This window comes from Scyliorhinus torazame, chromosome 8 (assembly GCF_047496885.1).
Source record: "Scyliorhinus torazame isolate Kashiwa2021f chromosome 8, sScyTor2.1, whole genome shotgun sequence".
NCBI lineage: Eukaryota > Metazoa > Chordata > Chondrichthyes > Carcharhiniformes > Scyliorhinidae > Scyliorhinus > Scyliorhinus torazame.
Window position 1 is genome coordinate 42,183,775 of NC_092714.1, and position 72,089 is coordinate 42,255,863.

Here is a 72,089-nt window from a genome sequence, read left to right on the forward strand (position 1 = left end):
GACAGGTGAGGACGTTGAGAGGATTGTTATCACTAAGGAAGTAGTGATGGGCAAGCTAATGGGGCTAAAGGTAGACAAGTCTCCTGGCCCTGATGGAATGCATCCCAGAGTGCTAAAAGAGATGGCTAGGGAAATTGCAAATGCACTAGTGATAATTTAGCAAAATTCACTAGACTCTGGGGTGGTCCCGGCGGATTGGAAATTAGCAAACGTGACACCACTGTTTAAAAAAAGGAGGAAGGCAGAAAGCAGGTAATTATAGACCAGTGAGCTTAACTTCGGTAGTAGGGAAGATGCTGGAATCTATCATCAAGGAAGAAATAGTGAGGCATCTGGATGGAAATTGTCCCATTGGGCCGACGCAGCATGGGTTCATAAAGGGCAGGTCGTGCCTAACTAATTTAGTGGAATTTTTTGAGGACATTACCAGTGCGGTAGATAACGGGGAGCCAATGGATGTGGTATATCTGGATTTCCAGAAAGCCTTTGACAAGGTGCCACACAAAAGGTTGCTGCTTAAGATAAAGATGCATGGCATTAAGGGGAAAGTAGTAGCATGGATAGAGGATTGGTTAATTAATAGACAGCAAAGAGTGGGGATTAATGGGTGTTTCTCTGGTTGGCAATCAGTAGCTAGTGGTGTCCCTCAGGGATCAGTGTTGGGCCCACAATTGTTCACAATTTACATAGATAATTTGGAGTTGGGGACCAAGGGCCATGTTTGTAGACAACACTAAGATGAGTGGTAAAGCAAAAAGTGCAGAGGATACTGGAAGTCTGCAGAGGGATTTGGATAGGCTAAGTGAATGGGCTCGGGTCTGGCAGATGGAAAATACAATGTTGACAATTATGAGGTTATCCATTTTGGTAGGAATAACAGCAAAAGGGATTATTATTTAAATGATAAAATATTAAAACATGCTGCTGTGCAGAGAGACCTGGGTATGCTAGTCCATGAGTTGCAAAAAGTTGGTTTACAGGTGCAACAGGTGATTAAGAAGGCAAATGGACTTTTGTCCTTCATTGCTAGAGAGATGGAGTTTAAGACTAGGGAGGTTATGCTGCAATTGTAAAAGGTGTTAGTGAGGCCACACCTGGAGTATTGTGTTCAGTTTTGGTCTCCTTACTTGAGAAAGGACGTACTGGCACTGGAGGGTGTGCAGAGGAGATTCACTAGGTTAATCCCAGAGCTGAAGGTGTTGGTCTACGAGGAGAGGTCGAGTAGACTGGGACTGTACTCGTTGGAATTTAGAAGGATGAGGGGGGATCTTATAGAAACATATAAAATTATGAAGGGAATAGATAGGATAGATGCGGGCAGGTTGTTTCCACTGGCGGGTGAAAGTAGAACTAGGGGGCATAGCCTCAAAATAAGGGGAAGTAGATTTAGGACTGAGTTGAGGAGGAACTTCTTCACCCAAAGGGTTGTGAATCTATGGAATTCCTTGCCCAGTGAAGCAGTAGAGGCTCCTTCATTAAATGTTTTTAAGATAAAGATAGATAGTTTTTTGAAGAATAAAGGGATTCAGGGTTATGGTGTTCAGGCTAGAAAGTGGAGCTGAGTCCACAAAAGATCAGCCATGATCTCATTGAATGGTGGAGCAGGCTCGATGGGCCAGAGGGCCTTCTGCTACTCCTAATTCTTATGTTCTTTGATATAGTAGAATGTTAAGGACTATTCTCACACAAAATTTGCTACTGGTGAATATTCAGGCAGGTGACTTGGTTACAAAAGTAGAGTTTAAGGAGCATCTGAAGAAAAGGAAGAATAATTAGAATGGTGGTAAGTTTTAGTGGGGTATTCTGGATCGTAGGGCCTTGGCAGCTGAAGACCAGTGTTAGTTTGAGTATAAATGAAGTGGCAGAATGTAAATGGCAAGGCTTGGAGGAATACAGAGACCTTGAAGGTTTACGGAGATGGAGGTGGTTTCAGAGCAGAAGGTGGACTGTTGGGAGCAAGTCAAAGACATGGATGAGTTTGAATCAAGACTGAGATATGGGGAAATTTTCTTCACTTCACTCAAAGGGTTGCGAATCCTTGAAATTCTCTCCTTCAGTGAGCTGTGGACGCTCAGTTGTTGAGTATATTTAAGACAGAGGCTGATAGATTTTTGACTACTGACGAAATTAAGGGAAATGGAGTAGTGTGGGAAGGAGGAATTGAGGTGGAAGATCAATTATAATATTGCTGAATGGGTGAGCAGGCTTGAAGGGCCAAATGGTCTACTGCCAGTATATATTATGTTTTTTGTTTAAGAATGAGGATCTAAAAATTAACAGGATGCTGGACTGAGACTGGGTGAGAGTTAGGACATGGGCAGTGCAGTTCTGAATGAGCTCCGGTTTCTGAATGGTTGACAATGTGGGCCAACCAGGAGTGCATTGGAGTAGTCATGTCTGGAGGTAACAAGGGCAAGTATGAGGAGTCAGCAACAGATGGGCTGAAGTACAGGCATAGTCACCTTTGTAAAAATATGAGGATGTATCGTGGAAGATTAGTTCCACTGGTTGATGAATGGGCCAAAATAGGCATGGATTCAGGATTAGCATTATCAATACAAATGGGGAAGTCTGAAGGATAATCTTTAATGGTAGAGTTATTGAAACAAACTGGAAAGGTAATCATTGAAAAATGGGAGTTCCAATTGAGAAGTTAGCATTGACACAGATATGATGGACTAAATGGCTTCCTTATAGCACTACCAAGATAAACTCTAGCTATTATATTCATTTGCACTGGTGGTTTTATGATATATTGTAGTAAAATTTGGGAAAGACAGTGCCTACCATGTTTTGATTATGGGTGCAAGGTAAAAGAACAACTCACATAAGTCAGGTGTTCCATTATTTGGAGGTATTACATGTTTTATCAACAGCAATCGAGATGCCTCTTTCCCTGGCTGAGGTGCCCCATCTTGAGCCAATTTGTACCACATTGTGCGCTGTGCAGTTATGTCCATTTAGAAGCAGGTTAACCCCCAAAGTGCAGGCAACTTCAGGAAATTTCAGGCTGCATGAATTAGCTAGTCAGCCTTCAGAGACTTCAGATATGAGTGATGCAGTTATCAGCTTCCTGCCATCTCTTCCAAATCCTGCCCACTGGCCTGGTGCCATCCACACCAGGTTTGGGAGGATCTGGCAGTTATAAATTATGCAGGCCCTCAGTGCATGAGCCAGAGTGGAAATCTCAATGTGCCGGCACCTCACTTTGCTAGACCTAAAATTGGGGCTGACCTTTGTAAATCTTTATTTATGCACTCACTTGTTTCATTTCTGCTCCAGTTCATCATTATTTTAACTTCAGTTTTTTTTGTTTCTAAATATGTTCAACTTGACTCTATTTTCTTTGCCCCTTTATTAAGTCTGAACATGGAATTTATCAGAGTGTGTGTCTTACTGCCATTCTGGAAGAGGATAGACACACGGTGTTCAAATTCTGCATCTGGCAGGAGGAAGCCGCTCCAATTCCATTTGTTCAACCAGTCGAGCCTCAGGATATTTAAGCTCAAAAGGTCACATTAGTGAATGAAATTAGGCCAATTGTTTGACATTTTCATTTCTGTGTATGGCCAGTTCTTTGTTTATACAATGCAATACCTGTTACGACCCCCTCAGGGGCCAAGCACTATGTTGTAACCCATTCCCCTCCTGCACCATTGAATAGGAATTCTCCTCGTAATTGAGGGGACGGAGCCTTCACCCTGACTGGGAGGAGCTTCACAAAATATATAAACCCTTGCCTGGGTTCAGGTCAGGGAGGGGGTGCCCATCCCTCTCTCTCTCCCTCCCTCCCTCCCTCTGGGGGTGAGGAGTTGTAATACTTGTGGTTATTGTTTATAGTGTAAATAAACCTTGTTCTTATTCAGACTACCGTGCGTTCCATGACGTTTCTCCCTTTGGCTACTGCAAAACCAATGCAAGAAATGATTGTACCATTGGTACTGCATGGGTTAAGAATAGCCAGATCCATTTCACGAAAGGTTATTAAGGTGTGCAAAACAAAGAAATATTATTTTCCTCAGTTTGGGGTAGACTTGAATCAGGTCCCAGAGGTGAAAGGACAGTGACACCATCAGTTCCCTAGTTTTTCAGCCTTAATGATGTTAAATTGTCTGAAAATGAATACCAGTGTTTAAAATATCTTTCACTGACGTATATCAAAATACCAAACTTAATTGCCATCCTGTCTGGCAGTTATTTGACACTATGACAGACACACATACATGGAAAGATGGACAGAACCAGCGAAGTAACGCCTTTCAACCCTCACTAATGAGAAAAAGATGTTCTGCAGATCAGTTTGTAAAGGTTTTATGAAATTATATTTAACAACATGCCTGTTAATAGTCTTCTGTCATACAAGTGCTTGATCCACATTACACATAAACATCATCACGTATTACTTCACTATTGAATACTTTAGCTGAAGATCGCTATTGCGATGTTCTTACCAAATAAGACAGCGAGCTTACTTGCTATATAAACATGAAGGCACCAACTAAGTATAAGAGGTTGGTTTGCACATTATTTGTAGGTTCTTTCATTAAGGGTCAGATAGTAGGAGAGTTGGAAACATGTTTCAATTGCCTGAGACGAAGGTTAAATCACGTGACACATTGCATCATTGCCCTTCTGGTGATCTAAAAAGATTCATATGCTTAAATGTATCCCACAAAAGCTATTACAATTTTCCTATCCCAGTGTGATGCTCTGTGTGCCAGAGAAACATTGGGAAAAAGACGTCTTGACATTAATTTCCAATATTCACTCCATGGTAGGAGCGCATATCTGTAAATTCATCTCTTCAGGGTTGACTTTCACTCTTTCTAAATTCTATTTCTGTATACGGTGGAGTGTAATGAATGAACTTGATTCTGCTTCCACAGTGTATCCGATCGACAACAGCCGTAACCTTATTTTTTCTTCTAAATTTAGAGTGCCCAATTAATTTTTTCCAATTAAGGGTCAATTTAACGTGGCCAATCCACCTAACCTACACATCTTTGGGTTGTGGGGGTGAAACCCACGCAGACACGGGGAGAAGGTGCAAATTCCACACGGACAGTGACCCAGAGCCGGAATCGAACCTGGGACCTTGGCGCCGTGAGGCAGCACTGCTAACCACTGCGACACCTGCTACCCGCCTTAACCTTATTTTGAGTGGAGTGTCGCTGTTATGTTCAAACTAAACAAATGGACTGAAATACTGGGTACAGCGCATGTTATTTTTTTTATAAGAACATTAAGCATTACCAGAATGAGAAAGGACAATCAGGTTGCCAAAGTCCTTCCTTCCACAAGTCTTCATAATGAATTCTATCATGGACTCTGCTTAACTGCTTTAATCTCCTAGCGCATATTTTACATTTTCTCCTGACCTCACAAAAGTAAGTCAAGAAACCTTTAGAATACCAATTTAGCCTTCCATTAATTACTCTAATTAGCTCTAAGTTATGCGTCCGAGCACAATTGTCTTTCTTGTTTTGACTTTTCCGTGGTTCAAATAGTTCAGGGGCCATCAAGTCCACGCAGTATAAGAATCACGATCTGCCTTTAACTTTATGACCTTCAGTCCCATTTCTCTCCAGCTCTTTCTGAAAGTGTCCGTCAATGCAGTATTGATTGAATTATCTGAAAGTCCATTCTACACATCCCATCATGTAGGGGAATGAAACAGAGAATCTTTTTACCCCTACTCTTGCTTGAAGCTTGAGTCTTATCATTCAATTCTCTCCTCACAATTCAAAGGGCTGGTTTAGCACAGTGGGCTAAACAGCTGACTTGTAATGCAGAACAATGGCAGCAGCACGGATTCAATTCCCGTAGCGGCCTCCCTGAACAGGCGCCAGAATGTGGCGACTCGGGGCTTTTCACGGTAACTTCATTGAAGCCTACTTGTGACAATAAGCAATTATCATTATTATCATTAAATACTCGCATGCACCAAAGGCACTGTGCTGGTCTCCATCTCAACTACACACAACACAGATTGCATAAGTACAATCATTCACTTTAGGGACAATATTTGATTCATTAACAAGGTTGTTCAAATTAAATTCATTCGATAATTAAATTGATTCACTATACGGTTGCAGGAAATGTTAGCTCAAAATGTGTCTCAATAATTAGTTATTGTCTTGCAAAATCAGAATTTTAGATTTGATGCTCCCTGATGTAAAGACAAATTAAATAACTCATCATTTCCTCAGTAATGGTGGTTATCTCAACTGTAAAGCTACAATGGCAAAACTTAACACAACAATTAAACAAAGCAACTTACTCAATATGACAGATGAAGGGCGGCACGGTGGCGCAGAGGTTAGCACTGCTGCCTCACGATGCTGAGGACTCGGGTTTGATCCTGGCCCCAGGTCACTATCTGTGTGGAGTTTGCACATTCTCCCCCTGTCTGTGTGGGTCTTACCCCCACAACCCAAAGATATGCTGGGAGGTGGATTGGGCGCGCTTAATTGCCCCTTAATTGGATAAAAATAATTGGGTTTTCAAAATGTAACAAAAAATTACAGATCATGGGCGGGATTCTCCCAACGGGCGGCTACGTGCCGACACCGGAGTAAAAACGGGAGTGTTTTACTCCGGCGTCGACGCCCGTTCCGGGACCCCATTCTGCGGCCCACTGGGGGCTAGGACGGTGCTGGAGCAGCCTCCGCTGCCCCAGCTGCCGATCCCGGCATGAACCCGGGTGCCGCGGGGTCCGCGCATGCGCAGTTGAGCCGGCGCCAACTGGCGCATGCGCAGTGGCCTTCTTCCCCGTGGCGGCCCCGACGCCAAATGGCGCAGGGCTACAGGAGCCAGCGCGGAGGAATGGAGGCCGGGGGGCAGAGAGGCAGGCCCGCCGATCGGTGGGCCCCGAGCGCGGGCCAGGCCACTACGGAGGACACCCCCCGGTGTTGGACCCCCCCCACCACATGCCACACCCAGACCCTTCAATGCCGAGGTCACGCCGGCTCAGAGGATGTTGGAACGGCGCCGGCGGGACACGGCTTTTTGTTGACGGCCGCTTGGCCTATCTGGCCCGGAGAATCGGCGCGCCAGCCCGTGCCGGCCCGGGCCGGCCCGGGCCGGAGAGTCGGCGCATACCCCGACCGACGCCGTGCCGACCACGCCGGCGCCAATGGCACCGATTCTCCGCATTGCGCAGAATTGCGTCCTGGCATTGGGGCGCCATGATTCGCGCGGCGCCGCACCAATTCTCCGACCCGGTGAGGGGTCGAAGAATTCCGCCCCATATATTGCTTTTATTTAGTTAAGGATGTGATTCTCAGACACACACAGAGCGGAGAATTATGCGTGAGGTGAAAGTAGTGGCCGGCGCCAGGCGCCCGACAGAATGCCATGCTCTGGTGCCTCGACAGCAGCATCAATGTATCGACTCTACTCAGATACAGAAAACGCTGTTGGCATACTATTAGTGTGCCTGACCCGATATTCTCCAGGGCTCCCGCGATTCTTCGCTTCCAGCAGTGGTTTTAACAATTGGGAAACAGCCAACATTGCTATATATTGCTCACAATTGTGCCTCTGGCTGGGGGCTTCTGCCAGCACTGGGGGGGAGTGGCAGGGGGCGGTCAGGAGGTGGGCTGTGGGGTCAGGGTGGATGATATAATAATAATCTTTATTAGTGTCACAAGTAGGCTTACATTAACACCGCAATGAATTTACTGTGAACAGCCCCTAGTCGCCACACTCCGGCGCCCGTTCGGGCACACAGAGAGAGAATTCAGAATGTCCAATTCACCTAACAAGCTCGTCTTTCGGGCATCTACGGGAGGAAACCGGAGCGCCCGAAAGAAACCCAAGCAGACACGGGGAGAACATGCAGATTCCGCACAGACAGTGACCCAAGTGGGAATCGAACCCGGGTGCCTGTCGCTGTGAAGCAACAGTGCTAACCACTGTGCTACCGTGGCACCACCATTGGCAATGGTCACGGACCACCATTGCCGCAGCCTGAAAGACAGCCATGCGGCTGCGCACGCAGCTGAATGCCCATTGTGAGCTTAGTGCCACGGGTCCATATGTGTCCCCCCCAAGGCAACCTCCCCCCCAAGGTATCTTCTGGTCCCAGCTGACCCATCAATGGGATGGGTGCGCTCCAGCACAGCCAGTGCCATCTTGTTGGCTGGAATGAGTGTGTGTGGGAGCAGAGTGTTAATCTGCCTTGTCAGCCTCTCGAGTGGCAATCCTGACCCCGGCGAATCGGACATCGTTTTTCTGTAGAATCACTCCTGTTCCACATGGTTCCGGAGCTAGCCCATTAACAGTTCCGGATTTTCTCCGGGACTGACACCAATTTTGCTGTTGTAGAAGTCCACCGATTCTGTCCCTGCGTCAACACTTAGTCGACACTCCGTTTCTGTTGACGCCAACGGAGAATCCATCGACGTTTAAGACAGAAAAACTGGCGCCGCACCTGGACTGATTCCGCTACCTTTGAGGGGCATGAGCCACATGGAACACAATCGATTCCAATGAAAAACGGTGCGGGATTCGCCAGGTCCTTCGCCAGGACATTACAATCCCCACACACACTCGTCCTCGCCAACAAGATCGTACTGGTTGTGCTGGAACGCACCCCTACAGCTGATGGGTCATCCGGGGCCAGAGGGAACTGGGGGGATACTCGTGGCACCAGGTTCCAAGTGGGCTGTTAGCAGCGTGCGCAGCTGCATGGCTGCCTTGCCGGCTGCAGCAAAATGGTGCTCCGTGCCCGTCCGCCCTGACCCCACAGCCCCCCCTCCTGGCCAACCCCCACTACTCCCCCCGGCCCTGGCAGAAGTCCCCCGGCCAGCGACACACCTGTCAGCACACTATGCAGATGTTGGACACTTTCCATAGCCCCTCTCGCCCTCTGCAGCCGCCACGCCGGTTTCACGAATTTAAAAGCACAAGTGAACCCCGCCGTCGGGAACTCGGCCCATCGGAAGAGGAGAATTGCAGAGGCCCCGGAGAATACCGGTCGGGCCAACTAATGATATGCAAACGGTGCCTGCTGTACGTGCGGAGTGAAAGGAATTGAGTCCGTTTTCGAGGTGACGGAGAATCGCGATTTGGCGTCAAATCGGCACCTTCCACGATTTTGCCATCGGAAGCTATTCTCCGCCCAATCGCGTTTTCCGATTTTGCCGTCGGCTACCGAAGAATCCCGCCTTTAGTCTCTGAAATGGATAATCCTGTCCACTGTGAAACTCAACATTCAGACTTAAACTGATGAAACCCTAGATCTGGTCAATATGTAACAGAATCTAACTTCACTGGACAAAGTACAACAATAATACAGTTATAACTACGAATATCTCCTGTACAAATGGCATATACCAAAGGCACAACATCTCCTTAATCGGATGACAGATTAAATGATGTGTCGAGTGATTTAGGCGCCTCTTGTGGAAATGAACGATTGATCTAGCCTCTGATGTGATGTGCTGATTCAAATATCTTTTTTTCTGTCTGGTACACCACAAATCAATCTTTACACCTGATAAATCTGCTACATTAAAAAAATGTTATTTGCTTCAGACTAAATTTGTTTTAGTTTTTTTCTTTGTTGTGTTAAGGGAGCAGTAGATGCTCATTGCAAGATGCAGGATGGGAAGTGCATGCCAATTGTTTTTAATTTTCTTTATTTCATTCATTTTTAAAGGAAAAAAATTGTACCTGCCTCTACCACTGCCTCCAGCAGCTCATTCCAGTTGCTGACCACTCTCTGTATGAAGAAATTTCCCCTCTGGTCTCTTTTATATCTCTCCCCTCTCCCCTTAAAACTATGCACTCTGGTTCTAGACTCCTCTACCTGGTGAACCAGGTGGGTTTTTACAACAATTGATGATTGTTGTCAAGGTCACCAACTTTTAATTGCAGACCAATTAATTGAACTTAAATTCCACAAGCTGCCACGTTGGGATTTGTACCTGTGGCTCCAGAACATTAGCCATCACCTCCAACAGTGCTTGCTTGTGTTCAATATTATTTGTATGCACATCAAAACAGATTAATCAGCTTGGCGCGAGACTGAAGATGCATTACTCACAGACACGTGGAAAATGTGTAAGGTATTTAAAAGTCTAACCTTGGGCGTCATTCTCCCACCCCCCAGCGGGTCGGAGAATGGCCGTTGGCCGCCGTGAATCCCGTCCCCGCCGGTTGCCGAAGTCTCCGGTACCGGATATTCGGCGGGGGCGAGAATCGGGCCACGCCGGTTGGCGGGCCCCCCCGCTCGATTCTCCGGCCCGGATGGGCCGAAGTCCCGCCGAGAAATTGCCTGTCCCGCCGGCGTAAATTAAAGTACCTATTTACCGGCGGGACAAGGCGGCGCGGGCGGGCTCCGGGGTCCTGGGGGGGGGTGCGGGGCGATCTGACCCCGGGGGGTGCCCCCACGGTGGCCTGGCCCGCGATCGGGGCCCACCGATCCGCGGGCGGGCTTGTGCCGTGGGGGCACTCTTTCCCTTCCGCCTCCGCAACGGTCTCCACCATGGCGGAGGCGGAAGAGACTCTCCCCACTGCGCATGCGCGGGAAACTGTCAGCGTCCGCTGACGCTCCCGTGCATGCACCGCCCTGAATGTCATTTCCGCGCCAGCTGGCGGGGCAACAAACGCCGTTTCCGCCAGCTGGCGGGGCGGAAATCCCTCCGGCGCCGGCCTAGCCCCTCAATGTTGGGGCTCGGCCCCCAAAGATGCGGAGCATTCCGCACCTTTGGGGCGGCGCGATGCCCATCTGATTGGCGCCGTTTTGGGCGCCAGTCGGCGGACATCGCGCCGTTTGGGGAGAATTTCGCCCCATGATTGGATCACTCAGCTTATTGAGGAAGGGCTACTTCCCTGAAGTTTGTAGAATCCAGTGAAGTGCCTTCCTAAGTAAGGAACAGAAAAGGTTGTCCAGCTTTTTTGCGGTAATTGATTAGACTCTACCTGACACTGCTGTAATGAAAAGACTATTGTTGCCTTTAACAGTCGGTTTGAACATTGCTCTGCAATTGTAATTAGAAAAGCTGATACAAGGATTCTTGAAGACCTAAGTATCAGGAGAAATGTTAGAAAATCATTTACGTCAACATTTACACTTACAGAGGTAAGATACTCTTTTGGATATGGGCCCAGGACACCTTTGCAAGTGGTAAGACATCCTATGATTTTGTTAAAAGTAAACATAATTGTGCGTAAGTTCATTATTGTTGAAGTTTTCAAGGAATTGCCAAAGCTACCAAAAAACAGTCAAAGAACTGTCAAAGGATACTAGGTGAGTTGACATGGAGGGGGTAATGACAAATGGTTGTGGGTGGAGAGGCATTGCTTGGCACAGGTGATATGAGAGGCTGTGAGGGGCGGGTCTTGAGCCATGAGATGGCATTGGGGTATGAGGGTCTGTGAGGGTGGGTGGGGCATGAGATGGAACATGGGAGTGTGTGTGGAGGGGGGGGGGGTGGGGGGTGGTAAGTGCTGGGAGGCTGTTTTTTGTTTTAATCTATTTAAAAATAAGTGAAACAAAATGCCATAGCACAGAGACCGGCCTTCCGCATGGCCCACCTCCACTCATTCCGGGCCTGACTTCCAATCCAGCCCACCTCCTTCCCTTCCCCACAAAAATTGGCACATTTAAAGGTTGGGTTCGCAGAATTCTCACATCTCTGCGCACCCAACATGGGAGTGAAACCTGGGCCTCAGCAGTACGTCACCATGGTTCAGCTGGTAGCACCCTCACCTCTGAGTCTCAGGTTGTGGGTTTGAGTCCTGCTGCAGGACCTGAGCACAACAATCAAGTCTGACACTCCGGTGGAGTGCTGAGCGAGTGCTACATTGCCCAAGGTGCTTATTTTGACGCTCTGTATACCTTCTTGACGAATGTGATATAAAATAGTTAGTTTAAATATTAGTTACAGTAATGTAGATGTAGGCCAGTTTAATTCTAGTGAGTCCCCTGCCCCTCGGCGTGGATACTGCACAATCAGTTGGCCCGCTGGGCAGTCTCAGCCGAATTCTGCAAGAACTGGAAAAAAACTCAGGTTCTCGCACCCAACCACTCAGCCGGACGGGGAATTCTGAGCATCTTGACACTGGGAGGTGTGGGGGGTTACTTGGCGGTTAGCGATAGGAATTATTTTATTTGTGGCCTTACCATCCTGGGAAACGAAACCTTGGGAGCCCTCGGGGCAATAACTAAGGAATTGTCTCAGCTGTGGTTGTTTGCCATGCAGAACCGGTATGCTCTTGACTATCTTCTGTCCCGTGAGGGTGGGGTATGCGCCATAGTACAGGGCAAGTGTATCATGGGAGTTCAAGACCTAACCGCTAACATCACTAAATTTATGGATCGCATACGGGATCACCTGGACGGTATGCAGGACCCTGGCTGTTGGGGTAGCTGGGGATTCGGAGGCTGGAAGGACAGGTTGATAAATATGGCCATGGATTTAGCAGTGGCACTCGGCTGCATCTTTGTGGGCCTGGCCATCCTTAAATGCATGATGGGTAGAATGCAGGGTGCACTGGAACGGATAGACACCCCTAGAATCTTGGCTGTTAGGATCCACGAGGGTGCAGCGGATGAAGGTGGGCTGCAACAGGAATTGGAAATGCAGCGACAAATCTTTTTAGATGAGGGGCCGTAGCTACGGATTGAATAGGTAGGTTATCATGAAATGTTAAAAGGAGGGAATGACGAATGTGATATAAAATAGTTAGTTTAAATATTAGTTACAGTAATGTAGATGTAGGCCAGTTTAATTCTAGTGAGTTCACAAAGGACAAAGCACAAAGGATTTCAGAAAGCATGGCAAGGAAGGGGGGAGGGGTGTCTGGTGGAGAATGGGGAAAAGGATGCTGGGTAACAAGAGGCCCAGGGTTAAGGAATGCGAAGGAATACGAAGTGAGCCAATCAGGATGTATGGCCAGGTCAGAAGGGGTATAGGATGGCGTATGGGAATCTTGTATGTGAAACTTGATGCCATTTGAATGCATTTGTAGAGATTTGTTTGTCTCCAATAGCACTCGGTTCGGAAGACCCCAGGAGGCAGCTTGTGTTCTGGGTCTTTGTGAAGTGAGTCAGACTTGCAAGTTGGTTAAAAATAAATAATACTATGCCCACAAATCCATCTTGAGTTTTATTGAGGCCAGACTGACGGGTAAAGAATCCAATATTGTCATTGTCAGGGGGGCCATAGAAGATCCCATGGTACTATTCTATTTTGGCAAACATTAGGGGAATTATCCCCAGATTACTGGCCAAGATTTATCTCACAATCAATGCCACATTGAAACACATAGGGCTGGATTCACCATTTCTGAGGCCAAGTGGGGAGGATCTATGGCGTTTTACGTCAAAAAATTGAGTAAAACTCCCGGCTCCCACGATAAAAACGGCCGGAGAATGGCCGGATCCATGATCGCTGCTTGCACATGACGATGACCTGCAGCGGTTGCGTCATAACACATGGCACTGACCGTGCACGGACCCGACCTGCAAGGTAGTGTCCCCCGGCCACTCCCACCAGTTCCCCCCAGCCCTTGCGGAAGCCCCCCCCCCCCCCCCCCCCCCCCCCCCGGCCAGCAGCACGGCTCCCGCCCGACTGGCAGCACTGGCCACAGTCCGCAGCCGCGACGCCAGGTTGCCGACCGCTCAGTCCACACGTCAACCACGCGGTCGGGAACTCGGCCCATAGGAGGCGGAGCATCAGGGAAGGGCCTTCAGGTGATGTGCTAAGGCCATCCCAACAGCGTGCGGTGCGGGACGCGATGACGCCATTTCGGAAGGGGCGGAGCATACAAAACCTGTGTCAAACAAGCGCCGCCCCCCGATTTCGGTGTCAAAAGGGATTCTCCGTCCGATTGGCGATTATGAAATAGGTGTTGGGGAATGAAGAATCCCACCCATGATCTGGTTAATATTGGGTCCAATTCTTCCAAAAGGGAACCAAGTCCCTTAGCGAGCACATTTAGCCACATGTTTCCCGGCAATTACGTGTGACTACTTAACGCGACTCACATTGAATAAGGGGCCTGAACAGAGAATACATGGCCGAGGCCGTTTTGTACAGTGAGCTCCACTCACTGTAACTCCCCATTGTAGAGAGAGACGGGAAACCATTCTGGTGTCCCGATCTGTGAAGACCCCAAAACAATCCCTGACCTCCCCCCCACCCAGCCTGAATGCAATATGGGAGGGTCCCCGGCCCGCCCAGCAGCGCAACCCCCCACCCTCCCAAATCCTCACAGGGTATCCCGGTCCGATCGCGTGTGCACAAAAAATGCCAGCTTGGCATTTCCAAGGTGCTGGCTGGCACTGCCAGGGTACCCAGGTGGCATCAGCAGCACCAGATCACCACCCTTCCCAAAGGGCATGCAGCTGGGGGGGGCCTCCGATACCCTGGGAAACCCCCACGAGTGCTATTCGGCTGGTCCCTGTTTGTGGGGACCAGTGCTGAACGGTGCTCACCCGAGGTTTCAGAGGTGAAGGGGTTGAATGCCAAAGCCTCGGGTACCTCGGGAATCTGCACATTAGAGTAAAGCTTCCAGCCTCGCTCTAATATGCAGATTTGCTAAAATGTGATCTCGCCATTGTGGGCGCGATTCACTTCACAATGTCTCACGAGATTGCGTTGAATCTCACGAGGCATTGCGAGCCGGGTAGATCCCGGAAGTGGTGTCTCCTGGCTTCCAATGGCCAGGCTGTGGCGACGTGAGCTGCTTTTCCAGAGCAGCGAGGCCATTGGATGGCGCCCATCATATTGCTGTCTGTGGGAGCTTGCTGTGCCCACATCAGCTGCTGCGTTTCCTACATTCCAACAGTGACGGCACCTCGAAAGTACTTCACTGGTTGGAAAGCAGTTTGGGATGGCTGGTGATCCTGGAAGGCGCTACCTAAATGCAAGCCATTCCTTTCTTTCACCCCTGGGCAAAAATACAGCTGAAACGGTTGTAACAAACAACCTGAATCTCACGGAATCAAGGCTATAACATTTTAAAAGTCATCATTGAAACATATGCAGTAAAACAGAGTGACAGGGAAGGAGAAAGGGAAAACAAATCAAATGTTATTTAGCTTTTGTTCCATTAGTATGTTTTTTGATGCTGCAATGTCTCTGTGAATTTCATGGCACATGGGTATCGATTTAAGACAATGTAACTGAAGTGAAACTGACAGCGAAGGGAAAGTGACACCTGAAAATCCAAATAAACTGGGAAAGAGAACATGTTCTGCTTCAAATTGGTTTTCTTTTCATTTGTTTATCTCTTAAATGGCCCATCATTTGTGGCCTTGCATCTTTGGCCCTAAGGACCCTGGAGGTCCCATAAACCTCTCAGCCCGACTGTCCTCTTGAATCGCTTCCTCAAACCAGCCAATTTGGCCAAGTCCCGTGAAGCTGCTAGGAAGGCTTTGCTATGGGTGCGATTCTCCGGAAAAATGGCCAAGTGCTGGAGCGAGACGGAATTGCCGCGAGTTTCCCGGGGCTCGGCCCGGCAACTAGATGTAGTGGTGGAGCTGGGAGGGTAAAGCACATTGAGGACACTGGGCAAGGAGGGAATGGGGTAGGTGGGGGGTGAGGGTGTGGGGAGGTCGGGGGGATGCACCATCGGGAGAGTGGGAGCATATATTGAACAATAATCACTCTGTGCACAACCAGTGGGAAGCCTCTGTCACTTTCTTCCGCAATGCATTGCCGCGTGCAGGTGATGGGTGTGAGCGAGCACTCAGCAGGCAGGCAGGGGTCAGATTATGGCATTGACTGAGGAGCACCAGCGCTCAGCTCTCTGCAGGTTATCAGTACGCTCTGCCCTCGACAGTGACCCGTGCGGACAGTGCAATACAGTCCCAGCACCCTGGAGTGACACATACCCTGGGAGGGTGGGAAATGGGGGTGGCGGGTGGGTAAGAATGCGTCGATGGACCAGGCCACGTCCTAGTTGAATCGGGCCAGTATGAGGGCCTCTCTGGCCCTCCGGGTTTGACGGGCACTCACCACTGCCGCCTGTCCTGCAGCCTCCAGCTGGGCTTCCGGTTCCTCCCCAGCCTTGTCCTCCAGCCTCTGCTGGTCCGGTGCCTCCTCACAATCCTTGTCCCCGTGCCCCTCCTCCTCTTCCACTTCCTCCCCCTCCTCCTCCTCCAAGGAGGCCACATGTTCCTCGTCACCAACCTCCAGCCCTCCGCCCATCGGCTGTGCCAGGTTGTGGAGGACACAGCAGATCAGAACAAAGCGGGCGACCCTCCGGGTGGTGTACTGGAGGGCACCTCCGGAGCGGTCGAGGCATTGGAACTGCATCTTGAGGAGTCCGATGCATCACTCAATCACAGCCCGGGTGGCCACATGGGCCTCATTGTATTGGGTCTCCGCTTCAGTCTCCAGCCTCCGTACCTGTGTCATTAGCCAGGTCCTCAGTGGATATCCCTTATTCCCCAACAGACAGCCTATAATCCTGGGGTGCTCCTCGAAGACAGCAGAGATCACCGATTGCCCCAGGATGTAGCTGTCGTGCACACTCCCCTGGAAACGGATGCACACGTGCATTATCTGCAACTGGTGGTCGCATACGAGCTGTAGGTTGAGGCAGTGGAACCCCTTTCTGTTAACATAGGGCACCCCCAGATGGCCCGGTGAGTGCAGGGCAACATGCGTGGCATCTGCGACTCCCTGGACCTGGGGCATTCCGGCGATGGCGGAGAAATCTGCTGGTCCAGCACCCTGTTGGGCCTGGTCCATGTCAAAAATGATGTAGTCTTTCACCCGGGCAGGCAGGGCATTTGTGACCTGTCTGATACACCTGTGGGCTGTGGCCTGTGAGATACCGCACAGGTCCCTGCTCGAGCCCTGGAATGATCCCGTGGCATAAAGGTTCAGGGCTGCAGACCTTGACGGCCACTGGGAACGGGTGTCCTCCTCCTCCACATGGTGCCAAGTGCGCAATCTGTCGCACCGGAGCCTCCTGCGGCACAAACTGTCCGTCATTTGTTCAAATGACCAGCACCACCTGTACACCCTGGGCCATCGTGGGACCTCCCCTCTGGGTCCCTCCTTGGCCTGGTGGGTGGTCAGGTCCTCAGGGTGTGGGGCAGGGTCCGGCACATGGGCCGTTGCCTCGAGCTTCTGCAGAGTCTGCTGCCGCCTCCTCCAGCGTCTGGCCGCATCGCGTAGCACCTGCATTACTCGGCCAACTTCTGCGTCCAACGTTCCTGCCATAGCGTTCAATATCTGTAAGGCATTGGGAGAGGATGTTAGACCGACAAACAGTGGTGTCTCCCACTCCAGGACCCTCCATTCCCCCATTGATCCCCCCTCCTCACCACCCTACTTGGAACTCCCTCCCCATGTACTCCGGGCCGCAGCGAGGTAGCAGCGTACACGCCGTATCCACGGCCTCCGTACATTGGCTGAGGCCCGCCCCGCAATGCTCCGTCCCCGACTGGCCGAGTTCCCGACGGCATGGGACACGTATGGTCTCACCAGTCGGGAACTCAGCGTGGCGGCTGCGGACTCAGTCCAGCGCTGCCATAGTTGGGGGAGGGCCGATCCACAGGCAGGAGTGGACATATTTGGGGTTGGGGCATTGTGGTGGGGCAGTCCGGGGCGCGTGAGCCGGTCGAAGGGGGGACTACTTCGTGGGCCGGGTCCGCTAGTGGCATCTGCCATGGTAGCAGCTGCAGGAGGCCACACATCTCTGCTTAATAAAGCCTCGATTATTCTCTACTCTCGTCTTGTAATAATTGATAGTGCATCAATTTATTAAGCAGAGATTTTACAGCGATGGAACTTCGTATCAAGCCTGATCACCTACAGCTGTACCCTCAAGCAGCCAACGCCACGTCGGCCTTCGACCACTGGCTAGCCTGCTTCGAAAGTTACCTCCTATCATTGGCTGAACAACCCTCGGACGCACAGAAGCTCGCGGGTGAGCTCTGATATTTTTCCCCTTATCCCGGATACGCCCACTTACACTGAAGCAATGGAGCTCCTGAAAGGACATTACGTTCGGTCGGTTAAAAAACTCTACGCCAGGCACCTCCTGTCCACGAGACAGCAACTCCCCGGTGAGTCCTTAGACGATTTCTGGCTTGCCCTGCACATCCTGGCGAGGAACTGTGACTGCCAGGCAGTTTCAGCAGTGGAGCATACAGAACTTTTAATCAGAGACGCTTTTGCTACGGGCATGGGGTCAGCGTACATCCGCCAGCGCCTATTGGAAGGGGGTACGCTTGACCTTGCGGCAACCAGGCAGCTCGCGTATTCACTAACCGTAGCCTCCCGTAATGTACAGTCGTACGCCCCCGACCGCACGGCACCCTCATGGACATCATGGGCCCCACCAGCTACCTCCCCCAGCCCACCCCAAGCCTGTGCCGCGCGGCAGCCAGCCATCCCAGGGGGGCCCAAATGCTACTTTTGCGGGCAGACCAAACACCCCCGGCAGCGCTGCCCATCGCGGAGCGCAACCTGCAAGACCTGCGGAAAGAAGGGACATTTTGCTGCCATGTGCCAGGCCTGGTCGATCGCTGCTGTTTCTAGGCCCAGCGTTCCTAGACCCCCCATGTGCAACCCGTGGGCGCCGCCATTTTCGTCCCCGCAGCCCACGTGTGGCCCATGGGCGCTTCCATCTTCTTCCATACAGACCACATGCAGCCCGTGGGTGCCGCCATCTTTAATGTCGCCCGCCATGTGCGCCCCGTGGGCGCCGCCATCTTCGGTGCCATTTTGGACGACGCCTCAGGACCCCTGCTCATCAGGAAGTTCACCTGGCCGTTTATTGCCTGCTACCACCGCCGACCAGCCCGGGGCCTACCAGCACCAGCCGCACATCGCCTCGATCACCCTCGACCAGTCCCGGCCTCACAACCTCGCAACCACGACGACGACGGTGAAAGTCGATGGGCACAAGACTTCCTGCCTTCTTGACTCCGGGAGCACGGAAAGCTTCGTCCACCCCTCTACGGTAAGGTGCTGTTCCCTCGTGGTACACCCCGTTACCCAGAGAATCTCCCTGGCCTCCGGATCCCATTCCATGGAAATCTGGGGGTACTGCATCGCGACCCTCACCACCCAGGGCGTAGAGTTCAGCAACTTCCGACTCTACATCCTCCCCAATTCTGCACTACCCTGTTACTCGGTCTGGATTTCCAATGCAATCTCCAAAGCTTAACTTTAAAATTAGGCGGACCCCTACCACCCCTAACCGTATGTGGCCTCACGACCCTTATGTCGATCCACCTTACTTGTTTGCGAACCTCACCCCGGATTGCAAACCCGTCGCCACCAGGAGCAGACTGTACAGTGCCCGGGACAGGACCTTCATCAGGTCGGAGATCCAGCGGCTGCGGCGGGAAGGCATCATTGAGGCCAGCAACAGCCCCTGGAGAGCCCAAGTGGTAGTAGTAAAGACTGGGGAGAAACACAGGATGGTCATTGACTACAGTCAGACCATCAATCGGTACACGCAGCTCGACGCGTACTCCCCCCCTTAGCATATCTGATATGGTCAATCAGATTGCACAGTACCGGGTCTTTTCCACAGTGGACCTGAAATCTGCCTACCACTAGCTCCCCATCCGCAAGGCGGACCGCCAATACACTGTGTTCGAAGCAGATGGCCGCCTCTAATATTTCCTTAGGGTTCCCTTCGGCGTCACTAACGGGGTCTCGGTCTTCCAACGGGAGATGGACTGAATGGTTGACTGGTATGGACTGCGGGCCACCTTCCCGTACCTAGATAACGTCACCATCTGCGGACATGATCAGCAGGACCACGACGCTAACCTTCTCAAATTACTCCACACCGCCAAACTCCTTAACCTCACGTACAATAAGGAGATGTGCATGTTCCGCACCAACCGCTTAGCCATCCTTGGCTATGTTGTGGAAAACGGAGTTCTAGAGCCCGACCCCGACCGCATGCGAACTCCCCCTCCCCCACTGCCCCAAGGCCCTGAAATGATGCCTGGGGCTTCTCTCCTATTATGCCCAATCGGTCCCTAACTATGCGGACAAGGCCCGCCCACTCATTCACTCCACAGTTTTCCCCCTGACGGCTGAGGCCCACTAGGCCTTCAACCGCATCAAGGCAGACATCGCCAAGGCCACGATGCACGCGGTCGATAAGTCCCTCCATTTTCAGGTCGAGAGCGATGCATCGGACATCGCTCTGGCCGCCACCCTCAACCAGGCTGGCAGGCCCGTGGCATTCTTTTCCCGCACCCTCCATGCCTCCGAAATTCGGCACTCCTCTGTCGAAAAGGAGGCCCAAGCCATCGTGGAAGCTGTGCTGCATTGGAGTCATTACCTGGCCGGCAGGAGATTCACTCTCCTCACTGACCAACGGTCGGTTGCCTTCATGTTTGATGCACAATCAATTACACAAAGACGAGAGTTGAATGCAACTGAGGCTTTATTACATTAAGATGTGTGGCCTCCTACAGCAGCTGGCGAAATGGCTGCTGTATGGCGAGCACACATATTTATACTCTGCCTACTGGGCAGAGCCAGCAATGATGGCTTGGGCCTCTTATTCGACGGAGGAGTGCCGAATTTCGGAGGCATGAAGGGTTCATGAAAAGAATGCCATGGGCCTGCCTACCTGGTTGAGGGTGGCGGCCAGAGCGATGTCTGATGCATCGCTCTCGACTTGGAAGGGGAGCGTCTCGTCGACTGCATGCATCGCGGCCTTGGCGATGTCGGCCTTAATACAGTTGAAGGCCTGGTGAGCCTCGGCCGTTCGGGGAAAAAGAGTGGATTGGATGAGTGGGCGAGCCTTGTCCGCATAATTTGGGACCCACTGGGTGTAGTAAGTAAAGAACCCCAGGCAACGTTTGAGGGCCCTGGGGTAGTGGGGGAGGGGGAGTTCCATGAGGGGGCGCATGCAGTCGGGATCGGGCCGATGGCTGCTGTATGGGGAGCACACATATTTATACTCTGCTACTGGGTGGAGCCAGCAGGCAGGGAACTATCCCCGTACCTGTAGTACAGGGCCTTACCACAAATCACCTAAATATACATCAGTGGTGACTACCACAATGTTCAATAATACACAGCGGGGTAAGATCAAAAATGATAAAATCTTAAGATGGAGGATCAAGCTCTCCACCTACAATTACGAGATTTTATATCGCCCCGGGAAGCTCAACGAGCCCCTGCCCTATCCCGAGGTACATGTGCCAGTGCACAAGTGGACCGACTCCGGACCCTACACGATAGTCTCTGTCACCCGGGGGTCACCCGGTTATTTCACTTCATAAAGGCCCGCAACCTGCCCTACTCCATTGTGGAGGTCAGGGCAGTCACCAGAGACTGCCAGGTCTGCACGGAGTGCAAACCGCCCTTCTACTGGCCAGACCGAGCACACCTGGTGAAGGCCTCCCGCCCCTTTGAACAACTCAGCATGGACTTCAAAGGGCCCCTCCCCTCCACCGACTGAAACACGTACTTCCTGAACGTGGTCGATGAGTACTCCCGATTTCCCTTCGCCATCCCATGCCCTGATATAACTTCTGCCACAGTCATTAAAGCCCTCCACAGCATCTTCGCCCTGTTCGGTTTCCCCGCTTACGTCCACAGCGACCAGGGATCCTCCTTTATGAACGATGAGCTGCGTCAGTTCCTGCTCAGCAAGGGCATTGCCTCGAGCAGGACGACCAGCTACAACCCCCGGGGAAATGGGCAGGTGGAGCGGGAGAATGGGACGGTCTGGAAGGCCGTCCTGCTGGCCCTACGGTCTAAGAATCTCCCAGTCTCCCGCTGGCAGGAGGTCCTCCCCGACGCGCTTCACTCCATCCGTTCACTACTCTGCACTGCAACTAACGAACCCCCCCGTGAATGTCTCCTTGCCTTCCCCAGGAAGTCTACGCCGGGGGTTTCGCTCCCAACATGGATGGCAGCTCCTGGACCCGTTGTCCTCCGCAAACACGTGCGGACCCACAAGGCAGACCCGTTGGTCGAAAGAGTACAACTACTGCACATGAACCTGCAGTACACCTACGTGGCACACCCTGATGGGTGCCAGGACACAGTCCCCCTCCGGGACCTGGCACCAGCTGGATCCCCACTCACGGCCCACCACCCGACACCCTCCCTCCGATTGCCCCGGCGCCACTCACCCTCCCCCCAGCGCACCTCACCACAGCCCCCGCCCCAAAACGATCCGTCCTCCCACGGGTTCCACTCGGGGATGAAGACGAGGACAACGCGCTCCCGGAGTCACAGGCGACCAAGTCGGCGCCCGCATCACCACTGGGACCGAGGCGATCCCGTGGAGGATCAAGGCAACCGACCGACCAAACCTGTAAATTTTGCCTGTACTTGTAGGTTTTGCCTGAACTGTAACTTTTTCCACCACCCCCGCTGGACTCTTTTTTAACAGAGGGTGAATGTGGTAGTCACCACTAACTGCATAGTCGATGTAGTAACTGTATATTAGATGCAGTACGGTAAGGCTCCTGTACTAGAGGTACGGGGGTAAATCCCTGCCTGTTGGCTCCACCCAGTTGGCGGCGTATAAATGTGTGTGCACATCAGCTGCAGGAGGCCACACATCGCTGCTTAATAAAGCCTCGATTATTCTCTACTCTCGTCTTGTAGTAATTGATAGTGCATCACTCACCACACTACGGTGAGATTCCGAATTCGCCGATGTGAGCAGAGCGGCTGCATCACATACTGTTTGGCGCCTGGGGCGGATCCCGTTTTTTGCCTCTCCCGCTATTCACCGGCCTCGTTACACTTGAGCGTGATAGTAATGAGGCCGGAAGATGGCGCCCAATGTTAAAGCTGCCGATGCTGTTTGGTTCTGGTAGGACAACAGGAATGGGTGGTGCACTGATGTTATGGTTCAAGATTCTGATGCACCAGGGAGGAGCAGGAATGTTTTATCCAGGCCGCTGAAAACATGGTGAGAGAGGAGGCAGATTTTTGACAGACCGAGACTTCAAAACTCTGCTAATTAGTGAAGGTGAACAAAACGATTCTCACAAGCATTGAGTTTACCCTGAACCGGCTCCCTGTGCTTCATGGACCCAGTCTGCAGCATCAGTAATTTAGCCATAAGACTCTTCACTCGTTATCGACAGTCAGTCCTTCCCTGGTGGCAAAGCTGTGAGTATGCTATCATTATTTGTGAGTCAATGCTGGCCAAATACTTGTCCTCGTTGAAGGACATGGGGCGAAATTCTCCCCCAACGGCGGGATGTCCGCCGACTGGCGCCAAAGCCGGCGCCAATCAGACGGGCATCGCGTCGGCCCAAAGGTGCGGAATGCTCCGCATCTTTGGCGGCCTAGCCCCAACATTGAGGGGCTAGGCCGACGCCGGAGGGATTTCCGCCCCGCCAGCTGACGGAAATGGCGTTTGTTTCCCCGCCAGCTGGCGCGGAAATGCGGTGCATGCGCGGGAGCGTCAGCGGCCGCTGTCAGTTTTCCAGCGCATGCGCGGGAGCGTCAGCGGCCGCTGTCAGTTTCCCGCGCATGCGCAGTGGGGTGAGTCTCTTCCGCCTCCGCCATGGTGGAGGCCGTAGCGGAGGCGGAAGGGAAAGAGTGCCCCCACGGCACAGGCCCGCCCGCGGATCGGTGGGCCCCGATCGCGGGCCGGAGAATCCAGCAGGGGGTCCCGCCAACCGGTGTGGCCCGATTCCCGCCCCCGCCCAATCTCCGGGAGCGGAGACTTCGGCGGGGGCGGGGGAGGGATTCACGGCGGCCAACGGCCATTCTCCGACCCGGCGGGGGGTCGGAGAATGACGCCCATGATCTCCCCGAACTGCAAAACCATAAGATATTAAATGCCAAAGCCGCAGACACGACATTGAACTGTAAAATATAAATAGCAAAACCCCAACACAACATACACAGGTATAAGGTATGAAGGGGTTAATTGTAACATCGCCCAAGGGTCAGCCAGCCAAAACCCTGGCTCATTAAGAGACTGGAAGAAGACATCACAAACAATGCTGCAAGGTAACTGCCATTGCATCGTGCAATTAAGTGATTGGAAGAGGCATACAGGACAACTGCCATTGTATGACTCAGTTAAGAAATTGAGAATGCTATTTTCAGAACCAAACTGCCCTGGAAAAGGGTCATTACACAGCACAATTGGACCCTAACAGGAGGGATGGGACAGTCACACATCCGTTCACTCTGAAGCCAAATATTTCTCATTGGGCTGAGGATTATATTGTTTTCTGTCATGGAAATAACATGAGAACTGATTATGTCTCTCCAGCCCTGTCTAGTCAGGGTGTGGAATAAACTAATGATACAGAAAGGTGTTAACCACGGGATGATTCAGCAGCATGGCAACTGGAGGTTTGTTTGCTACTTTCGATATGAATCACCATAAAAGGAAGATGATACCAGAACATTACTGCAATCGGAAGAAGGGCTGGGATTGGTCGTCTCTCGATCCAGGACTCACATTGAATGTGTATGGTAAATATTGCATGTACCACCATTGTATTAAAGTACCTCAGAATGCAACATGATAGGCGCGATTCAATTAAATGGTAACAAAGTCCCATAGTGAGCGCAGTTGGCCATGTGTTTCCCGGCACACACAAGAAATACATGGCTATACAATGCCACTTGAGTTAAATAAGGGGCCTCAGCAGGGAACCCGTGCCAGAGCCGCCCGTAGCCCCATTCTCTACACCAAGGAGCACCAAGGCCCCCAGCGTGACCCCAGCCCCCTAAACCCAATGCATTATGGGAGGGCCCCCAGCCTTCCAACTGCACCCCCTCAGGGCACCCCCAGCCCAATTGCCAGCACACAAAAAATCCCAACTTGACAGTGCCATCCTTGCAGTGCCCCTGCCAGCTGGCAGTGCCAGCTAGGCACATTGGCAGTGCCAGGCTGGCACCCAGGTGGCACTTCCAGGCTGGCACCCAGGTGGCACTTCCAGGGTGCCACCCTTCCCAAAGGGCATGTCCCTGGGGGCCTCCAATCCCCTGGGAGGCCCCCACGAGTACAGCTCTGTCTGGTCCCCATTAATGGCGACCAGTGCAGAACGGCGCTCGCCCAAGGCCTCCGAGGCAAAGGGAATATATCCCAAAGCCTCGGGTACCTAGGGGACCTGCACATTAAAGCGAGACAGCTAGTCTCACTTTAATATGCAGATTTGCTAAAAAGTGATCCCGCCCACAATGGAACACGGTCTCCCAGCTTTTATCGGTCATGCTACACCGCAGCGAGCTGCTGATCATGTGCAGTGTGGCCATTGGATAATGCCCAATATATGGAGAAAACGACGATATTATCACACTTTCTGTGATCACCATTTTGAAATGTTTGTAATGTTCTTTTGAATACTTTATGAACAAAGTATATCTTTGCAACAAAATATCTCTGGATCCAGGCTTACAGTCAATATTGGTAATGACCAACTGTGTGAGTGATTGTATGTTCCAGCCATATTATAGTGGGATTTAATTTTACTGGTAAATTTTACTGGAGTACTTGTACTGGGATAATTGTACTGGTTTATTTTTACCGGGGTAATTGTATTGGGGTAATTGTACTGGGGTAATTTTACTGGGGTAATTGTATTGGGTTAATTGTATTGGGTAATAGAACATAGAACATAGAACATAGAACAATACAGCGCAGTACAGGCCCTTCGGCCCACGATGTTGCACCGAAACAAAAGCCATCTAACCTACACTATGCCATTATCATCCATATGTTTATCCAATAAACTTTTAAATGCCCTCAATGTTGGCGAGTTCACTACTGTAGCAGGTAGGGCATTCCACGGCCTCACTACTCTTTGCGTAAAGAACCTACCTCTGACCTCTGTCCTATATCTATTACCCCTCAGTTTAAAGTTATGTCCCCTCGTGCCAGCCATATCCATCCACGGGAGAAGGCTCTCACTGTCCCGTAATTGTAATTGTATTGGGGTAATTGTACTGGGGTAATTGTATTGGGGTAATTGTATTGGGGTAATTGTATTGGGGTAATTGTATTGGGGTAATTTTACTAAGGTAATTGTACTGGGGTAATTGTATTGGGTAATTGTATTGGGGTAATTGTACTGGGGTAATTGTGCTGGGGTAATTGTATTGGGTAATTGTATTGGGGTAATTGTATTGGGGTAATTTTACTAAGGTAATTGCACTGGGGTAATTGTATTGGGGTAATTGTATTGGGTAATTGTATTGGGGTAATTGTACTGGGGTAATTGTATTGGGGTAATTGTACTGGGGTAATTCTATTGGGTAATTGTACTGGGGTAATTGTATTGGGGTAATTGTATTGGGGTAATTTTACTAAGGTAATTGTACTGGGGTAATTGTACTGGGGTAATTGTATTGGGGGTAATTGTACTGGGGTAATTGTACTGGGGTAATTGTGTTGGGTAATTTGTTTAAGTTTCAGTTCACCTTGTCTGAGGTTGTTCTGGACTTTGTGTACATTCTCGGCAAGTCACAGGAAGATTTGTAGAAGGAGGTAATTTGTGAGTCAAATAAATAATCAAACCTTGGTTTAACCAAACTCTGTGTTGTGTGCATTTTGTTCATGTAATTCCTGAGGCTCAAGAACGATCATGAGGAGGACAGGAAACTCTTACCTTGTCTTCATTTGTAGTCATTGTGGTACTGCTCCACAGCACTGCTGGCCCTTTGAAGAGGCTTCATGAGCTACAAATGTAACAGGTGTCCCTCATCGCTCAGTATCTATCCTGACCCCTGTCTTTCCTGCGGAAATAGAGCTGTGACGTTGGATTGATGAAGTATAAAGGCACCATAGCATCTCCCATCATGCTGTGACTTCATGTGCATGAAGCCAGGCATATCCTCACAAATAGTCTGCACATTTAGGGGAAGGAAATCTCCCTGTGTTTGGTTTAAGCATTGGAGCTGGGGGAAGGGGGTCATTGAATACCTCATAGGGCCAGTGGAGAGCTCTCACTAGCAGCCATTGTGGAAAATATCATGACCCTCTCAGTCACCTTTGTTGGAGCTCTGTCAGATTGTACAAATTGAGCAGCCCCAGTAAACAGTGCAATTGGTGATTTGTGGGTCTGACAGCAACAATGAAAAAGAACCCCTCAAAGCTTCATGTTGAAAGGACATGGGGCGAAATTCTCCGTTATCGGCAGAAAGTCCGCCGATCGGCGCAAAAAACGGCGCAAATCCGACTTGCGTCACGTCGGAAAAATGGGTCGATAGTCTCCGGCCCGAAATGGGCTAGCAGCGACGTAACGGGATCCGCGCTTGTGCAGTGGTTCACGCCGTGCAGCGTCATACGCGCTGCACGGCGTGACGGCTCATAAGGCCGCGCTGCTCCCCCCCACCCGACCGCAACACCCGACCGCAACACCCGACTGGATGGCTGGCCGTCGCTCAGCCCCGAGGTTCGAGTCACGCGATGTGGAGGCGCTCCTGGACGCGGTGGAGCAGAGGAGGGACGCCCTGTATCCCGGGCACGGCCGCAGAGTTGCCCCACGCCACAGCCGGCGTCTGTGGAGGGAGGTGGCAGAGGCCGTCACCGCTGTGGCCCTGACACCACGGACAGGCACCCAGTGCCACAAGAAGGTGAACGACCTCGTCAGAGCAGGCAGGGTGAGCCTCCCCATATCCCCCATATCCCCCCTCCCCCATATCCCCCCTCCCCCATATCCCCCCTCCCCATATCCCCCCTCCCCCATATCCCCCATATCCCCCCTCCCCCATATCCCCCATATCCCCCTCCCCATCTCCCCCCTCCCCATATCCCCCCTCCCCATATCCCCCCTCCCCCATATCCCCCATATCCCCCTCCCCCATATCCCCCATATCCCCCCCTCCCCCATATCCCCCCTCCCCCATATCCCCCCTCCCCATATCCCCCCTCCCCCATATCCCCCCTCCCCCATATCCCCCATATCCCCCCTCCCCCATATCCCCCCTCCCCATCTCCCCCCCTCCCCATATCCCCCCTCCCCCATATCCCCCCCTCCCCCATATCCCCCCCTCCTCCATATCCCCCCTCCCCCATATCCCCCCCTCCCCCATCTCCCCCCTCCCCCATATCCCCCCTCCCCATATCCCCCCCTCCCCCATATCCCCCTCCCCCATAGCCCCCATATCCCCCATATCCCCCCTCCCCCATATCCCCCCTCCCCATATCCCCCCTCCCCCATATCCCCCCCTCCCCCATATCCCCCCTCCCCCATATCCCCCCCGCCCCCATATCCCCCATATCCCCAAGTGAATCCAGCCCTAACCTTAACCTCTGCAATGCACGCGCAACCGATGGCGTGCATTCATATACCTGCCTAACACTGTTGCCTTTTACCCCTGCCTCCCCCCCCCCCCACAGGAGAAGCGCGCACACAACAATAGGGAGCATGTGAGGACTGGAGGAGGGCCCGCTGATGAGAGGCCACTGACCGAACACGAGGAAAGGGCCCTGGAACTGGCCTGGCGGACCTGAGGACCGGGAGGTTGCTGATGCAGAGGTCGGGGGCGTACTAGCGAGTGAGCCACCGACAGCCCGTCCCCATATCCCCCCTCCCCTATATCCCCCTCCCCGTATCACCTGATCACTGCCTGATGTCTAACCATGCATGCTTCATTGTGTATCGCAGGACCAAACGTCCAGGCACCCATCCCCGCAGATGCAGACCGCCCGCAGGATGCCCCTCGGAGACCACAGGAGATGGAGAGACCCGCACCCTCCAGCATGCGACGCCTGCAGGATGCCCCTCGGAGACCACAGGAGACGGAGGGACCCGCACCCTCCAGCATGCGACGCTCGCAGGATGCCCCTCGGAGACCACGGGAGACGGAGAGACCCGCACCCTCCAGCATGCGACGCCCGCAGGATGCCCCTCGGAGACCACGGGAGACGGAGAGACCCGGACCCTCCAGCATGCGACGCCCGCAGGATGCCCCTCGCACACCACGGGAGACGGAGAGACCCGGACCCTCCAGCATGCGACGCCCGCAGGATGCCCCTCGCACACCACGGGAGACGGAGAGACCTGGAGCAACAGGGAGACGACAACCCCGTCACGTGCGGGAGCGACCACCCAGCGACGAGGGGGGCAGCCACAGGCCCCCGTCACATCTTAGCCAGGACACCACTACCCAGGATACCACTACCCAGGACACCACTACCCAGGACACCACTACCCAGGACACCACTACCCAGGACACCCCTACCCGGGACAGCACTACCCAGGACACCCCTACCCGGGACAGCACTACCCAGGAAGACCAAATACCGGACAGTGACTCAGTTTGGATGGGTGGAGACGAACCCCCACCCCAAAGTGCCATGGAGTCAGAGTGGGACGAAGAGCACGACACAACGCCACTCCTGTCACCAACACCCTCCACCATCGCAGAAACACTCACCACGGTTGGGCACTTTAGTGATGAGGCGTCTGGTACACTCACTGGTGCGCACAACACAGCCGTCCCGGTACAGCAGGTGGAGGTAGGAGCAGCAGAGGGACCGGGCGGTCGGAGGGCAGCCCAGCCCAAGCGAACATCTGCCGCCCAGATGGATCCCGGGTTCCTGCAGTTACCACACCCACACATAGATCCGATGCAACCACCGACCCGGAGACGAGCGAAGAGGGTGACGGGCGGCTTGCGGCGGCTGCGGTCGCAGGTGGAGGAGTCCACCCGCGTCCAGGAGCTGGGAGTGGTGCCGGTCATGCGTGCCACCCAGGCTGACACCGCACGGGTGGCGTCCGCGGTGGAGGCAATGGGTGCGACGGTGTCAGACATGGGGAACGGTTTGCGAGGCCTGGGGCCTTCCGTGCAGGCGGCGTCTGTGGCCCAGGAAATGGCTGCCCTCTCACAGGAGGCCATGAGCCAGTGCCAGCGCCAGATGGCAGAGGCGCTCAACGCCATAGCCCAGTCTCTGCAGGCCATGGCCCAGTCTTAGCAGGCCATGGCCCAGTCTCTGCAGGCCATCGCCGAGGGCATCGGCGCCAGTGGCCATGAGCGAGCCGGCGTCGCACTGTCACAGACAGGGTTTGCCAACCCCTGGGCTCCATGGCTGCAAACCTGCAGACCCCTGTCGATACCAGCACGGGCCTCCAGGACTGGCAGCGCCAGATGTCGGGGGGGCGTCGGATGGCCAGACCGTTCGCATCCCCCACCCATGTAGAGGCCTGGGGGCCATCGGGCACCCCGAGGGAGGAGGAGGTGGTGTAGTCCGTCCCGGCTCCCTCTGTAGGGGAGGTCCCGGTACACCGCGACACCTCGGACCCCCCCCCCCTTCCGTCCCAGGTGCATCGGGTGGGCAACGGGCAGGACAGGCTGGCAGCTCGCCAGCCCGGTCGCCCGGGCCGCAGCCTGGCCCATCTAGGCCAGGACGCCCCAGGAAACGGCCGCCAAAGGGATCCAGTGTCAGAGGGCAGGAATCACAGGAGTCCACCTCCAGTTCTGCTGTACCGTCTGTGGAACCACGTAGACGTAGTCAAAGGGCCCGTAAGGCCAAACAATTAGACACTGAGTAAGTTGGCACGGGTGCAGGGCACAGATGAGTTTTAGGGGCTAGGGCACGTGCATGAACTCCTTTGGTTATTAAAGTCAATGTTACACCTACCGAAGCTGCCTTTGTGCTCTGTCCAAAGTGTGCGTGCGTGTCCAGCCCAGCCTACTCTAACCTCCCCCCCCCCCCCCCCCCGCCGCACACACACACACACAACCCGAGACACACCTCTCCTCACGCAATCAGACTGCGGCCACGCCATTGCCTGCCCAGAGCCAACCCCCCAGGCCGTCACTCACCTCCACGCTGGTCGGCGTAAGCCTGGAGCACCGGGTCACGCCGATGAAAAGGAGGTTTGATTCACGTCGACGTGAACGGTCATCACGTCGACGGGACTTCGGCCCATCCGGAAGGGAGAATATCGGCAGGCCGGAAATCGGCTGCCTTGCGCAGACCCGTGACATTCTCCGTGGCAGCGGCGCCATTAACGCCCCGCCGACTTTTCTCCCTTCGGAGACTTCGGCAACCGGCGGGGGCGGGATTCACGGCGGCCAACGACCATTCTCCGGCCCTCTGGGGGGTCGGAGAATGACGCCCATGATCTGGGACAAACGTTCACCTGAGTCCAGAGATCCCGCTGGATTGTTTGGGCTGGGGTAGATTGGCTCTCCCCTGGTGCTACCTCATTTATCTGGCTTCCTTACAGCAGCCTGCCACTTCCCTTCCTCTAGCTCAGGGGTAATATAAGAGGGGAGTCCCATTGGGAAACATAATGTTCAGCCCTCAGGCTCCAACACAGTAATTATGTTGAAATACTTACATAAGGGGCTGGTTTAGCACACTGAGCTAAATAGCTGGCCTTTAAAGCAGGCCAGCAGCACTGTTCAAATCCCGTACCAGCCTCCCCGAACAGAATGTGGCGACTAGGGGCTTTTCACAGTAACTTCATTTGAAGCCTACTTGTGACAATACGCGATTTTCATTTCATTTCATTTTTCATTTCATTTTGCAAGTTATGGAGGGAAGGCTTTCGCTAAGGATAATGGTGAAAGTTTGTGGTACCTGCGGTGAGCCCCAAGAAACGACCACAATTCTGCACAAGCAAATTCAGACAGCAATGCGCCTCAACCCAAGTCCGCCTGCCTTGATGAATGGGTCCTGGTAAGCTCCATGGGGATAACTCTCTCTCTGTGCAATGGTGTACAGTGGTCATAGTAAGTCAGCAGCTGCTTTAATCTCTCCTTATTTTTATTTCCATTAATCACGATTTGTTGATGTACTATTTGTCAATGTACTCCATCGATTATTCTTTTTGTCTCCTGTGTATGTTCCTTTGGCCGCAGAACACTGTATTGTCACTGTATTTCAGTACATGTGACAATCAATCAATCTCCTTTGTGCTAATCATTGCATCAAGTCAAAATGGCCCCAGTTTTAGATAGTGCTTCTGACTCTCGGGGTGGATGGAAAGTCCGAAGTGCTAGAATTTAACACAGACAACATGCTGCCCGAGTCTGTAGTTTCTCTAAACCATTACTCTGGTTTAGCTCAGTTGGACCAACCTCTCACTCTGGCTAATGGGCCAACATTCAGCACTGCTTTGCAGTCAGGACTCGCGCCTCAGCCTACTGCACCTTGTCCACACACACCTTCCGATAATACGGGCCTCACCCCATCTTCCTGCTGCTGCCACATGCCTCCAGCTATTCATCAAAAGGCACACCACCACAACAAGTAAAAACCACTGACGTTTTGCCCTCTCCCCTGCGGCGCAAGGTGGTGAACAATAGAAGGGAGCAAAGCTGGATCGGTGGGGGGCAGGCCTACTTTCATCCCCTAAGGCTGATGGAGGAGATGGCATTGTGTCACATGGGCCAGCTGTGAGACGCCACAGCATCAGACCTCACCAAGATTGAGGCACGTTACTGCCTTATACCCATCACAACCCCCTCCCATCCCTCATCCTGCTACCTTGCACATATAGATGGTGTGACCATGGACATGTGGATTCATGAGGTTGCAGCAATACTCAGGGTTCAAGATGCATGGCCAGCAGGTGAATTCATCCTCAGAACCTCGCAAACACCCCACGAAAAATCAAAAACTGGGGCAAGAATTTAAAACAAAATACTCCCCTGTGCATTTTGATTGGAGGAGTAGCGAGTGTGGGAGAGACAGAATTTATGAGGAGCAGTGGCTATGCCAGAGACTTTCAGCTGAGCTTTCACCTGCTGCCAACTTTCGACCAGCTGCTGCACCACGAGATGAGGGAGGAGGCTGTAGTGATCTCTGTATATGCATATACATAAAGGGATAATGGTTAGTCAGTACAGTAAAATTATCACTAGAGGGCAACACTAACAGGGGGTATAAATACAGGCTCAATCTGTTTTCCCGCTCTCTTAGGGTGTTTGTGACTAGAGAACAGAGGTGTAGAGTTAGCTCAGAGTACAAGTATAATATTCATAGTTTAATCGAATTCTATCTTGTTTAATTCAATCGTTAGTAAAAGTATTACAGAACCAAACTCACAAGTTAATTGATTAGTTACTCAATAAATTATTTGTTATCACTGGACGACTTTGAGTATTCATCATCATCAAAGTTAAGAATTTCTCAGCATAAACAAATGAGTAACATACATTACTTCAAGTAAGATAACAGAGGTGACTCGACACCCACAAGCGGGGCACGAAGCACAGATCAAGTTACATTTTCACTGTGACACATGTAGCTCCATCCAACTTTTTCAACTTATAAAGCCAACTTGGTTCGATGAATGTGAACTTTGATTCAATGCACGAGTCCAAAGTGGCACAGAGGGTGTCAAGGCCAACTTCAGTATTCCGGCCCGGCACTTGGAGATAAGGGAATGATTGGGCTGAAGAAAAATGAGAGGAAGCAGATGTAAGGAGCAAAAGGAGTTGGGAGGGGTAGAATGGAGAAGGTGGATGAAGTAGTGGCCATGGATAGAGATGGGGAAGTGTGAGGAAAAGGAAGGGAGCAGAGAAAATTAAACAAAGGTGAGGTGATGGGAGAGGGTTGGCACTGGAAACAAGAAGAGCAAAGGCAGAAAAACTCAGTGCGGGTGGGCAATTGGTAAAATATTTCAAGGGGAACATAGCACCCTCCAGCAGTTTTCCTCTCAATGGGTGTGTATAACAAAGTGAAACTTCAATGTCCTGTCTCTATATTTTCACCTTGGGAGTGGACTTCTGCAGTTCCAGACATGTGGCAGACATAGAATCTCTACCGTGCAGAAGGAGCCCATTGAGTCTGCTCCGACCCTCCAGAAGAGCACTCTACCTAGAGCACTCTACCTAAGACCTCACTTTCAGATTTCTTCTCCAGGGAAGCCTTTCACTGTTGCGTTACCTGTTCAAAGCAGTTTGTAAAGGATAGAGGGTGTGGGGCTAGCTTCTCTTCCCATCACCAGCCAAATACCTCCAAATGTATTCCTCTTCCCCTGCTCCCCCTCCTCACTATCCCACCCAGGGGAGCAACATCCCAAAATCAGAGACCGGGATTTTCCGTCCCCGTCTTGACAGGGCCCACCAAGGGAGGTTCAGCGGCCCAGCCAAAATACCATTGACCTTCAGCGGGACGGAATGATCCCGGTGGTGGGCAGGGTTGGAAAGTCCCACCCAGAATTTCTGGTCATTATCAATTATCTGCTTGTGGGAGTTTGTGGTGTCTAAATTGGTGTCACCTAATAAAGGAGTTGCGAAAATGAAAATGGAGCCCTTGAAAACCATAACGTGGTCCTGGATATTCCTTGAGAAAATTAAGCTAGGCAGTTTACTGTTTGTGGCGCACAAAGACTCCGTGAGACAAATAGAGTGAAGTCGATGAGGCTTTATTAAGCGTGTCTGTTCCCCAGCAGCCCGATAGTAACTGGCCTGCGGGGGAAGGCACCGGCTTCTTATACTTCGCCTTCAGGGCGGAGTATGAGGTCAACGGCCAACCAGTACCCGGGATCTGTCAGCCAATGACATTAGGGCTTCCAGTCCCACATGACCCCCAATACATACTACCACACTGTTTCAAAAAGAGCCCTGGAAAAAGAATTAGTTTGATTCCTGGCAATACTGCCTGCCAACTCAGCGACTCACTGCAACACCTCAAAAACCAGTTCACAGTACTTTCATAAATTTTACAATAACATGTGTTGGTCTAAATCAGCTTACTTGTAAGTTACAGGGTGGCCCTTTCAGTATTAACCTGGGTCCCACTTTGCTGCTGAATGTGAGGTGTTTCAAGAATGGATAGCACCTTCCTTCAATGGACTTCCATGGTGCAAATTTCTAGAATGCGTGTCAGTTTAGCTGGTATGGTCACGATCTGTTCAACTGGGAGACTTCTGGAGCAGCCAGGCCATGCTCACTAGAGCAGTACTATGAAGCCGCATTTCAAGATTCAGGTGTAGAAAGTGCAGCGAGCCTGGAAGGCACATGTGTCTTTGAACCAATGGTTCACAAAGCTCTCCATCACTGGGTTACCTTGTCTCATTGCATGAGTTTGTTGCAGACTAATCCATAGAGTTTGATTGCTAAGATTGATCAACAGCTCCTTCATTATTGTATCATACAATGACCAGGGTGGCAGAAGGCCAACTAGATGGACCTTGACTTCATATCATCACGTTGTTCCTCTGCATCTGTGAATTCAGGTGAGTGAATTACAGCCCTATCTCTGATCCTCATTCCATTGGAGCTGAGGAGCTTTGGAATTTACATGTCAAAACTAGTTTTTGATTTCTAACCAAAAATAGCAAGAATATCAAAAGCAGAAAATAGTCTGAGCAGGTTGTTTTATAATCGGGGGGGGGGGGGGGGGGGGGTGGGGAATGGAATTGACGTTTGGAGAAGGAATAATGTGTACAACTAGAATCTCTGTTTCATACATTACAACCATGACTACACTTCAAAAGGTATTGTAAAGCACTTTGAGACATCATGCAATGCTATATAAATACAAATCTTATTTTCTGTAATCAGGGAAAAAAAGAGGGAAGGATATGTAATCATTCAATTTGTGCTGTTTTGATTTTGCAAATGTATTTTACTGGATGTGGGTTTCACTGGCTAGGCCAGCATTTATTGACCATACCTAATTGCCCTTGAGAAGGTGGTGGTGGTGAGCTGCCTTCTTGAACTGTATGTGGTGTAGATACACCCACAGTGCTGGTCGGGAGGGAGTTCCAGGATTTTGACCCAGCGACAGTGAAGGAAAAACGGTATCTTTCTATGTCAGGATAATGAGTACAGTAAGAAGTCTTACAACACCAGGTTAAAGTCCAACAGGTTTGTTTCAGACACTAGCTTTCGGAGCACTGCTCCTTCCTCAGGTTCACCCAGTGTTTGAAACAAACCTGTTGGACTTTAACCTGGTGTTGTTAGACTTCTTACTGTGCTCACCCCAGTCCAACGCCGGCATCTCCACATCAAGGATAATGAGTGGCTTGGAGGGGAACTTGCAGGTGGCGGTGTTCCCATGTGTTTGCTGCCCTTGTCCACCTGGTTAGTAGCGGTTATGGGTTTGGAAGGTGCTGTCTAAGGAGCCTTGTCGAGTTCCTGCAATGTACCTTGTAGCTATTACACACGGCTGCCACTGTTCATCGATAGTGGAGGGAGTAAATGTTTGTCGAAGAGGGAGCTATCAAGTGAGCTGTTTAGTCCTGGATGGTGTTGAACTTCTTGAGTGGTGTTGGAGCTGCATTCATCCAGGCAGGTGGGGAGTATTCCATTGTACACCAGGGGCGGGATTCTCCCCATTGTCCGGCACGGCGCACCCCTGGTGGCAGAGGGATCCTCCGTTCTGGCAGCCAGCCAATGGGATTTCCCATTGTGGCCATCCCACACCATCGGGAAACCTGCGGGTGTGGATGTGCTGCCGGCGAAGCAGAGGATCCCGCCGACGGAGAATCCCATAGCTGATTTGTACTTTGTGGCTAAAGGACAGGTGTTGGGGAGTCAGGAAGTGAGTTACTTGCTGCAGGATTTCTAGCCTTTGACCTGCTGTTGTAGCCACAGTATTTTTCTGTCTAGTCCCTTTCAGTTTTTGGTCAATGGTAGCCCCCAGGATGTTGAGGTTTATTGCTGTCATATCAGTCTTTCATGATCTCAAAACCTAGTTAGTGAGATGATATTCAAGTCGGTTTGCCAAAGGGCTAATGTTGACCTTAGCGGTCTGCAACTTCATCGGCATTAAACAGTTAAAACATTTACTGCTAATGAATTCAGAGAATCATATCTTGTGAGGCGTTACCATCAGCTCAGCAGTACTGAAGACTGAAGATAATGAGGGGTGGATTTATCAATTTTCTTTCCACTAACTTTCAGACTTTTACGATGCCTTGGGGAAATTGCTGTCTGCTGCTCAGTGGACATATGGAGAACATTCATTTAGGCTGAACAAAAGTGCTGTTTAATTAAGAGGTGTTTTGTCATTTATTTTCTGTGAAGCCTTGTGTACTCTGGCTGTGCTTCAAATGTAAAGGTTTGGCAGAATCATCCTCGGTGTTATAATTTCCTGTCGGAGAAATTGTTATACAAGGTGGGATCCAATTTCCCTTTTTTATTTAGCATTTATATGGATGGTAATAATGACTTAAAAAGTAATCTTTGCTGTATTCCGAGAAAGAGGAATTATGATTTCCCTACGTGTTAATAACCGGTATCTCGCGACTTCTAAAACTGGGGATACTGCGGCCGACGTGGCATAATTTACAATTCCCTTGAAAAGCCAAGAAATTGCAGTTTTCAGTATCAAAGCTTTTGTGTGTCATTCTCAGATTCAAGTATGTGGCAGATAGACAATATGTGCCAGACACTGGCTGAGATAAGCCATTGAGCAGGCTATGAGGTGTGACTCGTAAGTGGTTTATTTGTCAGCAAACCACAGAAACCCAATGGTATTAACAACATTATTTCATGGGACTTAAAAGGCATCAATTTTGCGCTGCCGCAGATCTACTGGGTAACAAACAATGTAAAGGTCTTCTGACGTTAAAGCAGCCGTCCTGAAAAATATTTAATAAGTCTCGAACTTAACCCGTGAAGCTTAAGAAGAAGGCAGAAGCAAAATCCGGCAGACACTGGAAATCTGAAATAAAAACTGAAAATGCTGATGAAGTTCAGCAGGCTGGGCAGTAGCTGTGCAGAGTGTTGCGTTGGGCGCTCTGGATCCGTGGAACACATACAGGTCACCAACACTTGAAATAGTGCAACACTATTTTATTGAGTCATTTACTGTTTAACAGACTCTCACTGTGGGTTAACACGATATTAGCTTTAACTAAAGACCTTTGCCTTGTCCTAACCAGTCGATGCACTCAGCACATGGTGAATGTCTGTGCTGCAGGCTGTGAGCTCTGTCCTACTAGGAAGCTGCAGCTCGAATGAGCGGGAACTCTGATGCCCCCTGTCTTTCTAGTGCGTGTGCTCTCACTGGTGATTGGCTGCGGTGTTGTGTGTGTTGATTGGTCCCACTGTGTGTCCATCAGTGTGTGTGTATCTGCACCATGATATACTGGTGTATATTATGGCATCCCCCCTTTTATAAAAGAATGTACATGTGTGGCAATAAATAGTGTATGGTCAGAATGTCCCTAACTACGTGTGTGCGGAAGATATATTTACAGGACTACGTACATGAGAACTAAGCTATTTAGATGGAAAGGTGCCTGGTGCAGAAAAACAGTATGCAACAAGAATAACGAGATGTACACTATATACAAACCATGTAAACGATTAAACGGAAGAACAGAACAATTCAGAAAGTCTATAAGTCCACAAAGTTCACAAATTAAGTCTCTGAGGTGGGCGACGAATTCTGGTTGACCGCCTCGAGGGTGGGTTGGGAGCTGCCGGCTGAGGAGCGGGCTGGACTGCGTCAGAGTGAGGAGGATGCAGAGTGACAGAGATCTCTGCATAGTCCATGGCAGGGTCAGCAGGAGGGCAAGGCGACAGTGGAGGATCATGTAGCAAGTGCGGAACGAGACGAAGGGCGCGTCGATTGCGGCGCAGAATGGAACCATCCAGTAGACAAACCAGGAACGAGCAGGGGGCCACCTGCCGAAGGACCACAGCGGTTGCAGGCCAGCCACCATCCGGATGATGGATGCGGACGTTGTAATCTGGAGCCAGAGCAGGGAGATCAGCTGCACGGGAGTCATGTGTCGCCTTGTGCTGTGCACGAGACAGCTGCATCTGTCGAAGGACCGGAACGTGGTCGAGGTCTGGGACATGAATGGACGGCACCGTCGTCCTCAGGGTACGACCCATGAGCAATTGGGCTGGCGACAGGCCAGTGGGGCGGAGCGATAGGCCAGCAGGGTGAGGTAGAAATCGGACCCAGCATCAGCAGCCTTGCAGAGGAGCCGTTTGACTATATGTACTCCCTTCTCCGCTTTGCCGTTGGATTGGGGGTACAGGGGACTGGATGTCACATGGGCAAAATTGTACCACCTGGCAAAGTTGGACCATTCCTGGCTTGCAAAGTAGGGGCTATTGTCCGACAAAACCGCGAGTGGGATGCCGTGTCGAGCAAAGGTGTCCTTACAGGCACGGATGACGGCAGACGATGTGATATCGTGCAACTGTATCACCTCCGGGTAATTCGAAAAGTAGTTCACGATCAGGACATAGTCTCTACCCAGCGCTTGGAACTGGTCGATGCCCACCTTGGTCCATGGTGACGTGACCAACTCATGGGGCTGCAGGGTCTCACGTGGTTGGGCCGACTGGAAGTGCTGACAAGTGGGGCAGTTGAGCACTGTGTTGGCTATGTCTTCATTAATGCCGGGCCAGTACACTGCCTCTCGGGCCCGTTGGCGGCACTTTTCCAAGCCAAGGTGGCCCTCGGGTAGCTGTTCCAGGACGAGCTGGCGCATGCTATGCGGGGTGACAATGCGGTCCAGTTTTCGAAGAACCCCGTCTACTACCGGCAGATCATCTCTGACATTATAGAACTGAGGGCATTGGTCCTTGAGCCACCCGTCTGTTAGGTGGCGCATGACACGCTGTAGCAAGGGGTCAGCCGCCGTCTCGCGGCGAATTTGGATGAGGAGTTCATCCGTGGCATGTAGATTGGAGGGCACGAAGGCCACATAGGTGTCAACCTGGCAGACGAATCCCGCTGGGTCACATGGAGTGTTGACTGCCCGGAAGAGAGCGTCAGCAATGATGAGGTCGTTGCCTGGGGTGTATACCAGCTGGAAGTCGTATCGCCGGAGCTTGAGAAGAATACGCTGGAGGCGAGGTGTCATGTCGTTCAAGTCTTTCTCTATTATATTGACCAGCGGGCGATGGTCGGTCTCGACAGTGAATTGAGGAAGTCCGTACACATAATCGTGAAACTTAACCACACCGGTCAGAAGGCCCAGGCACTCCTTTTCTATCTGCGCGTAGCGCTGCTCTGTGGGGGTCATGGCGCGTGACGCATATGCAACGGGGGCCCATGATGAGGCCTCATCACGTTGCAGGCGCACTGCCCCAATGCCGGATTGGCTGGCATCGGTCGAAATTTTGGTCTCTTTTGCTGGACCAAAGAAAGCCGTGGGGAGTTTGGTTTTGAGTTCTCTCCATTCGCGCTCGTGGGCAGGGAGGCATTGGAAGTCTGTCGTCTTCCTGACCAGGTTCCTGAGAGCCGTGGTATGAGAGGCGAGGTTAGATTATCATAGATTATCATAGAATTTACAGTGCAGAAGGAGGCCATTCGGCCCATCGAGTCTGCACCGGCTCTTGGAAAGAGCACCCTACCCAAGGTCAACACCGCCACCCTATCCCCATAACCCAGTAACCCCATCCAACACTAAGGGCAATTTTGGACACTAAGGGCAATTTATCATGGCCAATCCACCTAACCTGCACATCTTTGGACTGTGGGAGGAAACCGGAGCACCCGGAGGAAACCCACGCACACACGGGGAGGATGTGCAGACTCCACACAGACAGTGACCCAAACTGGAATCGAACCTGGGACCCTGGAGCTGTGAAGCAATTGTGCTATCCACAAGGCTACCGTGCTGCCCCAAGGGAGCAAGGGCAAAGTTAGGGATGAACTTCCCTAAAAAGTTGACCATGCCCAGAAATCGGAGGACCGCCTTCTTGTCCTCTGGCGTTTTCATGGCTGTGATAGCAGCCACCTTGTCCGCATCCGGCCACACACCCAACTGGGAGATGTGGTCCCCGAGGAACTTGAGTTCCGTCTGACCAAAAGAGCATTTGGCCCTGTTGAGGCGGAGGCCCTGCTCACGTATACGTTTGAATACGCGCTGGAGGCGACTGACATGCTCCTGCGGGGTGGTGGACCAAATGATTATGTCAGCGACATAGACGCGAACACCTTCAATGCCTTCCATCATTTGTTCCATAATCCTATGGAACACTTCTGAAGCAGATTTGATCCCAAACGGCATCCTGTTGTAACAATATCTGCCAAAGGGGGTATTAAATGTACACAGTTTCCTGCTGGATTTGTCGAGCTGGATTTGCCAGAATCCTTTTGAGGCGTTGAGTTTGGTGAAGAGCTTGGCGCGAGCCATCTCGCATGTGATCTCTTCGCGCTTGGGAATTGGATAATGCTCCCTCATGATATTGCGATTTAGATCCTTGGGATCAATGCAAATTCTCAATTCGCCGGAAGGCTTTTTTACACATACCATGGAACTGACCCAGTCGGTCAGTTCCGTGACTCTGGAGATCACTTCATGGTTCTGGAGGTCCTGCAGCTGCTGCTTGAGGCGGTCCTTAAGGGGTGCTGGGACCCTGCGAGGTGCGTGCACCACAGGAGTGGCATTCTGTTTCAATAAGATCTTGTAGGTGTATGGGAGTGTGCCCATGCCTTCAAAGACGTTGTGGTGCTGGTTGATGATGGTGTCGAGTTGTGCCCTGAAGTCGGTGTCCTGAAAGGCAGACGTATCATCAGGAGAGAGAGAGTGAACTCTCTGAACTAGGTTCAACAGCTTGCATGCCAGCGCGCCAAGCAGGGAGGCTTTTGAGGAGCCCATGATTTCAAAAGGAAGGATGGCTTTGCGTGACCTGTGTGTCACTTCAAGTTGGCATGAGCCGCTGGCATCAATGGCATTGCCATTGTAATCCAATAGCTGGCAGGCTGATGGAAGGATGGCTGGTTTGACACAAAGACTTTGGAAGTCAGACCGCGCAATGAGATTGGCGGAGGCACCAGTGTCCAGGCGGAATCGTATTTGGGACCGGTTGACCGTCAGGGTGGCACACCACTCATCGTCTGGATCGATGCTGTATACCGACAGCGGCTGGTGTCTTTGCTTCGGGGACACCCTGTTTTTTGTCACGATGCCGACTCGAAAAGGTGCCTTCGGGTCCTCGGTGTCACTGTTGTGTGGGCGGTCCGCATCGGACTCGGTGACCGTGGGTTGAATGGCCCGGACATTCCTGCGAGGCTGGCTGAAGCGATATGAATTGGCAGGCTGAGCTGCTCGGCATAAGGCAGCATAGTGGCCAAGTCTGCCACATCTTAGGCATTGTCGAGATTTGGCAGGGCATTGCCGTTTTAAATGGGTGGAGCCACAGTTGCCGCACTTCATAGCGTCAGCACGTTCGCTGCGCCACCGCGCATGCGCGGTGCGGTCGTGCGTGGTGCGCGCCTGTGCATTACGTTCTTCGACGTCGCCGTCCCCTCGTTTGGTGCGCACAGGTGCGGGAGTGCGCGAAAAACGCGTGAAATGGCCGGCCTCATCCAGGCTGAGGCCCTGGAGTTGCTCGATTGCTTGGACCCGTTCCGCCTCGTGGGGAACTTGCCGCGCCGGTTCAGACACTTGGATGTGGGAATACTGACTCGTGGCGTTTTCGTGTAGGTCACCGGTCTCAATGGCGGTCGCTAGAGTGAGCTGCTTTACTTTGAGGAGCTGCTGTCGTAGGGGGTCCGACTGAACACCAAAAACTATCTGGTTGCGTATCATGGAGTCAGAGGTGGGCCCGTAGCTGCCAGACTGCGCAAGGATGTGGAGGTGAGTGAGAAAGGATTGGAAAGGTTCGTCCTTACCCTGCAAACGCTGCTGGAACACGTAGCGTTCGAAACTTTCATTCACCTCTACGCTGCAGTGAGTGTCAAACTTGAGGAGGACCGTCTTGAACTTTGTTTTATCTTCATCATCCGCAAAGGTGAGAGAATTGAAAATGTGGATGGCATGGTCTCCGGCCGTGGAGAGGAAGAGAGCAATCTTCCTGGTATCCGAGGCACCCTCCCTGTCTGTGGCCTCAAGGAAGAGCTGGAAGCGCTGTTTGAATATCTTACAGTTGGCCCCTAGGTCAGCATGGTAGCATAGTGGTTAGCACAATTGCTTCACAGCTCCAGGGTCCCAGGTTCGATTCCCAGCTAAGGTCACTGGCTGTGCGGAGTCTGCACATTCTCCCCGTGTGTGCGTGGGTTACCTCCGGGTGCTCCGGTTTCCTCCCACAGTCCAAAGATGTGCAGGTCAGGTGGATTGGCCATGCTAAATTGCCCTTAGTGTCCAAAATTGCCCTTAGTGTTGGGTAGCGTTACTGGGTTATGGGGCTATGGGGATAGGGTGGAGGTGTGGGCTTTGGTCGGGTGCTCTTTCCAAGAGCCGGTGCAGACTCGATGGGCCGAATGGCCTCTTTTGCACTATAAATTCTATGTCTAGGTTGCCGGCGATGCGGAGCGGCGGCGGTGGGCAGATGTTGTCCATATTGCAGGATGACGGAATGCTGGCGGAAGGCAGATCACTTGCAGGTAGGTTTAAGAAGTGCTAATATCCCTCAACTCCTGGTATCATATTGTGTTGGGCGCTCTGGATCCGTGGAACACATACAGGTCACCAACACTTGAAATAGTGCAACACTATTTTATTGAGTCATTTACTGTTTAACAGACTCTCACTGTGGGTTAACACGATATTAGCTTTAACTAAAGACCTTTGCCTTGTCCTAACCAGTCGATGCACTCAGCACATGGTGAATGTCTGTGCTGCAGGCTGTGAGCTCTGTCCTACTAGGAAGCTGCAGCTTGAATGAGCGTGAACTCTGATGCCCCCTGTCTTTATAGTGCGTGTACTCTAACTGGTGATTGGCTGCGGTGTTGTGTGTGTTGATTGGGCCCGCTGTGTGTCCATCAGTGTGTGTCTGCACCATGATATACTGGTGTATATTATGACACAGAGGGAAACAATTGGATGGGATTTTCCAGCCCCTCCGCAGTGTGATTTGCGGCAGGGGAGGTTTTCCCGTTGTACACACCCCCTCGTCGCTGGGTATCTCATGCAAAGGGTCGGCATTGGCGGGACTGGAAGGTACCGCCAATGGGAATGGCCGGTCGGAATTCACCTATGTGAACAACAGCAGAAGCACTGTGCCACTCTCCTTGTTTCAATGCAGGGAGCGCATCAATGAGCAAACCAGGTCAGGGAAGATGAATGCAGCTTCACATCCACCTACATCCAGCCTTGCACATCACGCCACCATCTCACTCTACCCTAGACTCTCATACTACTCCACACACCTACCCGCCTTGCAAGCCCACCCATCATTTTCTACCATTCCTGCACATGTGGGCAGCACAGTGGTTAGCACTGTAGCTCCACAGCTCCAGGGTCCCAGGTTCGGTTCCTGGCTCGAATCACTGTCTATGTGGAGTCTGCACGTACTCCCTGTGTCTGTGTGGGTTTCCTCCTGGTCCTCCGGTTTCCTCCCACAAGTCCCGAAAGACGTGCTGTTGGGTAATTTGGACATTCTGAATTTGCCCTCTGTGCACCCGAACAAGTGCCGGAATGTGGTGAGTAGGGGCTTTTCACAGTAACTTCATTGCAGTGTTAACTTCTGACAATAAAGATTATTATTATTATTATGCCAATCCACCATTCCTACTCACCCTGGTGTATTTTGCTGCCTTTACCTCATGATCACCCTCACTGATATCCATCTCCTCGGGAGATGATAACGCCCAGAGTATGGATCACTTCTGTATTGAACATGGTTTGTTTGTGGTTCATGAAGATAATTCGTAAATGGCAGTCCCTTCCACAGCTGACATAGATAACTAGTATTGGCCTTCCGGCAGGCTTCCTTTTCCTCCATCTGCCCATTCCTTTTGTCCTTTGCTTTGCCCACACCCTCCCTGACCTCTCGGCTTCGGGCACTCCTGCCAGCAGCATGGACTCCCCATGCATCAACTCTGATCCCGGTCAACGCAAAGACTTGCTCACAGACCTCCGTGTCACCCACATCTGCGAAACATGTTGGTTTCATGCCAATCGCAATCTCAGCACAGAGCATGACTTTGGGAATTTGGCCCTCATCCATTTGGCCCACATGACTCAGCCAATTGGGTTGCCACTGACTCAAGAAGGCAGACATTCTAGGGATACCTGTACGCCGCTGTACTTCCATATTCGGCACTCTGTCTTGCCACAAGATGCCCAACATTCATCTGAAGCAGCGGAAGAATAAGCTGTTCAGCTGCTTTTTTTGACGTGAATAAGTTCACAGAATCACCGAGTCTTGACAGTGTAGAAGGAGGCCTTTCAGCCCATCTAGTCTGCATTGGCTCTCTGAAAGTGCATTCTACCCAGTCGCACTTCCCTGCCTTACCTCCGTAACCTTTCCAGTTAGCAATCCAATCCTCTTTTGAGTATCTCGATCAAACCATCCTCTCACAGAATTCATTCCGGACTCCAACCACCCTCTGAATGGGAAAACCTTTCCTCAAATGACTTTTTCTTCTTTTGCCCATTATTAAGAATGCACGGCCTCTAGCTCTTGATGATTCCTTGAGTAGGGACCAGTTTCTCACAATTTACCCTGTTCATACCCCTCAGGATCTGCAATACCTCTGTCAAGTCTCATCTCAGTCTTCTCTCTCATGAAGAAAATTGCACTCCAATCTATCTTCATAGCAACAGTTTTTATCCTTGGAATCATTCTTGTAAATCACCTCTCTGTACTCTCTCCAATGCCTTCACATTCTTCCTCACGGTGCCCAGAACGGGACACAGTTCCCCAGATGAGGCCTAACCAATGAATTATACAAGTTCAACATGACCTCCTTATTCTTGTACTCAATGCCCCTTATTAATAAATGCTAAGATACTATGGGCGGGATTCTCAGTTTAAGAGACTAAGTGCTGATGCCAGGACTGATCATGGGTGTTCCACATGCCCAAAAGTGGCACTGGTCCCCAGAGCAATTCAGGACATGCCAACGTGGAACAACTAATGCTGCCGTCAGATTCGCTGAGGTCGTCATTGGCACCGGAGAGCCTGACCAGCTGGAACTGCATTTGAGCACTCCACTCCGCACACACTCTCATTGCAGCCAACATGATGCCACCCCGGACAGCGGCCCCGAGGATCACTGATACAGAGCTGGAAACACTACTGGATGCCATGGAGGAGAGGTGGGACACCCTGTTCCCCGGGGTGGGAAGGAGGCTGCCACCCGTGGATGTCATCCAGGCCTGGGCGCAGGTAGCAGAGGCCGTGGGTGCCGTGGGCCCCACTGCCAGGACCAGTGCAGTGCAGGAAGAAGCTGCACAACCTCCTCAGGGCAGCCAGGGTGAGTCACTGCCACCTCCATACCCCTGGCCCCAATCCCCACCACTCAGACACACACACTCCCCGCCCCCCCCCCCCTCCACCCCCGCCCCCCCCCCCCCCCCCAACCCAATGCGACCCCCATTAGGTGGACCAGTAGGCAGCACTGGGTGAGGAAGGCAACCCCCCAGGCCAGCAAGGGGTGAGGCACTACCACTGTGGCCCTGGCACTAACCCCTGTCCCACACTTGCAGGCCTCTCCCTCTCCACCTAGAGGGCGATCAAAACCCCACCCACCGACAGGCCACTTGCACCCCACCCTGAACCACATGCCAACACCCATGCCGCCCAACATGGCGGAGCACCCCGCACACACAAGCCACTGGCCGTGGACCCCTATGCTGCCCATGTCCGTGTCTCATACTATGCATTACATGTCCCTCCAGGAGAGGGTGGCCCAGAACTGCAGGAAGAGAGAGAAGACCAGAATTCGCTTGCCGGACCTGCGGCCCCTCGCCATAGCAGAGCAGAGAGCGTTGGACCTGGTTGGCGGGGTTGGAGAGTGGACTTCGGAGGCGCAAGTGAGCCCCCAACAAAACCCCACACCCGCCACCCAGGGGTTCAATGGGACTGTGAGATGGAGGAGTCCAACTGCCTCTCGGGGCAGGAGGTGGTGCCGATCAAGTGTGCTACTGCACGGGTGACGTCTGTGGTGGAGGTCTTGGGTGCAAAGATATCGGCAATGTCTCAGGATGTTCAAGGCCTGGGGCACTCTGCAGGTGGTGACCAAGACACAGGACAGGACAGCCATGTCACAGGGAGCCATGTACCGGAGCAAAGTTGACATTGCAGCGGCGCTCCAGAGCTTGGCCCAGTCACAACGGGTCATGATTGCAGGCGTGTGCTTCATGGCCACAAGCATGGAGACCCTGCTTGAGGCGAGAACGGACCTCCAAGACTGGCTGTGCCAGGTGGTGCATGAGCCCCCGGAGCTTGCTCCGGCTGCACCCATGTCCCAAGGAGTAGGCCAGAGCCACTGGGCACCCCGACCCAATCACTGACCCGGTCCCCACATCCGCCACCCAGGGGTTCAATGGGAATGTGAGATGGAATGGCCACCTCGTATGCAGGGATTACCGGGGCGATCAGTGGAAAGTGCTATCAAGGGAAGGAGTCAGACTTCACCAAACGTTATGGAGCACCAGAGTTCATCGCGGAGCAGGTAGTCATCATCCTCCATCCCATGGAGCAGACCCACTAATACTGCCAATCCAGGGCCATCACCTTGCAGTGAAGTAGGTGGGAAGCATGGGGGACAGTGTTGGTGCAGGAGGGACGGTGGGGGTGGGAGGGAGGGGAATGGTGTGCGGTGTTGGGACGTTTGAACTGCCAGTGGACCAGTCCCCTAGTCGGCAAAGCTGGAAATGATCAGGTCGTCCTATGGGCGCAGGCCCTGGTGCATATGTTGTGTGGTCTCCTGTGGCTGCTCAGGCCCTATGTCCTGCTCATACTGGCCCTCCTCCACAACCTCCTCTTTGGACAAGGCCTGGAGTTGTTGTGGAGGATGCAGCAGGTCACCACGATGTGAGAGACCATCCTAGGGCTATACTGGAATGAGGTTCAGGGCGACCGTTACCTTGATGGCCACCAGGAGTGGGTGTCCTCTGCCAATCCCTAGCGGTTTGAGATGCACCATGATCCGGCACAGATATACCATGGTCTCCCTGCTCAGCCGCAGTCATCAGTGGCATGCTCAGTCCGGCAGGTCCTCGTACAACAGGCATTGTCGATACATACGAGACCTAATTCAACGCCTCGGTCCGACCTCCTCCTTTGCCTGTAGGGCGGCCGGCTCTCCATCGTCACCGGCTGCCTCTTGTTTCTTTGGGGCAGGCTCCTGTTTTGCAGGGCCCTGGCCAAGCAGCTCTTGCTCATGCAGCCTTAGTGCATCTGCTCGGGCTATGACAGCTAGGCAGATACCAACCAGTCCTGGCTCCACACCAAACTCCACGGTCTGTAGCGGGTAAAGGGCAGACATGTTAGCATGGTGAGTACTCCCGTGACCATGCAGTTCCAACGGGCTGCAAAGTGGTCCTGGCTATCAATGCAGCCACAGCCCCCTCATTTCCACCCCTACCCCTGCCCGTTGTTCCTGGCACTTTGCCCTCCACTCCGCACCCCTGGCCCCGGAGCGACCCATGCCATCGGTACACTATGCGGTCTCTGTCCTGCACCCTCCCGAGGAGTCCACTGTCCTTATTGGGTGGGCCGTGTGATATCCTGCCAGCAGGGTGGTACCAAGGTGTGGGGGTGGGGCAGTGTGCCACTGAGCAACGCCATGATTTGTGGCATGCGTGCCGGCAGGGCCCATGGGTGGGGCTCGGCCAGGGGATGGAAACCTGTTGAGACCGTAGCTGCGGTGTGCTGTTGGTCCTTTGTCCGCCGCATTGGTTGTGTCTACTTGAATCGGGGCAGGATGGATGAGGGCAGTGGCGCAGGTGGCAGGCAGTGCTTGGTGACAGCTGGTGTTCCTGTGGGGTGGGCTAGCTGAGAGTGGTACTGGCGGGACATCTGCCCTGTGAGGGGTAATGTGCCATGGATGGTGCCGAGGCATGGTACATATGTCCAACGGTCGTGGAGCGCTCCGTGGCACCCCTGCTGTCCCTGCAGTGAAGCAACGCCTCGAATGGGTGCACCATGGCTGCGCCTTTGGTAACGTGGCTTACCTCCTCTCTCCCTCATCGGCCACGGTGCCTGTTTCCCAATGTTAACTGCCACAAGTGAACCACTCTGTCATCACTTTCGCCTGACGGAGGTGGGGCATTTTGGGAGCCGAAGAATACTGGGTTGGTCCAGATCTGATATGCAGGTGGACACCCTCATTGGTATCACCAAAAATGCACAATAGCAGCATGGAAAAGAATATACCAAAGAGAGTTGCAGCAGCCCTACTTTACCCACTGCTGATCTTCAAAGCATCTGATGCCGCTCCATTGTAACTGATGGGATTGCATGTTCTTTAGGAAAGAGGAAATGATGCCGAGGAATCTAGCAGGCAGCCTATTTTCAGCAGCAGTTTAAAGAGACCTAATAAGGCCATGGTGAGGTTGATGAAGGTGGCCTGGAGTGGTCTGCACTGTTTTCACCATTTCTCCCGTAACAGCCCAAGTGAGGAAATCATGTCAATAGTCAATCTTCCCACTTTGAAGCCAAGGAGGTGTGGGGTGGTTGCATGATGCTGTGGCCTACAGTCCAGTCAGAGCAACTCCATCGAAGGCCTTCTCCACAATACTTGACAAGGAGCTGCTTTGGTAATTGTTTCAGTCACTGCGATTTGTATAAGGTGATTATTTTTGCATTACACTTATTACACTTTTCTTGAGGCACAAACGTTCATAGAGATGCTGCAGCAGTGCTGATTTTTCACCTTTTGGTGATTTCAGGTGGAATGCCATCATTTCCCCAGGCTCTGGGGCGACACGGTGGCACAGTGGTTAGCACTGCTGCCTAATAGAGTCAGCGACCTGGGTTCAATTCCGACCTTGGGTGATTGTCTGGGTGAAGTTTGCACATTCTCCCAGTGTCTGCATGGGTTTCCTCTGGGTGCTCCGGTTTTGTCCCACAGTCCAAAGATGTGCAGGTTAAGTCCATTGGCCATGCTAAATTGCCCTTTCGAGTCAAAGGGTGTGTAGATTAGGTGGGGCTGCGGGGTTATGAGGATAAGGCGCGGGAGTGAGCCTAGGTAGGGTGCTCTTTCAGAGGGCTGGTGCAGACTCGATGGGCTGAATGGCCTCCTTCTGCACTGTAGGAATTCTTCTATTCAATGGTTTTATCACTGGCAAGATGGTCAATAGTTTTGTTGAGCTCCACTATGGTTGCCTCGCTGTCCAGCTCCTCCACGACAGGACCATCTGGTGGATCAGGTGTGGCCGTTGTTGCCCAGGACGTAACAAGCCCAATATGCATTATGCACCAAGAAAATAGGTGCAGTGGGAACCATTTTGTCCCCCAGTGTTTTTCCTAATGTACCAATCAGTTACTTCAAATAAATCCTTTTAGACTGCACCAAAGAAACATTCCAAGGTAATGTTCTAGTATTACCAGACTGACATCGTCGGATGTATAGTTTTGGTAGAAATAGCACAATTTGAGCATTAAAAAGTCTGCTTTAGTCCTGTTTTCAACTGCCTCAGGTATGGTAACTTGCCTATAGACAGTACATTGTCATGTCGCTTGAGATAGAAGATTTCACACTGCTGTTCTTTCATTGTCAAGACTTCAGGAAAAGGATCAAATGAAACTTATATCTCATTAATGCATTGTGCATGTTCTATATAAGCTGTTTTCTCATTACTCAACGGATAGTATTTTGAAGGATTAATAACATTTTTACAGCTTGATGGATAATTAAATTGAACCTACTTTTCTGTTCATAACACCATTCTATTATATTGTTTGCAATGTCAACTATAAACATGAGACATAAATAATTAATTCATTTCCATATGCTAAATCATAGAAAACATCAACTACACGCAGAGTGATAACGCACTGAATAGTTTACTTTTGCTAAAACTTTAAAGAAACTGTGTTAATTTATTTAAAATGTATTAAGCACTGGCTTTTTAATTCTCAGTATGTGGGCATCACTTGTAAGGCCAAGATTTATTGTCCATCCTTATTTACCATTGAGGAGCTGGTGAAGAGCCCTCTTCTTTTAAGAAAAAATGAGAGTACCCAATTCATTTTTCCAATTAAGGGGCAATTTAGCGTGGCCAATCCACCTACCCTGCACATCTTTGGGTTGTGGGGGCGAAACCCACGCAAACACGGGGAGAATGTGCAAACTCCACACGGACAGTGACCCAGAGCCGGGGTCGAACCTGGGATCTCGGCGCCGTGAGGCTCAGTGCTAACCCACTGCGCCACCGTGCTGCCCTGGAGAGCCCTCTTCTTGAACCATGGCAGCCCAGATGGCGAAGCTACTCTCCGAGTAAGTAGAGGAATGTCATGAGTCGATGAAGAAATGGCGATATATGTTCAAGTTGGGATGATGTGTGACTTGGATGGGAACTTGGAGATATTGGTGTTCCTAGACTGTGCCTTTTACAGCCTCAGGATGCCCCAAGGTTGGTTCAAGAGGTGATGGAATATGCTTTTCGGTCCAGAAGAGAGATGAGACAATTGCATGGGTTAGAAGGGATTTCCACAGAATCCCTGCAGTAGAGAAGGAGGCCAATCTGCCCATTGAGTCTTGATCGACCCTCCAAAAGAACACAATATCCAGGCCACTGCTCCGCTTTATCACTGTAACCCCACCTAAACTGCTCATATTTGAACATTAAGGGGCAATTTAGCAGGGCCAATCCACCTAACCTGCTCAACATTGGATTGTAGGTTGGAACAGGAGCATCTGGAGGAAATTCATGCATACACGGGGAGAAAGTGCAAGCCCCTCACAGTCACCCAAGGCCGGAATTGAACCTGGGTTAGCAAACTGCTGTGAGGCAGCAGTGCTAACCACTGTGCCAGCTTGCGACCCTTGAGAGCAACACACTCACATTAAGGTGTGAAAATAGGGCAAAGAAAGTTCAAGCAAGCTCGAGCGAAGACAGGTAGAGAAAGTGTTTAAATAACTCATAATCTTTAGAGGATATATCTCAGCCCCCTGTTCATCCATAATAACTAATGGAAGCGCTCAGAAACCCAGAAAAATATAAATACCCGTGGAAATTAATTCCCATAATAAAAATATATATTGATTTCATTGTATTTATATGATAATATTATTGTTTGAAAATAACCTTTTTTTATATTTTCCAGTCACATTTTTCTGATGAAGATGCAAAGACCCAGGAGCAAACAAACATCTCAAATTTCTACTCAAGTTTAGGAATTTTTTATTTAATTTTTTTTTAAATTTCCAATTAAGGGGCAATTTAGCGTAGCCAATACACCTACCCTGCACATTTTTGGGTTGTGGGGGTGAGACCCACGAAGACACTGTGAAAATGTGTAAACTCCATATGGACAGTGACCCGGGGCCGGGATCGAACCCGGTTACTAATAATGGCAGTTAGTTACAATTGGTTATATGTCAAAACAGAAGAGAACTACTAACCCAATCACGGCACTACTGCATTTGTTGACAAAATTTAAGGCTTTGCAGGACACAGCATATTGGAATACGCTCATGCATCATTTACTAGACTTGTTGAATCTCGAAACAAAGGCCAGGATATTACAGCCCCTCTTGCCCGGTGCGATATTATAGTCCCACAGAACTGAATAGAGACGTAAATGGCTCACTGCATCCTCTGGAGGGGAAGATATGCCAAGGCAGGGCTGTAAAATCCTGGCCAAATAATTGGAGTTATTTTCAGCTTCATGACCTGGATGGTAACTTGACAGCATTCGATTTTCAATAAGAATTGGGTGCGTTTTATGGCATGACGGTTATCCACTTCTCCACAAAACCATCCAGATAGTGAAGCTGAACTTTAGCTTCAGCTCCAGTGCTCTCTATCTCCCTGAATCGTACCCTCTCCTTAGCAACTTAAGGGAGGGCCTGTGATGCTCTGGGTAGCATCCCTGCTTCTGAACCAGAAACACTCGCCAGAGGTTTCCACTCCCATTAGTGCTGGGTAGGTTCGGCGACGGGAGCAGAAATATCGCGAGAAGTGCGAAGTTGCCATTTACGTCGATGTGAACACATGATGCAAATGTCCCCTCCCCCTGTCCATGACAGGGGTGCACATCCCAACGTTTAACATCGGAAACCTCATTTGAATACATTACCATGTCATTATCAGGTCTCTATGCCAGAATAACACTACTGCCTCCCTCCTCAACGCCCACCTGCCAAAAAATCTATCCATGGCAGCACGATGGCAGAACGGCATGAATCACGACTAGTCTCCAAAGGCAGCACCTAGTGAGAAAACCTCCCAGGGGAGCTCAAGTCGGGGCAGCGCTCACGGGGGAGAGGGTCATGCCCAGGTACTACCTGGGTAGTAGCCTGGCATAATCCAGTAGTGTCTGGATAGTGTCAGTCAGTGGGCAATCATACAGACCTCGGGATGGAGGGTGGGTTATTCATGGGCGAGCTGAAGGTTGAATTATTTCTGTGTGGCCCATTCTTCCTGGTCACCTGCCCATGGATAAAAATGAAAATGGTTTGGGGCCATTTTCTGAGCAGCCGCTGGTTAGGACCACTGGTTAGGCCACACAAGGGAGATGAAGTGTCTACGGCACATGCTCATGCTTGTACCACGATATTGCAATCAGGAGATTCTGATTTGATTGTTCACATAAGTCTTCTGTCTAAAAGAGATGGGTGCCATAGCTACCCAAGTAGAGGCCCCGACCAAGATGACAGAGCCATCGTAGTTTTCAGCTGGCTACCACCCCACTTTTGTGAGGAGGCAAATTAAAAATAGATGCATATAATAATAATCCTTATTGTCACAAGTAGGCTTACATTAACGCTGCAATGAAGTTACTGCGAAAAGCCCCTAGTCACCACATTGCGACGCCTGTTTGGGTTCACAGAGGGAGAATTCAGAATGTCCAAATTACCTAATATCACGTCTTTCCAGAGGAAAGCCCCCAGAGGAGACCCCAGAGGAAATCCACACAGACATGGGGAGATCCGCACAGACAGTGACCCAAGCTGGGAATTGAACCTGGGATCCTGGCGCCGTGAAGCCATAGTGCTAACCACTGTGCTACCATGCTGCACATATACATGGCCCACATGCAAAATGCATGACAATTATAAAGCTGACCTCAGCATTTTGATGCCGGGCTTTGCTGCAAACAGTTAGCTCTCTCTTGCCTTGAACTTTAATTGTCCTTGCTTGTACATAAAACCAGATGGCCCTGCCGAAATTATAATGACAATGAACAGGAAAAAGCTGCCTTGACTTAGATCTTACCATGTGTCACTTTCTGTTTAAGAAGATGTATGGAGGTAGGTGCAGCTCTGTCATCAACACCATTCAGAATTTCCAACTATTCCCTCTGAAAGCTGTGCCATTAACCTTGACTACTTGGCAGTCTTATCTTGTACAACTGTGCCACTGTGATCCTTCCAAAATGTCCACTGGCAGGTTCCGAGCAAATGTTAATTTACAATATCTAATGCTTTATTTTATTCACCTTTTGCTTCTTTTTTGTTAAATAAAGAAGTAGCACGTGATTCAGAACCACGTGTTTTCGTCCGGTAAGTCAAGTGCTGAAGGTCAGTACTGGGGCCAATTTCCACATATTTTTGTAAGCATTTCTTTACGGAGATACGAAAATGTGCACCTCTTCGCCCACTAATACAATTTTTAGTTTGTTTCCATTCATATGAGTTACAAGTGAATCCCCAGTAATGTCCACCTTGTGAAAAGGTGGAAAAGCAAAAGAAAAGTGAAGAAAGACTGTGTAAAGACCTGCAAGGTTCTGATTAACGGAGTTCAGCTTGATCAATTTGAAACCTTCCACTATCTTGGGTCACTCATCACTCAAGATGCGTAGTCTATCAAAGAAATTCAGGCTAAGCTTAACAAAAGTCATGGCGTTATGAACTGACATAAACGCACAAGGAGTAGCCACAGCATCTCAATTACAATGAAAGTTCATCCTCTGGAAGCCCTTGTGTGGCCGTTGACAATATAAGGCTGCGAAAGCTGCACCGTGAAGAAGAGTGACGAGGCTCAGATAAGAGCATTTGAAATGAAAGGACTCGGATGGATTATCTAAGTCATTGGTGGCCAAGCCAGCGCTCGCCAAAGCTGAGGTTAAGAGGAACTTGTTTGAGGCAGTGATATCAAGGAAGCTCTCATTTGTTGGACACATGCAGCGGACGGGAGGGGAGTGTTTGGAAAAAGAGGTAATTCAAGGCAAAGCACCTGGAAAATGTGCACAAGGAAGATTCTCAATGGCATGTTTAGATAGTATCTGAACATAGATTGGCCTCACTATGGGACAGGCAGTGAGGGCAGCAGAGAATCAAAATGAGTGGAAATAATTGTTCATAGTGCAGCCAACTCGCAGAATGAGGACAAGATGAAAGACAAGACAAAACAATATACAATAATATGAGGGTAGAGATGATTCATGGTTGCCTTTGAGATACCAGCAATGCGCAGGCACATGGGTGTTTCAACAATAAGCTAATTGCTTACTTTTTGTCCAGCTTTCCCCCATGTTCTCCTGAATGTGTTAAGGCTTGTGCCCAAAATTTTTGCCTAAGTGCTCATTCTTTCTCGATCAGGCGAGACAATACAACTGCGTGAGGCATCACGGCTGCTCCCAATTCATTTTTTCCGAATGTCCACACAAATCCCCCCACATTTCACTGCAAACAATCCAGAACATAAATTCTGGCTGATTTTTATCTCCGAGTCTGGAAAATGTAAAGTCAGCTGTTCCCTTCACTGAGCTTAGCTACCTCAGCTGAAAGCATTGACAAAGCCTGAGATCTCCCTGTCTATATCACTCAGCACTAAAGTAGACAGGGCATTTATTCACCGAGTCCATGGGGAGCCATTCATCCCACTTTGAAGGAATGTGCCATAAGTGAATGTTGTATTCTAAAGCAAACAGGTACTGCTTCGAAAAGAAATGTGGAGTGTTTCATAGGAACGTACACACAAAATTGATGAGGAGGAAAAGACTCCATCAAACCTCACCCACATGGCAATGGCTCAACCATGAGAAGTAAGTACCTCTTCCATCTCTCCCCACCTTCCACTCGCTACCCCCACTCTTTCTCCCAACACCCCCCCCCCCACCCACCCACACCCAACACATGCACACAGGAAATTTCCTGAGAGACAAAACTTCCAGAGGAAAACAAAGCTCTGAGCTAATAAGGAAAAATACTCTGGAAAATTCCTCTCTGACCCCCTCAGCTGATCGAACGCAGTCACCAGTTACAATAACTATGCATTGCCTGTAAACACTTGTCTTCTATATGATACATATCTACCGCAGTCAAACAGTGTTCCAGCCATCTTGAGGCATGCAGAAGCCTACCTTCCATCACACCAATCAGCATTGCATTGCAGAGGTAAAAATGTTTCTAATCTTTTAGGGTTAGAATTCCGACTTCCGGCATCTGTGAGATGTCCCTTTTGTTAAATTGAGGACACCTTTTTTCTATTTGACTTGCCTTCTTAATGGCACCTAAGGTATTACTAGGTAATTCATGGAAGGCCAAAGTTTAGAGACTTTTGATTATCCATCTATTTCCATCACTCATCCTGGCAGCCCATTCTATTACACTGGATTTGTTGGTTCCACTGTACAGCGTTACAAAGGAGATCTGTACTGCTTGTACTTGTACAACTGGTTCTTGCATTTTTGGTGCGCAGCAAGTTGTTTTATGTTGTGGAGCAATCAGTCCTGCACACAGTCCATGTCTCAAACATTATACTTAGGAATATTAGATTGCACAGATTATATTGTATTAATGATTTGGCATGATCGAGGCTATACGAACTTAGGTAATCAGCATTCTATCAGATATTAGTATCATTATCATCTGGCTCTCCTCTAAGCTACAGGTGGACAGGCTTCAGAGAGAACTGTAGGATAGGAAAGGGTCGAAGGACTCTCAAATGGTTAAAAGACCAAAGTGATTGAGACATTTATAATTTCAATTTATTTAATTTGTGTCATGATATACACATCATGGTGCAATCACACACACACTGACACACTGATGGACATACAGTAGGACCAACCAGTATACACAACATCGCAGCCAATCACCAGTGAGAGCACACGCACTATAAAGACAGGGGACACCAGAGTTCCCGCTCTTTCTAGCAGCAGCCAGCTCAGATCACAGAGCTCACAGCCTGCCTCTCAGACATTCACCATGTGTTGAGTGCCTCACCTAGATAGTGATAGGACAGGGTCCACAGATAAGCTGGTAATGCACGTACCCAAGCTTACAGTATGTTATTACAGTTGAGTTGTTAATAAAATAGAGTTACACCATCTCCAGCCGTGTTGACCTGTTTGTGGACCAGAACACCCAACATGACATGGTTCCAGAAGTGGACACATATTAGCCCCTCTGAGACCTACCTGCAACTTATCAGCAATCCGCCATCCTGCAGCATGGAGAACATCAACCCGCCGCCGCCGCTATGCATCGCTGGCAATCTCGGGGTGAATTGGAAGCTTTTTAAACAGCGCTTCCAGCTCTTCCTAGAGGCCACAGACAGGGAGAATGCATCGGACATCAGGAAGATTGCCCTTCTTGTCTCCAGGGCAGGGCAACACGCCATCCACATCTTTAACTCCCTTACATTCGCGGACGGCGAGGACAAAACCAAATACAAGACGGTGCTCCTAAAATTTGATGAACACTTCAGCGTTGAAGTTAACGAAACCTTCGAAAGGTACCTGTTCCAGCAGCGCCTGCAGGGTAAGGACGAGCCTTTCCAGTCTTATTTAATGCACCTCTGCATCCTCGCGCCGTCCTGCAGCTATGGGCCCACCTCTGACTCCATGATACGCGACCAGATAGTTTTCGGGGTCATGTCGGACACCCTGCGCCAGCAGCTCCTTAAAATCAAGCAACTCACCCTAGCGACGGCCATCGAGACCTGCGTCCTGAATGAGAACGCCACCAGCCGGTACTCACACATCCAGGCGGCTGAAACGGCGTGGCAGGGGCCCCACGAGGTGGAGCGGGTCCAGACGATCGAGTACCTCCCGGCCCGCGGCCCAGAGGAGGGTGGCCGTTTTGCGCGCTTTCCGAGGCCTCCCGTGCTTGTACGCGCCAAAAGAGGGGACGTTGATGTGGAGGAACGCAATGCGCAGGCGCGCACTACGCAAGACCACACTGCGCATGCGCGGTGGTGCAACAAACGCACTGACAGCATGACATGTGGCAACTGTGGCTCCGCCGATTTAAAGCGGCAATGTCCGGCCAAAGCGCGACAATGCCTACGCTGTGGCAGGCTTGGCCACTATGCTGCCTGCTGTCGAGCACCTCAGCCTGCCAACTCGCAACAGTTTAACCAGCCTCGCAGAAATGTTCGGGGAATTCTACCCACGTTCACCGAGTCCGATCCTGACATCATACAGACCAGTGACACTGAGGGCAGGGAGCCTTCCCGCATTGCTGTCATCAACAAGAACAAGCTGGCCCCGAGTCGAACGCACCAGCCGCTGTCGGTGCACAGCATTGACCCGGACGACGAGTGGTGTGCCACCCTGACGGTCAACCGATCCCAGATCACATTCCGCCTGGACACGGGTGCTCCGCAAATCTCCTCGCATGGTCAGCACTTCAAACCCTGAGGGTCAAGCCAGCAATTCTTCCATCCATCTGTCAACTGGTCGACTATAATGGCAACGTTATCCCCGCCACGGGGTCGTGCCAACTCGAAGTGACGCGCAACTCGCGTAAAGCCATCCTACCCTTCGAGATCGTGGGCTCTTCAAAGGACTCGCTGCTAGGCGCACAGGTGTGCAAACTCCACCTCGTTCAGCGAGTACACTCTCTCTCTCCAGAAGGAACGTCTGACTTCCAAGATGCGGAATTCAGGAGAACGTGTAAACTCAATCCTCTCTCACAACCAGGATGCTTTCGAGGGCATGGATACACTGCCCTACACATACAAAATCCTGCTCAAACAGGATGCCACCCCGGTAGTTCATGCACCTCGCAGAGTCCCAGCACCCCTCAAGGACCACCTCAAGCAGCAGCTGCAGGACCTTCAGGACCAAGGAGTGCTTTCCCGGGTGACGGAGCCAACTGAATGGGTCAGCTCCATGGTGTGCGTCAAGAAGCCTTCCGGCGAGCTCCGGATCTGTATTGACCCGAAAGACTTAAATGGCAATATAATGAGGGAACATTACCCTATACCCAAACGTGAGGAGATCACGTGCGAGATGGCTCGGGCAAAAATATTCACCAAGCTTGATGCCTCAAAGGGCTTCTGGCAGATTCAATTGGGTCAGTCCAGCAGGAAGCTGTGTACCTTCAACACTCCATTTGGCAGATACTGCTACAATAGGATGTCATTTGGAATCATACCGGCCTCTGAAGTTTTCCATCGCATCATGGAACAAATGATGGAGGGCATCGAAGGCATGTGTGTCTATGTGGGCGATATCATTATTTGGTCTACCACACCGCAGGAGCATATCAGTCGCCTCCAACGCGTCTTTCAACGGATACGGGACCAGGGCCTGTGCCTTAACAGAGCCAAATGTTCTTTTGGCCAAACCGAGCTCAAGTTTTGGGGGGACCACATCTCTCATAAGACCATAAGACCACAAGACCATAAGACATAGGAGCGGAAGTAAGGCCATTCGGCCCATCGAGTCAACTCCACCATTCAATCATGGCTGATTTCAACTCCATTTACCCGCTCTCTCTCCATAGCCCTTAATTCCTCGCGAAATCAAGAATTTATCAATATCTCTCTTAAAGACACTCAACGTCCCGGCCTCCACCACCCTCTGTGGCAATGAATTCCACAGACCCACCACTCTCTGGCTGAAGAAATTTCTCCTCATCTCTGTTCTAAAGTGACTCTCTTTTATTCTAAGGCTGTGCCCCCGGGTCCTAGTCTCCCCTGCTAATGGAAACAACTTCCCTACGTCCACCCTATCTAAGCCATTCATTATCTTGTAAGTTTCTACTAGATCTCCCCTCAACCTCCTAAACTCCAATGAATATAATCCCATGATCCTCAGACGTTCATCGTATGTTAGGCCTACCATTCCTGGGATCATCCGTGTGAATCTCCGCTGGACCCGCTCCAGTGCCAGTATGTCCTTCCTGAGGTGTGGGGCCCAAAATTGCTCACAGTATTCTAAATGGGGCCTAACTAATGCTTTATAAAGCTTCAGAAGTACATCCCTGCTTTTATATTCCAAGCCTCTTGAGATAAATGACAACATTGCATTTGCTTTCTTAATTACGGACTCAACCTGCAAGTTTACCTTTAGAGAATCCTGGACTAGGACTCCCAAGTCCCTTTGCACTTCAGCATTATGAATTTTGTCACCGTTTAGAAAATAGTCCATGCCTCTATTCTTTTTTCCAAAGTGCAAGACCTCGCACTTGCCCACATTGAATTTCATCAGCCATTTCTTGGACCACTCTCCTAAACTGTCTAAATCTTTCTGCAGCCTCCCCACCTCCTCCATACTACCTGCCCCTCCACCTATCTTTGTATCATCGGCAAACTTAGCCAGAATGCCCCCAGTCCCGTCATCTAGATAGTTAATATAAAAAGAGAACAGCTGTGGCCCCAACACTGAACCCTGCGGGACACCACTCGTCACCGGTTGCCATTCCGAAAAAGAACCTTTTATCCCAACTCTCTGCCTTCTGCCTGACAGCCAATCGTCAATCCATGTTAGTACCTTGCCTCGAATACCATGGGCCCTTATTTTACTCAGCAGTCTCCCGTGAGGCACCTTATCAAAGGCCTTTTGGAAGTCAAGATAGATAACATCCATTGGCTCTCCTTGGTCTAACCTATTTGTTATCTCTTCAAAGAACTCTAACAGGTTGGGGGTGCGGCCGGATGCCGACAAGGTGGCAGCCATCACGGCCATGCAGAAGCCGACAGACAAGAAGGCGGTGCTACGCTTCCTAGGAATGGTCAACTTCCTGGGAAAATTCATCCCAAACCTCGCTTCCCACACCACCGCTCTCCGGCACCTTGTCAGGATGACAACTGAATTCCAGTGGCTTCCCACCCACCAGCGTGAATGGGAGGAGCTCAAGGTCAAGCTCATCACCGCCCCGGTACTGGCGTTTTTCGATCCTGCAAGGGAGACGAAGATCTCGACTGATGCCAGCCAATCCGGCATTGGGGCGGTCCTCCTGCAATGAGATGCGCCTCATCATGGGCCCCTGTCGCCTATGCATCACGTGCCATGACCCCCACAGAGCAGCGCTATGCGCAAATTGAGAAGGAGTGCCTAGACCTGTTGACTGGCGTTGACAAGTTCTACGACTATGTGTATGGCCTTCCCCAGTTCACTGTGGAGACCGACCATCGCCCGCTGGTTGGCATCATCCAAAAGGACCTTAATGACATGACCCCTCGCCTCCAGCGCATTCTGCTCAAACTCCGGAGGTACGACTTCCAACTTGTATACACCCCGGGTAAGGACCTGATCATAGCAGACGCTCTGTCCAGGGCAGTCGACACTCCGTCCGACCCAGAGGGGTTCGTTGGCCAAGTCGACGCACATGTAGCCTTCATTTCTGCCAATCTGCCAGCCACTGACGAACACCTTGCCCACATTCGCTGTGAGACTGCGGCTGACCCCCTTCTGCAACGTGTGATGCACCACATGATGGACGGGTGGCTCAAGGGACAATGCCCACAGTTTTACAACATTCGGGACGACTTGGCAGTCGTGGATGGTGTCCTCCTGAAGCTGGACCACATTGTGATCCCACACAGCATGCACCGGCTTGTCTTAGAACAGCTGCACGAAGGCCATCTCGGCGTTGAGAAGTGCCGGCGGAGGGCCCGAGAGGCTGTATACTGGCCGGGAATAAATGAGGACATTGTCAACACTGTGCTCAATTGCCCCACCTGTCAGCGGTTACAGCCGGCACAACCACGTGAGATCCTTCAGCCCCATGAGTTGGTCACGTCCCCCTAGTCGAAGGTGGGCGTGGACCTGTTCCATGCGCTCGGCAGGGACTATATCATCATCATCGACTACTTTTCCAGCTATCCAGAGTTCATACGCCTGCACAACACCACGTCATCGGCTGTTATCCGGGCCTGTAAGGAGACCTTTGCTCGCCACGGCATTCCGCTCACCGTGATGTCAGACAATGGCCCCTGCTTCGCGAGTCAGGAATGGTCTTCCTTTGCTAGTGCATACAACTTTGCACACGTGACGTCCAGTCCCCTGCACCCTCAGTCAAATGGCAAAGCAGAGAAGGGCGTCCACATTGTAAAAAGGCTCCTCTGCAAGGCTGCTGATGCAGGATGTGACTTCTGCCTCGCCTTGCTGGCCCATCGCTCGGCCCCACTGTCCACGGGCCTATCGCCGGCCCAACTGCTTATGGGTCGCACCCTCAGGACCACTGTGCCGTCCATTCACGTCCCGGGCCTCGACCATGCTCTGGTATTTCGGCGGATGCAACAAGGGCGTGAGCAACACAAGGCGGCTCATGATGCTCGGGCGACTGATCTTCCTGCCCTGGTGCCTGGAGATCATGTCCGCATACATCTTCCGGAGGGTGGCTGGTCGGCAACCGCTGATGTTCTTAGACAGGTGGCTCCCCGTTCGTTTCTGGTTCATTTGCCTGATGACTCCATTCGCCGCTGCAATCGGCGTGCCCTTCGTCTGGTTCCACGCTCGCTACGAAATTCTGCACCGGTGCCACGCCCTCCTGTTGTCCCTGACATGGACTTTGTTGAGCTTCCGGATACCCTGCCTCCTCCTCACTCGACCGTGGCCTGGCCCATTCCTCAGCCGGTGGATCCTGAACCACCCTTGAGGCGGTCAACCCGAATTCGTCGCCCACCCCAAAGACTTGATTTATAAACCTTGCACTATTGGACTCACTGACTTGTTCTGCCGTACTGTTAAAGAGTTTTTCATTGTTTGTTAATAGCATTTGTTTCGTTCTTGGTGTAACATAGTTTTCCTCTGCACCTGGCACCTTCCCGTGTATATAACATAGCCACATGTACATATTGATGTAAATAATGCACACACATGATCAGACACACTCACTACACTTTATTTATTCTCATGTAGGCACATATTCTTTGCGAAAAGGGGGGATGTCATGATATACATCAGCATATCATGGTGCAATCACACACACACTAATGGACATACAGTAGGACCAACCAGCATACACAACATCGCAGCCAATCACCAGTGAGAGCACACGCACTATAAAGACAGGGTACACCAGAGTTCAAGCTCTTTCTAGCAGCAGCCAGCTCAGAGCACAGAGCTCACAGCCTGCCTCTCAGACATTCACCATGTGCTGAGTGCCTCACCTAGATAGTGATAGGACAGGGTCCACAGATAAGCTGGTAATGCACTTACCCAAGCTTACAGTATGTTATTACAGTTGAGTTGTTAATAAGATAGAGTTACACCATCTCCAGCCGTGTTGACCTGTTTGTAGACCAGAACCCCCAACACGACAGTGGAGCAATCAGTCCTGCACACAGTCCATGTCTCAAACATTATATTTCGGAATATTAGGTTGCGCAGATTATATTAGGCTATAATGCTGTATTAATGATTTGGCATGATCGAGGCTATACGAACTTAGGTAATCAGCATTCTATCAGATATTAGTATCATTATCATCTGGCTCTCCTCTAAGCTACAGGTGGACAGGCTTCAGAGAGAACTGTAGGATAGGAAAGGGTCGAAGGACTCTCAAATGGTTAAAAGACCAAAGTGATTGAGACATTTATAATTTCAATTTATTTAATTTGTCCATTGAATGAGGATTGCATCAGGGGTAAAGAATTAAATAAATTCCTACTACTTAGCCGGACAGCCTGTGCCAGAAATAGATTTTCCCAGGTAAACATTAAAAGTCCTAAGATCACAATTGGAAATGTGCTAGTTTTGTGTGCATGTGTCTGTGAGAGACAGTCTTTCCAAGATGACTAATAACCCCCCCAAGACCTAAACACTGTATTTGAAGGCAATTTACAATAAAATGCTGCCAGGTAACAAATTCCAATAAGTTTCGAGAATGACAAGTACGTAGATACTTTAATACTGTTTAGTTGTTACATGCAAGGTCAAATGCTTGTAGCTCAAGCTACATCCTAATTTAAGTCGTTTATCATCCAGCGCTGCCCCTTTGTAGAAAAAGGAAAATCCTCAACACTGGATAACTATTTGCAGAGAGAACTGCAGTCACTAGAGTTGTAGAATTAAAACGCTGAGAAGTAATTAAATAATATAAATGAAGCAAGTTGCAGTTTATTTGTTATTAGTTTAAAAATCTAACCTTGCAGCTATTGTATTTTGTAAAAGTTTTGTAATTTTTAAACATAAGAACAAAAATTCCTATTTAGAAATACATCTGTATTGTAGAGATAGGAACATAAGTGATTGTGCATTGCCATCTGGAATATCGGCTGGATTTCATGGCACACCACAGTACCAGCATCATAGAATCCCTACAGCGCTGAAGGAGGCCACTCGGCCATCGAGATGCAGATACCCTCTGAAAGAGCACCCTACCTAGGTCCACCCCCAAAGTCGCCCAAAGCCGGAATTGAACCCAGATCCCTGATGCTGTGAGGGAGCAGTGCTAACCACGCTGCCACTGTGCCGCCCCATTGACCCCCCCCCCCCACAGTCTAAATGTCACAGGGGAAGTGGAGGGGAAGGAAGGGGGGTCCACCCATGATCCAGACGGCTACCCCCCCCCCACCCGACGGTAAAACTTTAGACATGTCTGGGACGGGCAGGTACATGGTGGGAAGGCCATCCACATGGTGGGAAGGCCACCCACATGAGTTTACATGCTCTGCCATCAAATACACCAAGTCGGAGCATTAAATCAAGCCCTAAATATGTTTGGAGAGTCATAAAACCATAAAATAAAAAGTTTCACGTGCAATCTGCATTTTAAAGGTGTGGGTTTGTTTAATTGGAAAGATGCAAATTTCATTTGGAAGGATTTAAATGTGACCTTTATTGTTGTTGAACAAAATTAGCAAGTTTCTTGAAATTCTCTCAACTGCTACAGAATTTGGTTGATTTTCCACTGAGCATAAAAATATGGTGCACTGGGCAGCATTTTTACGTGAACACTTCATGCATTCATGTTAAATTAATTTGTTCAACATCGCAATACTCCGATGTCTATGAATGCTAATGGATGTATTTAATGTTAGTATACTAATATGGCACACTGTAATTATTAACCAACATGTTTAATACTGTGTCCAGTACAACACTTTCTGGTAAAGCTATTATAGAGAGGGCAGCACGGTAGCACAAGTGGATAGCACTGTGGCTTCACAGTGCAGGTAGGATTGATGCAGGTAGGGCAGTGGATGTTGGCTATATGGACTTCAGTAAGGCCTTTGACAAGGTCCCGCATGGTAGACTAGTACAAAAGGTGAAGTCACACGGGATCAGGGGTGAGCTGGCAAGGTGGATACAGAACTGGCGAGGTCATAGAAGGCAGAGAGGAGCAATGGAAGGATGCTTTTCTAATTGGAGGGCTGTGACCAGTGGTGTTCCGCAGGGATCAGTGCTGGGACCTTTGCTGTTTGTAGTGTATATAAATGATTTGGAGGAAAATGTAACTGGTCTGATTAGTAAGTTTGCAGACGACACAAAGGTTGGTGGAATTGCGGATAGCGATGAGGACTGTCAGAGGATACAGCAGGATTTAGATTGTTTGGAGACTTGGGATGGAGTTTAATCTGGACAAACGTGAGGTAATGCATTTTGGAAGGTCTAATGCAGGTAGGGAATATACAGTGAATGGTATTGAAAGTCAGAGAGATCTAGGTGTACAGGTCCACAGGTCACTGAAAGGGGCAACACAGGTGGAGAAGGTAGTCAAGAAGGCATACGGCATGCTTGCCTTCATTGGCCGGGGCATTGAGTATATGAATTGGCAAGTCATGTTGCAACTGTATAGAACCTTAGTTAGGCCACACTTGGAGTATAGTGTTCAATTCTGGTCGCCACACTACCAGAAGGATGTGGAGGCTTTAGAGAGGGTGCAGAAGAGATTTACCAGAATGTTGCCTGGTATGGAGGGCATTAGCTATGAGAAGCGGTTGAATAAACTCGGTTTGTTCTCACTGGAACGAAGGAGGTTGAGGGGCGACCTGATAGAGGTCTACAAAATTATGAGGGGCATAGACAGAGTAGATAGTCAGAGGCTTTTCCCCAGGGTAGAGGGGTCAATTACTAGGGGGCATAGGTTTAAGGTGAGAGGGGCAAGGTTTAGAGTAGATGTACGAGGCAAGTTTTTTACACAGAGGGTAGTGGGTGCCTGGAACTCGCTATCGGGGGAGGTGGTGGAAGCAGGGACGATAGTGACATTTAAGGGGCATCTTGACAAATACATGAATAGGATGGGAATAGAGGGATACGGACCCAGGAAGTGTAGAAGATTGTAGTTCAGTCGGGCAGCATGGTCGGCACGGGCTTGGAGGGCCGAAGGGCCTGTTCTTGCGCTGTACATTTCTTTGTTCTTTGTTTGCTAGGGTCCCAGATTCGATTCCCTGCTGCATCACTGTCTGTGCGGAGTCGGCATGTTCTCCCCGTGTCTACGTGGGTTTCCTCCCACAGTCCAAAGACATGCAGGTTAGGTGGATTGGCCATGATAAATTGCATTTTGTGACCAAAAAGGTTAGGAGGGGTTATTGGGTTACGGGGATAGGATGGAAGTGAGGGCTTAAGTGGATCGGTGCAGACTCGATGGGCTGAATGACCTCCTTCAGCACTGGATGTTCTATGTTCTATCTTGGACATGAACACTCAAGTTGTTGTTGGGGGAAGAAGGTAATCTCTATGCCACTGTTACTGCGAACTGCATAAGAAAACTGTGATAAGTAACTGTAATGCACTTCATTGCGACAGGTTTGATGGACCTATTAGTCTGTTCCTGCCCAACATTTTCTGTGCCATTTTCACATGTCAGTCCATCAAAGAAAGTAACATTAATTGCCGCATCATGTGAGCCCTGCTCTTAACTTTCAACCTGCAAAACTCCGCTCAGTAGCTCTGAGTATCATTTTGTTGAGCCTGATTGCACAGGAGTTTATGCATGTGCTACAAGTATGCAGCAGGTTGTAATGTCAGTCAGCACTAATACTGATTTGACACCCGACTTTCTCTTTTAACCATGCCACTAGTTACCGGAGGTCTTGTGGCTCAGTGGAGAGTGTCCCAACCTCTGAGCCAGAAGCTCCGGGCTTAAGTCCCACCCCAGGACTCGATGACCAGGGAAGTTATGTTCATAACATGGCCAGACAGTGTCATGATATGCAAACATGCAACCAATGAACACTCAGAATAGGACACAAGGACTTCCGGGTGCGGCGATGACCAGCTAAGTCGCACGTTTCGGCAGCTCCCGTTGGAACGGACTTTTGGGCTCTTAATAGGAGCCCCAAAGGCAATTTAAGCGGCCATAAACACTATGCGGTAAACCAGAAGGGAATCCTCCCGGATACGCATGGAAAAAGGAGAGGATAGTAGCGGCTGGATTGCAGAAGATCCTTTGGAGCAGCAGCAAGGAAGGGAAGCTCGAAGCAAGATGGCGTCGGAAGGTGGCCGTTTGTTATGGGGCCCGGAGCAAAAAAAGTTCCTGCGGCGCTGTGTGGAAGAGCTGAAGAAGGAGTTGAAGAAGGAAGTGTTGGCCCCGATATTACAGGCGATTGAAGGGCTAAAGGAGGAGCAGAGGACCCAGGAGCTGGAGCTTCGGGTTGTGAAGGCAAAGACTGCTGAAAACGAGGATGAAATACAGGGCCTGGTGGTGAAGGCAGAGACGCACGAGGCACAGCACAAAAGGTGTGTGGAGAGGTTGGAAGTACTGGAGAATAACTCGAGGAGGAAGAATTTAAGAGTCCTGGGTCTTCCTGAAGGCGCAGAGGGGGTGGACGTCGGGACATATGTGAGCACGATGCTTCATTCGCTAATGGGATCGGAGGCGCCCGACGGGCCCTTTGGAGGTGGAGGGAGCCGATTGAGTTCTGGCGCGAAGACCAAAGGCTGGAGAAATACCTCGAGCTACAGTGGTGAGGTTTCTCCACTACAATGACAGAGAGACGGTCCTCAGATGGGCGAAGAAAACTCGGAGCTGTAGGTGGGAGAACGCGGTGATCCGCGTATACCAGGATTGGAGTGCGGAGGTGGCGAGAAGGAGGGCAAGTTTCAATTGGGCTAAGGCGGTGCTTCACAAAAAGAAGGTTCAATTTGGAATGTTGCAACCGGCGAGACTGTGAGTCACACACCAAGGGAAGCACCACTACTTTGAGACGGCAGAAGAGGCATGGACATTCATTGTGGACAAGGAGCTGGAATAGTCTGGCGAGAGAAAGAGCTTCTGGGACAAAGTGGTGGGGTGATTATGTGGGGCGAGGAAGGGGAAAGCGGGGGGGGGGGGGGATGATTTTTCAATTTGTTAATTCTATGATCCTGTAATTTTTCTAACTTTTCTCTCTTCCCCATGTTTGGGGGGGGGGGGGGGAGTATGAGGAACTGTGGGCGCCGGTGGACGGAAAGGGGAAGGAGAAGGGAAAGGCGCCATTAGGGGCGGGGCCGAGTGGGAAATGCGGGCTTTGCTCCCGCGCTATGGTAATTGTGGCGGGAACAGGGACACAGGAAGGAGGGGGCCTCGCACAGTGGGGGCCGAGGGCAAGGGGGGAAGCCGAGGTCAGCCAGAGTTTGCTGACTTCTGGGAGCAACGTGGGAGGTGCAACTACGCTAGAGGGGGATCTAGCGGAGGGGGGGAGGGGGGGTTAACTGGGTTGCTGCTGCTCAGGAGAAGGGGGAGCTGTTATGGGACGGGGTGGTCGAGACGGGGGGGCACCGTCGGTGGGATATACAGGTACGTGGGAACCGGGTGAGGAGATGGGTTAAAAAAGGGGCTGGCTAGTCGACAAGGGGGGGGGAGGGAGGTAAAGAGCCCCCCAACCCGGCTGATCACGTGGAACGTGAGAGGGCTGAACGGGCCGATTAAAAGGGCACGGGTACTCGCACACCTGAAGAAATTAAAGGCAGATGTGGTTATGTTGCAAGAGACGCACCTGAAACTGACAGACCAGGTCAGACTACGTAATGGATGGGTGGGGCAGGTGTTTCATTCGGGTTTAGATGCGAAGAATAGGGGGGTGGCTATTTTGGTGGGGAAACGAGTACTGTTTGAGGCAAAGACCATCGTGGCGGATAGTGGGGGTAGATATGTGATGATGAGTGACAGATTGCAAGGGGAGGCGGTGGTTCTGGTGAACGTATACGCCCCGAACTGGGATGATGCAAATTTTATGAGGCGTATGTTGGAGGCAGGAAAGTTGGTAATTGGGGGAGACTTCAATACGGTGCTTGATCCAGGGCTGGACCGGTCGAAGTCCAGGACCGGGAGGAGGCCAGCAGCGGCCAGGGTGCTCAAGGACTTCATGGAGCAGATGGGAGGAGTAGACCCCTGGAGATTTATTAGGCCTAGGAGTAAGGAGTTCTCATTTTTCTCCCATGTTCACAAGGTATACTCACGGATAGACTTTTTTGTCTTGGGAAGGGCACTGATTCCGAAGGTGACAGGAACGGAGTATACGGCCATAGCTATTTCGGACCACGCTCCACATTGGGTAGACCTGGAGGTAGGAGAGGAAAAAGAACAGCACCCACTCTGGAGAATGGATATGGGCTTATTGGCGGATGAGGGGGTATGTCTAAGGGTGAGGGGGTGTATCGAAAGGTACTTGGAGCTTAATGACAACGGAGAGGTTCAGGTGGGAGTGGTCTGGGAGGCGTTGAAGGCGGTGGTCAGAGGGGAACTGATATCCATAAGGGCACATATAGGGAAGCAAGAGGGTAAAGAAAGGGAGCGATTGTTGAGAGAACTTCTGAGAGACAAAGGTTACATGTGGAATTTGACCTGCTGACCATGGGTAAGGCAGAGGCACAGTGGAGGAGGGCACAGGGTGTACAGTATGAGTATGGAGAGAAGGCGAGTCGGCTACTGGCCCACCAATTGAGGAAGAGGGGAGCGGCGAGGGAGATAGGTGGGGTGAGAGATGAGGAGGGAGAGATGGAACGGGGAGCGGAGAGAGTGAACGGGGTGTTCAAGGCATTCTATGAGAAGTTATATAAGGCTCAGCCCTCGGAAGGGAAGGAGGGAATGATGTGTTTCCTGGATCAGCTGGAATTCCCGAAGGTGGAGGAGCAGGAGAGGGTGGGACTGGGAGCACAGATTGAGATGGAGGAGGTGGTAAAGGGGATTGGGAGCATGCAGGCGGGGAAGGCCCCGGGACCGGATGGATTTCCGGTGGAATTTTATAGGAAATATATGGACCTACTGGCCCCGCTTTTGACGAGAACCTTTAATGAGGCCAGGGAAAGGGGGAAGTTGCCCCCGACTATGTCGGAGGCGACGATATCGCTACTTTTGAAGAAGGAAAAAGACCCGCTGCAGTGTGGGTCCTACAGGCCCATTTCCCTTTTAAACGTAGATGCTAAGCTCCTGGCCAAGGTGATGGCGACGAGGATAGAGGACTGTGTCCCAGGGGTGGTCCACGAGGATCAAACTGGGTTCGTTAAGGGGAGACAGCTGAACACGAACATACGGAGGCTGCTAGGGGTGATGATGATGCCCCCACCAGAGGGGGAGGCGGAGATAATGGTGGCGATGGACGCCGAGAAAGCATTCGACCGAGTGGAGTGGGACTATCTGTGGGAAGTGTTGAGGAGATTTGGTTTTGGAGAAGGGTTTATTGGATGGGTACAGCTACTATATAGGGCCCCGGTGGCAAGTGTGGTCACGAATAGGCAGAGGTCTGACTACTTCCGTCTTTATAGAGGGACGAGGCAGGGGTGTCCCCTGTCTCCATTACTGTTTGCATTGGCAATTGAGCCCCTGGCCTTAGCACTGAGGGGCTCCAGATAGTGGAGGGGAGTACTCAGGGGAGGAAAAGAACACCGGGTATCATTGTATGCAGATGATTTGTTGCTGTATGTTGCGGACCCAGTGGAGGGGATGCCTGAGATAATGCAGACACTCAGGGAGTTTGGGGAATTCTCGGGGTACAAATTGAATATGGGGAAGAGTGAGTTGTTTGTGGTGCATCCGGGGGAGCAGAGCAGGGGAATAGATGATTTACCGCTGAGGAAGGTAACAAGAGATTTCCGGTACTTAGGGATTCAGATAGCCAGGAGTTGGGGAACCTTACATAGGCTTAATCTAACACGAATGGTGGAACAGATGGAGGAGAATTTTAAGAGATGGGACATGGTGCCCCTGTCACTGGTGGGTAGGGTGCAGGCGGTCAAAATGGTAGTCCTCCCGAGATTCCTTTTTGTGTTTCAGTGTCTCCCGGTGATGGTCACGAAGGCTTTTTTCAAGAAAATCGAGAAAAGTGTCATGAGTTTTGTGTGGGCTGGGAAGACCCCGAGAGTGAGGAGGGGGGTTTTGCAGCGGAGCAGGGATAGGGGGGACTGGCACTACCGAGCTTAAGTGAGTACTACTGGGCCGCCAATATCTCAATGGTGTGTAAGTGGATGGGAGAAGGGGAGGGAGCGGCGTGGAAGAGATTGGAGATGGCGTCCTGCAAAGGAACCTGCCTACAAGAACTGGCGACGGCGCCGTTGCCGTTCTCCCCGAAGAAATACACCACAAGTCCAGTGGTGGTGGCAACACTGAAAATTTGGGGGCAGTGGAGACGGCATAGGGGAAGGACGGGAGCCTCGGTGCGGTCCCCGATAAGAAATAATCATAGGTTTGTCCCGGGGAGAATAGACGGGGGATTTGGAGCATGGCAGAGAGCTGGGATTGTGCAACTGAGAGATCTGTTCTTAGACGGGACGTTTGCGAGTCTGGGAGCGCTGACGGAAAAATATGGGTTGCCCCAAGGGAATGCATTTCGGTACATGCAACTGAGGGCTTTTGCGAGGCAACAGGTGAGGGAATTCCCGCAGCTCCCGACGCAGGAGATTCAGGATAGAGTGATCTCAGGGACATGGGTGGGGGATGGTAGGTGTCGGACATATACAGGGAAATGAGGGACGAGGGGGAGATCATGGTGGATGAGCTGAAGGGAAAATGGGAAGAAGAGCTGGGGGAAGAGATTGAAGAGGGGCTGTGGGCAGATGCCCTACGTAGGGTAAACTCTTCATCCTCGTGCGCCAGGCTAAGCCTGATACAATTCAAGGTTTTGCACAGGGCGCATATGACCGGAGCAAGGCTCAGTAAATTTTTTGGGGTAGAGGATAGGTGTGGGAGATGCGCGAGAGGCCCAGCAAACCACACCCACATGTTTTGGTCATGCCCGGCACTGCAGGGGTTCTGGGTGGGGGTGGCGAATGTGCTTTCGAAGGTGGTGGGGGTCCGGGTCGAGCCAAGCTGGGGGTTGGCTATATTTGGGGTTGCAGAAGAGCCGGGAGTGCAGGAGGCGAGAGAGGCTGATGTTTTGGCCT